This window comes from Lolium rigidum, chromosome 7, assembly GCF_022539505.1.
Source record: "Lolium rigidum isolate FL_2022 chromosome 7, APGP_CSIRO_Lrig_0.1, whole genome shotgun sequence".
Classification (NCBI taxonomy): Eukaryota; Viridiplantae; Streptophyta; class Magnoliopsida; order Poales; family Poaceae; genus Lolium; species Lolium rigidum.
Genome location: NC_061514.1, coordinates 292,017,571 through 292,089,659, shown reverse-complemented (window position 1 = coordinate 292,089,659; position 72,089 = coordinate 292,017,571). Strand labels below are relative to the sequence as shown.

At 45.1% G+C, this 72,089-nt stretch overlaps 1 protein-coding gene across 1 annotated transcript; it reads left to right on the top strand.

Moving 5' to 3' along the window:
• The first annotated feature begins 13,224 nt into the window (after nucleotides 1-13,224).
• LOC124679043 (transcription factor RF2b-like) lies at nucleotides 13,225-20,462 on the top strand. The gene is made up of 4 exons (XM_047214869.1): nucleotides 13,225-13,721; nucleotides 15,179-15,311; nucleotides 16,072-16,156; nucleotides 19,812-20,462. The coding sequence occupies exons 1-4, from the start codon at nucleotides 13,225-13,227 to the stop codon at nucleotides 20,177-20,179; spliced, it is 1,083 nt and encodes a 360-aa protein (XP_047070825.1). The 3' UTR covers nucleotides 20,180-20,462.
• Nucleotides 20,463-72,089: the final 51,627 nt, after the last annotated feature.

Genomic DNA, 72,089 nt, shown 5'->3' with positions numbered 1-72,089 from the left:
ATAGAAAGCTGAATGTGCAAAGATTGGCGCCTTTGCTAGCAAAACAATGTAGTTTTTCCCCTCTTAAACTGAAAATGCATCTACCTAAGAAAAACCTAGCTAAGCACAAGTCCAACAAATCTAGCAAACCAAGCCAAGAACGGGAGCTCACCTTGCAGATAGAGTGGCACAAGGCAGCTCGGCATCTCGTGCGATCTCCAACCCCGAATGCGGCCGTCATCCCCGCAGCTGTCAAAAAACAATGAATCACGTTGCAAACTCCCCTTCTTGAGAGCACTCTTCACAGCCAATCCCACGGCATCAACAGAAGAAAAAGAAAACTGGTCAGAAAGAAGAAGCATTTACCTGAAGAGCAACGGCTGATGCGGATCGTTGTAGAACTTGACGTCGTACGTGGGGCCACTGTGGGCTTGGACTCCAGCTCCGGGTCGACCATGGGGGAGAGGAAGCCGATGAGGAGGTTGAGGAGGTAGATGCCGAGCCCGTAGGAGACGACGTAGAAGCCCTGCGCGTAGTAGACCCGCAGCGCAGAGACGGCCGCCGCCAGCAGCATGCCCGCCCACCGCCCCGCCGTGTGCGGCGCCGCCCGGTCCAGGTAGTGCTGGAACGCCCAGGATGCCTCCGCGCGCCACCGCTCCGCCGCCGAGGACGGGGACGGGGAACCGTCTGCATCCTCCGCCGGATCGAGGAACTCCAGATCTCCGCCAAGCAGCGCCGCCTCGGAGCGGTCTCCGATGGGGATTTTTCGTGGAGTGGGTGCTGGGGATTTTTCGTGGAGTGGGGATGGGGACTGTGTGGACCAGAGAGGGACTGGGTTAGGGTAATGTACAGACACGAAAACGGAACCTTTATCCCCGGCGAAAACGAAACCTCGACGGCTGCGGTAAGGCCGTTTACCACCTGCGCCAATGGGCTGCATTCGCCAGCGGTAATGCGAGGCTCAATGGTGGCCTCGCGGCCTAGCACATCGCCGGCATTTATCTGCTCAATTCGCCAGCGATAATATAGGTATCCCGACACCTTCGCTGCAAGCTCGCCGGCGGTAAGGTGAGGCTACCCTGGAAGGCCTTACCGCCGGCATCTTTAAATCGTAGTTGCCGGCGGTAAGAAGTGCGGCTATAAGCTAATTCCTAGTAGTGGCAGGAGCCTAATGGTTGTCTTTAATTTTTGTTAAAGACCTGCGTGTCTATTCATCATGTAATAGCTTTATTTCAAGTAGTTGTCATAGTAGCTATAAGTGATGGACAACCATGAAGCGGTGCCATGGACCTTGGTGCAATGCTGGCGATGATGGAGATCATGCTCATGTGCTTTGGAGATGGAGATCAAAAGCACAAGAAGAAATGCCATATCATATCACATATTATGAATTGCATGTGATGTTAATCCTTTATGCATCTTATCTTGCTTCGATCACGACGGTAGCATTATAAGATGATCCCTCACATTAATATCAAGATAATAAAGTGTTCTCCCCTCGTATGCACCGTTGCACAGTTCGTCGTCTCGAAGCATCTCGTGATGATCGGATGTGATAGATTCTACGTTCACATACAACGGGTGTAAGCCATGTTGCACACGCGGAAATACTTGGGTTTGCTTGACGAGCCTAGCATGCACAGACATGGCCTCGGGACAACGGAAACCGAAAGGTTGAACACGAGTCATATGGATGATATGATCAACATGTTGATGTTCACCATTGAAACTCCATCATCTCACGTGATGATCGGTTTTGGTGTAGTGGATGTGGATCGTGTGCCACTTAACAACTATGAGGGATGTTGTATTAAGTGGGATTTCATTAGTAATTAGATTAAAACATGAACTAATTATCATGAACATAGTCTGAATAGTATTTTGAATTAAATTTGTAGAATTGGCATCCGTTATCTACCATGCGCTAGTCTTGTAACTGAGATAGAAATACTGTTAAGTCTGATAAGTAACTTTACGGACAGGTACCGTATTGTTACAGAATCAAGATATGATTAAGTCCCAATGCAAACTTTTAGTAAACCTCACATTGATGATTCAAAGAGCAATGGTTTCAATTAGTACCTTAAATCATCTTGTCTCCGTGAAACTTGAAGTTCAAATCCGTTTGAAAAGTAAGGAGCTGAAAATTTTGTTTTCAGGAATAAGCAAGGTATGAGATATATGTGACTAAGACCCTATTGCAAGGTGATAGAATATAATTTGGTGAGACTACATAAACTCATAAGTTTTATGGGAATGTACGAAGGTTGAAAACGCCAGGCGTCTCAATCCTCCAACTAGTTGGGCACTAACGATATTCGCATATCCATGAAGTGATCGTCCTTAGTATGCACCGTTGCTAAGACTTGTCGCTTCGAAGCATCTCATGATGATCGGGTGTTATAGATTCTACGTGTGCATACAACGGGTGCAAGCCAGATTTGCACATGCGAATACTAAGGTTAAACTTTACGAGCCTAGCATGTACAGACATGGTCTCGGAAAGTCGTCATGATTTGATGGATAAAATTATGAGTGAAATTGTTCATTACATTAAAAGGTTACTAATAGTGAAATCTAGAACACTTGTCATGTGATGGTCAAACTTCAAGGTAAGAACCTCAAGGTTATTGGTATTTGACCAATGGACCTAGAAGTTATTGAAGGTGAAGTGTTTTCTAAAAATGAGGAAAGCTAAAAGAGAAACTACAAAAGATTTGTGGCAGAAAGAAAAGAAAAGACTAGAAAGTCTAGCTCAGGTGTATATAAATGATATACATGTTATGAATGTATTCCTTGTTTGGTCACACAATGAAATTCTTGGGTATTTGTACCATATTGGTTGGTACTAGGTGTCATACAAAACAACGCAATACAAGAATACAATGGCCTAAGTGACTGACAAGGAATATGGTAGGAATGCACGTCTGGAACAAAATAAAGTGTTATTGTGTTCGTCGTTGGCATTCTACCTAGCCCTTCAGATTTAAAATAAAGAACTTTATAATTGTTGTTTTGTTCTGGTTAAATGAAAACAATGAGTTTTTCAAATTATAACAACATTCCATGTACGATGGATAAGTTATTATAAATCTTTATGGTGAAACACACATACATAACACTGACGCTAAAATGCCATAAGGCAAACGATGTGAATTCCACTCATTAGTGGAACCGCCATTTAGGTCATGTTAGAAAAGAACACATGAAGAAACTCCATTTGAATGGATTTTTGGAGTCATATGATTTTTGAATCATTTGGCGCTTGCAAATCTCTTCTAAAGAGAATGACTTAAATACCATTCATAGGCCAAGAGTTGAACGGGCAACTAACTTAGTGGAAACATACATGAAGATGTTTGTGGTTCACTAGGCATAGTTGTGTGCGGAAGATTCTTCTACTTCATGAAAACTTCCAACAATGAATTGAGTATATATGTGGATATATTCGATAAGGAAGAAGTTTGAAACATTTGAATGGACTCAAATAAATTTCAGCATGAAGTGGAAATCATCGTAATAGAAAAGTCAAATATCTATGATTGGATCATGGTGGAAATATTTGAATTACGAGTTTTAGCGAACATCTAAGAGATTTATGAAATTGTTCTATAACTCACGTTTCTTGGAGTATCATGATGATGATGGAGTATCCAAGAGACGTATCCAAAACTGTTGGATTGATGATGAGATAAAATAAAATGACGCCATTATAATTTTGTGGATTATGCTTTAGAGACTACCACTTTTACACTGAATAGAGCATCATCATGATCCATTGAAATGACACCATACGAGTTATGGCATGGGTATAAACCCTAAATAGTCCTTTCTTAAATTTTGGTATGCATAGCATAAGTAAATGAGTTTACAACCAAAATCGGATAAATGTCTTTGTTGATTATCCCATGAAATTGATTGGGAATTCTTTCCACTATGAAGTCAAAGACAAAAGTGTTTGTCGATGTTTCTTACTTATTTCAAAAAAATTGTTTCTAGCGAACTATTTGAGTGGGAGGACAATGGAACTTGATAAGGTTTATGAACCTGAGCATGATGATCAGAGTAGCACAACATCGAAAATGGTTCCGGAAGCAGCTACGAAGATCATGGCTCCCATGTCTACAAAGTGTTATAGTCATGGAGATCAAAGTACTTATTGAACCTTGTAGATGTGGTTTATTTTGTAATCAAATAAATGATTTGTGGACAAAGGATTGTTTTTGAACAATGATAAAACCAACTACATACAAAGAAGTTATGATGGGCCCTGACTCCGTTAAAATGGCTATGCGCCATGAAATCTAAGATAGGTGAATACTTTTTGAAAGTAAATGGATCTATAAAGTAGATGAACTTGGATGGAATATCCTTAAAGAAGCCTGACTTATCGAAAAGCAGTTTACGAAAAAGTTCAAAGAGTTGACTACGATAAGATTAGATCTTCCGTGGCAATGTTTATAGTCTATGTGGATTATTCTAGTAATCGCTACATATTTCTTTTATGAGATATGATAGTAGGATGGCAGAAATACATTCCTTACCAGAAGTGTGTATGAAGGATGTATACTAGATACAACCAAGAGTTTTGTTGGTCCGTAGAATACTAGATAGGTATACAAACTTCAATTGGATGAAGTGAGTATCGCGGAGTTGGAATCTTCACCGGATGAAATAATCAAAGAGTTTTGATTTCATCAGAAACGATGAAGATGCTTGCATTTGCAAAAAATTAAGTGAGAGCGCTGAGACATATTTATAATACTTTATGTAGATGACATATCGTTGATTATAAATAGTGTAATTATATAATTGATTTAAAAGGTTTCATTGAGAATTAACATCAATGAGAGGATATGAATTGAAACATATTTAGTGTCAAGATCTATGAAGATAGATAGAAACACATAATAAGTTTAAGTTTAAGTACATAGAATAGATATTGAAGTAGTTCAATATAGAAGTATTAAGAAGGTGTTCTTTTCATGTGAAGGTTTAACAAGATTTGAGTGTATTTGACACTCGATGAATAAATACACATGAGTGATTTTACATCACGAATAATATGTACAAAGTCAGGTGTCCTGTGCTCTAAAGTGTTACGAGCATATACCAGAATGATTCATGTAATGATCATTGGACAACAGTAAGAATATCCCTGAGTGCTTTAGAAGAACCAAGGATATATATATATAGAGTGTGGATTTGCTACACACATGGGTAGCTGCGCACGCGGTGGCTGCCGTCCGATCTGTTGCGATTGAGAATGGCCAGCCCAACTGTTTGACCGCGCCCCGCGCGCGGAATAGTAAGAGCTCCAGCTGTTGGCCGTTTTAGTGCGTGGAGGGAAAGCTCAATATGTGGCGGCAGCTGTTAAACTATGCGCGCGCAGATGTGGAATCGGTAAGCGGAGCCCACGCGCGCGGGAATGAGCAGTGGCATTCACGTGATACAGTGATCCCGATCTCGCGCGAAAGAAATTTACGCGGGTTCTTCACTGGCAGTGCTACGCGCGAGTGAACAGTCATTTTCCCTGGTGAATGAAAAAAGCATTTTCCCCGTTCGAGCATTTCGCGCCGGAGCTGAGCCTATATAAATGGTACCGACAGAACTGGCAAGCATACAAACAACATCCCTCTACGCATTCATCCTTACCAACGTCCATAACCATGGCGCTTAGTAGGGACGCAGCACCTGGAGCTGGGAGGAGAGATTTCGTTGGTGCCGTAGCTCCACGCACTAACCTGGTTGCGGAGTCCGAGTGTCGTCTTGCCGTGCATGGCGTGGTCGCCGTGTATGGGGAGCTGAAACCAGCTCTGCCCACGGCCGAGGCAGCTAAAAGCCGGGCATTTCCGCACTGATCCCTGTGCTGTTCGAGTAACAAGCCATGGCCCTTAATTGTGAGTTTCTATTGTTCTTCACTGATGCAGCGAAGGCCAAGGAGGCACGGGACTACCGTGGGATGCTGGTGCTCGGCGGAACAAGCTTCCTAGAATAAACATCTGCCATGCTTACTTGGTATCCGTATATGTCATATCTGGGTAGTTGTCCCATTTGTGATGCTCTGGTGCATTTTCCTACAATCAAGATATAGTATGAAAACAGTTCGATGTAGTCAGCTACATGTAAACTCAAATCACCCTAGTTTCGGGATACATGATACAACTGCTGTGTGGTTTCGCGGTACAGGCTACAGCTGTTGTGTACAACCAATATCAGCATGGAAACACCTACAATTTCTTGCACAGCGAGAAGGCCCCGCCACATCCATTTTTATTTCTTGCACAGCGTGCTACCTGAGATTCAGGGCTTTGGTTCCTGCAAGCGCTAAATGAAATTGAGGCGTCTGTGCGTGGGAGGGCTTAATTCACATGATAGCTGTGTGGATGATAGAGCTTAATGGATTAACTATTGTACACATCGAGTTCTATGCTGTTTGCTAGTTCTGTCATACTGGCTGCTACCGAGAAAATGATCAAGCTAGTGTTCAGGTTTCATCAGGAAAATGGCGGGCTGCTTAGTGCTCCAGCAGCATTCAATGCATACAGAAGCCTAGCTAGCATATTTAGAGCAATTCCAATAGTGTAGCCAGCTGCTGGCTATAAGCCAAGTGCCATGTCATCTATAGCTAACTTAGAGCTAACATATATAATAGTGAGCTATAAAAGTGTAGTACTTTTACAATACATGGTCCACCTTTTAGTCTCACATAGTGTCTCAGGAAGCACGTGCTAGAACTGTGCTATAAGATAAGAGCCACTCCTCTTCTCTCTCCTAATCTCTCTCCTCCAACTAAGCAAGTTTATAATATTTTATCTCTTATAGCTAGCTGACTGTACCTTATTGTACTTGCTCTTATGCCTTGTGTGCCACAGGTGATTCACCTGCTGCTGCTTTAGCATCTGATCGAAAATAAAAATGCTATGCACTTTTGCTGGGTGCTTTCGGATACAGAAAATAACGTAGGTTCATGGGCCCTGCAGCTTCCTCGTTCCACAGTATCTACATCCTGTAGCACTTGTGCGGGTGGATGAATGTAGAAATTATCTTGACCTAGCGTGGTCAATGGATACAAATGAGCTCCTAGCTAGGGGCCACCAATTTTTATCGCTACAGCATCCACCCCCTGTAGACACAGTGCTACGTAGGAGAGTCCTGGCGACGAGCAATTATTGGACGTCTCCATATCCTCGTCTACGCACTGTGTATCTTCTTCAAGCTCGTGACTTCTGCACTCGTCTTCAACCTGCGTCAACTCCACACTCAAACATAAGGTAAGTGTGGTGTGCCTTCGGATCACCGCATTGCTGCTCCACGGCGGGCGTTAAGAGCATCTCCAGTCGCGTCCCCCAAAGCGTCCCCCAAAGCGATTTGGGGCGCGCCGGACAAAAAAAGCGTTCCAGCCGCGTCCCCCAAAGCCCATTTTTGTCCGGCGCGGCCCGATACGGTGTCCGGCGCCCCGAGCCCGTCCCCGTCCCACAGGGGACGCTCGGGGGACGCCGGACACAACGAAAAGCGAGGCCAACCGACGCGGGCCCGACGCGTCGGCCGGCACGGAAGGCTAAAACCCCGTCACCTACCTTTGGTCAAGCGACGTTAATGGCGTCCCTGTTTTCCCAGGCGACGCAGGGACGCGTCTCGTCGTGCATGGCCGCGTGGCCGTCCGCGCCGGAGTTATTGCGTGCAACCACCCGCTGCCGCCGCTGTTTTAAGACGCCCTCCAGTTATCGCCGCTCGTCATAATCCTTCTCGTCGCCGCCGCCTCCCCCTTCCCAGATCCTCTCCCCGCCGCTCAAAAAATGTCGTCCTCCCGCAAGATCGCCGCGGCGAATGGCTTCGGACGCGGCAGCCTCACCGTGGCGGAGGCGTGGGCGCTGTACCACGCCCGGTATCCAGTCCCGCCGGACATGCGGCTGCCGCAGCGGCGGCGGGCGGAAGATGGCCGTGAACGGCATTGGCGTTCCGCCGCCGCCGAGCCGAAGACGGACCAATGGAGGGACGCCATCAAGGCCCGTCGGGCTCAACTGACCGCCGAGGAGCGGCGGGATCCGACGTGGGCGGTCAACGACAACGACGCCTGGTGGACGACGTACTTCCAGGCGAAGTACGACGTCGAGATGCACAGCACCGACAACCTCGTCGGCGGCCCCAACAGTTGGAACAGGGAAGGCCGCGCCCTGTTCTGGGGCGTTCTGGGGCGCACCCTCGAGAACGTCATCCACGGCCTCCGCAACGGCGCTCCAAGGCTGGAGATGCCGTCGTCGCCGCCGGCGTCTCCTCAATGGCAGCCGAGGAGGATGAGGTACTCGTCCTCCTCGCACTCTTCTTCCTCGGGACCGGCGCGATCGACGCCGTCCGCGTCGTACCGGTCGGCGCCCTACACCGTCCCCAAACGGGAGGTCAAGGAGGAGCCGGCGACGCCCGTCAACACGAGGCGTGGCGGTAGCGGCAGCGGGCGGCAGCAAGGGAGGCGCGGCGGCGCCCTCCTCATCCCGAAGCCGGAGGTGAAGGAGGAGCCGGAGGAAGCGTCGCGAGCGGCGCTGCCGGCGGAGTACGAGCGGCAGCAGCGGCTCATCGCCGGCAGGCGACGACCCCGAGGACCGCCTGTGGCTGCGGGCGGCGTTCTTGGCGTCCATGGACGACAAGGACGCCTGGAGGGGCGACCTGGACGCGGCGATCGCCATGTCCATCCGCGACTCCGGCAAGCCGCTGGTGGACCTCACCGACGACGGCGAGGCTGGACCAAGCGGCTTGGTGAAGGACGAGCCCGTGGACGAGCCCGTCGACGAGCGCGTCAAGCAGGAGGTCGTCACCGACGAGATGTACAACTTCCAGCAGTACTACGACGCCTCCGGCCGCCGCAAGTGGTTCTAGATTAGGTTTAGTTTTAAAGTTAGTCAAATTTTGTTCGAATCTATGTAAAGTTTGGACGAATCTAATCGAATCTAGTTAAGTTTAAAATTTGCGAAATTTTGTTTGGGGGACGCGACTGGGGAGCGACGTCCCCAAACGCGGCACGAACGAAACACGTCCCCCAAACGCTCAATCCGGCGCGGTTTGGGGGACGGTTTGGGGGACGCGGCTGGAGATGCTCTAAGACTTGTACATTCGATTCTTCCAGGTTTTCTGGTGGAAAAGTATGATTTCCTGGTGTACAATGAAGATAAATTTGGATGAACATTGCTTCTGCAAGTATGATCTCCTTGAGAAAACAGGATAACAACAGGAGATAGGTACTTAAAAAGAGAAAGAGAGTGTGTCATTACATGGAAGGGTGGAAAAACGATAGAGCAAAGCAAATGGTGTGTATTGCTGCACTCGACGACGAACATCTAAGGAAGAGACCTCCCATGGAGGATGGACTACGTGGCGCTTGGGGCAACCATCGCCTAGGCCGCAGGATTCGAAATTTTGAATGGGGAGTATATATAGAAGAATCCTGACAACCTGGGTGGGCCCTATATTTGAATATTTGAATTTGAATGGTCATCATGGCAGCGAGTGGGACCCATATTTTGAATTCACTAGACGATTAGATTAATCATCGTCCTATTAGGCGTACAGTAACAGGCGGGGCTGGTGTAATCTGCTTTGACCCGGGGGGCACGTGTCGACCATGGCATGCGTGCGCAGCTACCCCCCTTGGTAGCAGGTTTCATCCCTATATATATGTATAGTTTTTATATGGGATAGTGACAAACAAATCTCTGTAAGGTGTTGCACCGATATTAGTTTGGTTACATATAATAATAAAATTTCAATCTCAATTAGGCTAAGTGTTGTTTATAAGGTAGCACAATGAGCTAGAAGAAGTCTATGCTAGATTTAGATCAGTACTAAATATTGTGACGGATTCTACAAACGAAGGCAGAGTATGTCATTATTTTGACAATGACTGAGGATGTTAAGTCAATGAGTTCTTTGAGAACTTGGTGTAGTTCCGATAGTGTCAGAACTTTGAAGCTATATTGTGTGTGACAATATTAGTGACTTATTTCAGACTGCGGAATTAAGGTTTCACCAGAGGACTAAGCATATACAGTTAATGCCGACTCATTTGGAAAATGGGTGATGCGTTGAGACACAAATGAATTGCAAAATACATATGTTTCTGAGCGTGTCAGATCCGTTGACTAAAACCTCTCCCGTGAGCAAAACATGATAAGCACTAGAAGGCCAAGGTGTTATATCTTTACAAATGTTAACTAGATTATTGACTCTAGTGCAAGTGGGAGACTGTTGGAGATATGCCCAAGAGGCAATAATAAATTAGTTATTGTTATATCTTATTGTTCATGATAAATGTTTACATCTCATGCTATAATTGTATTAACAGAAACATTAATACATGTGTGTTATGTAAACAACAAGGAGTCCCTAGTAAGCCTCTTGTATAACTAGCTTGTTGATTAATGGATGATCATGGTTTCGTGATCATGAACATAGGATGTTATTAATAACAAGATTATGTCATTAGGTGAATGATATAATGGACACACACCCAAATGAGCGTAGCATAAGATCAAGTCATTAAGTTCAATTTGCTATAAGCTTTCGATACATAGTTGCCCAAGTCCTTCGACCATGAGATCGTGTAAATCACTTACACCGGAAGGGTACTTTGATTACATCAAACTCCATTGCGTAAATGGGTGGTTATAAAGATGGGATTAAGTATTTGGAAAGTGTGAGTTGAGGCATATGGATCAATAGTGGGATTTGTCCATCCTGATGACGGATAGATATACTCCGGGCCCTCTCGGTGGAATGTCATCCGATTAGCTTGCAAGCATATGAATAGTTCATAAGAGATCACATACCACGGTACGAGTAAAGAGTACTTGTCGGTAACGAGGTTGAACAAGGTATGGAGATACCGATGATCGAACCTCGGACAAGTAAAATATCGCGTGACAAAGGGAATCGGCATCGTATGTAAATGGTTCAATCGATCACTAAGTCATCGTTGAATATGTGGGAGCCATTATGGATCTCCAGATCCCGCTATTGGTTATTGCTCGGAGAGGAGTCTCGACCATGTCTGCATAGTTCGCGAACCGTAGGGTGACACGCTTAAGGTTCGATGTCGCATAAGTAGATTCGGAATATGAGTTGGAGTCCGAAGTTTTTGTTCGGAGTCTCGGATGGGATCCGGGACATCACGAGGAGGTTCGGAATGGTCCGGAGAATAAGATTCATATATGGGAAGTCATTTTCCGGGGTTCGGGAAAAAGTCCGGTGTTTTGACCGGAGCTTCTAGAAGGTTCTAGAGGGCCACCAGTGGGCCCACCACCCCGGGAGAGGCCACATAGGCGCCACATGGCATAGTGGGTCCTGCCCACCATGACATGTGGGCCCAGCACTGCCCCCTTAGAGATAAGATCTATCTCTAGTTTAAATGGTTTAAATCTAGAGATAAGATCTATCTCCTAAAATAAATGGTTTAAATTAGGAGATAAGGGGGAATACTTGGGGAGGAGTTTCCCCCCATGTGGCCGGCCAAAGGGGGTAGGTGGGCCCTAGGGGAAACCCTAGGCCGACCCCCACCTATATAAAGAGGGGAGGGGTGGCCGGCCAAGGCACCCCATCCGGAAACCCCGGCCACCCCTCTCTTCCTCCTCCATATGCTGCGCGAGCTTAGGCGAAGCCCTGCAACAATTCTTCTCCACCACCACCACCACGCCGTCGTGCTCGCTGGGATTCCGTGGAGATCTACCACACCTCCGCTGCCCGCCGGAACGGGGAGAGGAAGGGTTTCATCGACACCGTACGCGCGACCGAGTACGGAAGTGCTGCCGGATTGCAGAGACTGGGGATGATCGTCTACACCAACAACGAGATCTGATCTCGTAGGCTTTGGAAATCTTCAAGGGTTAGTATCTTATCAATCTCGTTGCTTCGATCTTGTAGATTAGATCTTGGGTGTTTCATAGATTAGATCTTGGTTTTATTCGTTTTGCGGTAGGAAATTTTTTGTTTTCTATGCAACGAACCCCAACACAAGTTGGGACAAAATACTTTGGTTGTGTTGTGTGCAGGTTCCACGTTGTTGCTGACGTTGGTAGTGCGCCATACCACTAGTCAGCTAGCAACACCTTCAGAAGTCACGCTTTCTCCTACTGGTCGATTAAACCTTGGTTTCGTACTGAGGGAAAACTTGCTGCTGCGCTCATCACACCTTCCTCTTGGGGTTTTCCAACCGTTTCTACAACAAATGCCAACAAGATTGTCTGGCGCCATCACCGGAGCACCATCACCGCCCCAAAAAGAGCCGAAACTTTTTCGAGCCCAATAGAAGCGCCGGCAACCCCGTGCCGGCCCCTTCGCGAAGGACGCGAATCGGGCGCGCCGGCGCATCGCGACACGACGATTTTCGCCGGTGGGGGCGCCTTGTCAGCGAGAGGACGCGACGGTTCCCATCGGAAAACGACGCGGGAAGGTTGATCGTCAGCGTTAATGGCCTCCCATGCGGAAACCGAAGCGGCGACTGGCCACGCGGCGTCCGCCCCGCCTTCCCCACACGCCTTTAATGCGCGTCCGCCGCCTCCCTTAAAACATCACCGGCGCGCATTTCTCTTCTTTCCCGTCTTCCAACCCTAGCCGCCATTGTCATAGACGCCGCACAAACAACCACCTCTCCCACGCACCCCACCGACGCCATGGCGCACAACGACGAGGCCGGCGGCGGCGTGCTCCGCTCACTGCAGCTTACCTACGACGAAGCGGATGTACTGTATTGGCAGCGCATCCCCGTGCCAGTACAGTACAAGCTGCCGCACGGCTGGCACGTCTCCAACGGCGGCTTCGCCGTGCCGCCGCCGCCACCGGCAGGACCAGAGATGTGAGCTCTCATGAAGGAACGGCGGAACCGGCGTCGAGGCCGGAGGAGAGAAACCTGTTGGCGAACGCGTTCAACAACCCGACGTGGCCACAGCGATTCGAAGATAAAATTAGCGAGTTATTTATCTATCCGTATACGTATACCAAAACAAAAATATATTAACATAAAAATCATACGAAATGGTGAGGCGAACCTACTCCTCGAAAGAAATTTCAGTACAAAGAGCCGTTTTGTTTCTCCGCCCATAAAAAAAAGGCCCGCTAATGTAAACTGGTACAGTACACCACTAGTCTTTGCTCCAGTAGCGGGAGGCTTTCCTTTGCCCAAATCCCGACCCAAACACCAGAACACACCACGCGGTTAGAGTCTCGGAGACAAACGCACGCACCTGCGCTGCCAGCATAATGGCGATGCCGCCGAAGTCCGGTGAGCCGCCGAAGCCCCCGCCGGGGCGCAGCCCCAACCTCAACCTACCCTGCCCGCTGCCGCCCATCCCCGGCGGGGCTCAGCAAGGCCATTCCTCCGCGACGGCACCGGCGCGGTCCCAACACCGCCGCGCCAGATCTGAGGTGGCCTTCCGCTTCCCGGACGTCGACGGCGGGGGCTTCGACGAGATCGGATCCGAGGACGACCTCTTCTCCACTTTCATGGACATGGAGAAGATCGCTGGCGGCGGCGCCGACCGTGACCGCGCCGCGGAGACGTCCTCCTCGCCGCCCCGGCCCACAAAGCACCGCCACAGCGCCTCCTTCGACGGGTTCGCCATGGGGTGCGGCGGCGCCCCTGGGAAGCATCAGGATGGCGGCGGAGGGCTGTTCGCCGATGTTCTGGAGGCTAAGAAGGCCATGTCCTCCGAGCAGCTCTCTGAGCTCGCCTCCGTCGACCCCAAGCGTGTCAAAAGGTGAACCCCTCTCTTCGGTCTCCTTCGCATTTGAAGCTACCTTGGATTTGAGCTGGTGGTCGGTTGGTAGGATACTAGGATTCTAGGATTACAGGCAGTTCTTACTTTTGATAATCAATTGATGGAGTGCGGCTAAGGGACCAATAAGAATTGTGGTTTACGTAGGTGTGGCTCGCTTTGGTTCTGCAAGCAAAGAAACGTGGTGGCCAAAATGCAGGTCGTAGACTATTACTTAGTCAGGTCACGGCACATTGTTGCTGTTAGTTATCTTTAATCTGGATGGATAGTGACAGGCAGATCGTTGGACAGGACTGAGCAAGCTGGCCAACTTGTCTCATTCTGGCATCGCTTACGTAGGCTTCCTTTTGAAATTCAAGCAGCCATAGAAGTGGTTCAAATGCTAATTTTGTTGTTCTCTAAATTACTGCCATTATTCATAAACCTGCTTCATGCTATTTAGTTCTTAAATAAGCGAAGCGCGTGGATGAAAGGGACGGCAGATGGCAATGATTGTTGCATGTTGCCTTCTTATGGTATTTTCTCTCCATTGGCTATGGCTTCTTTGTATCGTTTTCTATGGGCCTCCAACTTAATTCATTGAAGCTTGTGCAGCATATCTTTGAATTTATACTTTTGCTCTTTCAAATTAACCATATCCCATATTTATGTACTCAGTTAGTTATTCGATGTAATAGTGACAGTGTTATGTACTTATTCAATTTGTTTTATTCCCTATGTTGTTGGTTAGTCCGAAAAGCTTCTTAGTGCCATTTAGTTCTTACATAAGCTCTTAGTATAAATGCACAAATCAAGTGGGGTGGAAGAGGTGGGAGATGACGATTTATTACATGTTGATTAGGCCTGCACTACTTTTGGCGCATTCGCCCCACTTTCAAGGCTTTGTTTATTTCATGCCCGGGGCCTGCAAGATGTTTAATTAGGTTGCCGTGATCGGCATTTTAATTAGTTATTTTATTTTGAAATAACTAGCTAGCTGAAATATAATTATTTCCCGTTGGCATACATTAAGCAACATTATAATTTCGTTCTCTTCTAGCATTTGCTTGTACTATGATCAAGTTATATAAATATCTATATTTGTAATGTAGGTTTCATTTGTGCCAGCAGCAAAATTTCTCGCATTTTAATCAACACATTCACATTGATATACTTCATAAACTATGATGTTTCCTAGTATAAGGTGATCTTCGTCCTAATAGTAAACTTTACTGATTAGGAACCAATTTTGCTTAGCAAATCAAATTTGTCCCAGCTGTGGACAGCGGATGTAGCAGAACTTCACTTGAGATATGTTTCTTTCCATCTCCAAAAGAGAGAACACATTTTCTTTTAAAGTTACACTGTACTTAAAATCATTCGGCTCGCGCGATAGCAAGTGCATTATGTTAGCTGGCATAATAAAGGCCAATTAAATTCCTGAGGTTTCTTTGTTTCAGAATTCTTGCGAACAGACAGTCTGCAGCTCGGTCAAAGGAAAGAAAGGCTCGATATATGACAGAATTAGAGCGGAAGGTTCAAACTCTTCAAACTGAGGCTACTACTCTTTCGGCACAACTGACACTATTTCAGGTAACATTTCATCCATCTGTTTGGTTCGGATTGCAGTATTCACTATTATGTTTGTCAGTGCATAAAAGAAAAGCACAATTTTCCTTGAAGAAAGAAACCGTGCATAGTGAATTAGTAATTCTGCCTTTGAACTGTATTGAACAGTTAGCTGCCCCATAAGTGATAAGCTGTGTCAACCAAGCTGCAACTGCTCTACACTCGGTGAACCACCAATCAGCATGCTGTTTTCTTTGAACTGCTGCACATGCCATCAGAGCTATAGTACATGTTAGCATAAGCTATCTAGATTTTGTTGAATTAGTAATTCTGCCTTTAAACTGTATTGAACAGCTAGCTTCCCATAAGTGATAAGCTGTGTCAACCAAGCTGCAACTGCTCTACACTCGGTGAACCACCAATCAGCATGCTATTTTCTTTGAACTGCGGCACATGCCATCAGAGCTATATTACATGTTAGGATAAGCTATCTAGATTTTGTTGACTAAAGCATATGTAATGGTAGTGCCAAACCATCCCAAGTTATGATTCTATGTGGCTATATTAACAATTTGGAGAGCTGAATGGTGATATCCTGCAGCATGAGACACGAAAAATCTGTAACTCTGTTTACGAGAACAACACAACTTGTAGGTTTCTGTTGTTCCAGATGGTTGTAATGTTGTAGTCGGACTGCGATTTTTTTACATTTTCTTTTGTATAAACAGTGTTCTTTGCGTAGAATTGCTTGATATCCTTTAAGCAATTATGTTTTGCTTGGCAGAGGGACACAACAGGACTTTCTGCAGAAAACACAGAGCTCAAAATAAGGTTGCAGGCCATGGAGCAACAAGCTCAATTGCGTGATGGTAAGTGTTTTTATTACCTTAACTAGTACTCCCTTTTATGGTCTTCAACGCACAACTTTGACTGTGATTTTAAGTTATAGTATGTTTTCAAAATTAGTATAAAGACATATAACATAAAAAACATTTCACAAGAAGAATACAACAATACCATTTATACCATTCCCAATCGTGCAATGCCAAAGTCCTGCATTTTTTTCTTTCGAAACATAGTACACTCACCCCTCTGAACGCACGCACACCGTACCCCTATGAGCACCTCTCAGAGACTGAGTCCAAGAAACTGATCTGACGGTTCTTGAGAATTGACGAAGTCACCACATACGCTTCGCTATCGATGGGAACGTCGCCTACCACTGAAGAAAATTCCCCTCTTTATGAGACACCAAAGTGTCAAACCCAGGGTTTGATCCTAACCATCCAACCACAAGTTGTGCAATGTCAAATGTGCCTTACATTTTGGGACGGAGGGACACAAAACTTCTTTCCAAATGCTGTCTATGCCCTACCTGGGATATGCATCGCTGGAGCGCACCATTGCCCGTCAACGAGCTCGTATCGCCACCCTCAAGGATGGAGATGCAAACACATCGTTCTTCCACAGACAATGCTCCTACCGCCGCCAAAAAAATAGGATCCACAGCCTCCAGGTCGACGGCCACCTGGTCACCGAGGCGGACGGCATGGCTGCTGCAGCATACTCGCACTTCGACAACCTGCTGGGCACAGCCGTCGATCGCGACTGCACGCTTAACTTGGCGCAGCTGATTGACCCTTCCGACAGCCTACTCGAGATGGATGCGCCCTTCACCGATGAGGAAATCTGGGCCGCGGTCAAGAGACTCCCGGCACGCAAGGCACCTGGGCCTGACGGCTTCACAGCTGAATTCTTGCGCGCATGCTGGGACACAGTGAAGCCTGACTTCATGGCCATCTTCCACGAGCTGTACAATTGCAGAGGCAGAGGTTTCCAGAAGCTGAATCAGGCCCTCCTGACGTTGCTGCCCAAGCGTCCCGACGCACACGAGCTCGGTGACTATCGCCCCATCAGCTTGATCCACCTAGTTGCCAAAGTCTTCGCCAAGGTGCTATCCCTCCGCCTCGCATCGAGGCTGGATGACCTTGTGAGCAAGAGCCAGAACGCTTTCATCAGCGGACGAAGCCTCCATGACAACTTCATACTTGTGCGCCAGTCCATGCGCCTACTGCACCAATTGCGCGAGCCAAGGGTATTGCTGAAGCTTGACCTGGCAAAAGCCTTTGACACCATCTCCTGGCCGTTCCTGTTCGAGGTACTGCGACAATATGGCTTCGGCACGAGATTCCTGGACTGGCTTGCCATCCTCTTGAGCTCCGCGAACACGCGGGTCATGATCAATGGCGACCCCGGCCCTCCAATTTGGCACCGACGCGGGCTGCGCCAAGGGGACCCCTTGTCGCCGCAATTGTTTGTCCTTGCGGTTGACGCCCTTGGCCGCCTCATCAAGCGCGCAATGGAGCTGGGCGTCTTACAACAATTGCACCAACGGAGACCTGTCCCAGAGGTCTCCCTATACGCTGACGATGTGGTCCTTTTTTGCCACCCATCACAGAGCGACCTGAGCGCTGTCAAGAGCATTTTGCACCTATTCGGTAGAGCTTCTGGGCTACAAGTAAACTACAACAAGAGCTCAGCCGCATTGCTACACTGTGAGCCTGAAGATGCATCGCGAATCAACGAAACACTCGGTTGCCAAATCGCAGAGCTGCCATTGACGTACCTGGGAATACCGCTCACCATCAGGCGCCCCACCACCGCGCAGCTGCAACCGCTTGTCGAGAAGGCCGCCGGCATGCTGCCCACCTGGAAGTCCAGATTGATGAACAAGGCCGGCCGACTCGCCCTGGTCAAATCCGTCTTGAGCGCCATCCCTGTTCATCAGCTCATGGTGTTGGCCCCGCCAAAAAAAGTCCTCAAGCTGCTGGAAAAAATTGAGCGTGGCTTTCTCTGGGAAGGGCGCGCCGCCGCAAACGGGGGCAACTGCCATGTAAACTGGCGCACCGTCTGCCGTCCAATCTCTCATGGCGGGCTGGGCATCCAAGACTTGGAGAGAATGGGGCTAGCGCTACGCCTGCGATGGTTATGGTTCAGCAAGACAGACGAGAGCCGCGCCTGGAACGGACTCGACCTCCAGCCTACTGCCCACGAGCAAGCCCTGTTCTTCGCATCCACACGCATGGTCCTAGGCGATGGGCGTACGGCTAAATTCTGGGATGACAGATGGCTCAATGGCCGCTCCATCAGCGAGCTTGCCCCGCAGTTGCATGCTTGCATCCCCAAGAGGCGGAGGAAGACCAGAACGGTTGCTGATGCCATGCTAGACAACAAATGGGCACGCGACATTCACGGGGTCCTCGGCGTGCACGAGATTGGGCAATACCTCCAAATCTGGCGCCAACTGCAACTAATTACCCTAACAGACACGCCCGATCAGCTGCTCTGGAAGTGGAGCCCTAGCGGCGCATATTCGGCGCGCTCCTGCTACCTCGCCTCCTTTCAGGGATCGACCACTTGCAACGCTTGGAAGCTAATTTGGAAAAGCTGGGCGCCCCCACGGGTCAAATTCTTTCTATGGCTGGCCAACAAGAATAGATGTTGGACGGCCGACCGTTTGCAACGCCGAGGCCTCCAACACAACCCCCGGTGCACCCTGTGTGATCAAGAGCCGGAGACAATGCATCACCTACTCATCACATGCCCTTTCTCAAGGCAAGTGTGGCATGAGACACTGTCCTGGCTACAGCTGATATGCCGGCCACCTGATGGAGAGCCAACACTCAACGATTGGTGGCTCACAGCCAAGCTTGCCACGCCAAAACCCATGCGCAAAGGTCTGGCCTCCGCCACGCTTCTAACAGCATGGATGATCTGGAAACAGAGGAACGCCTGCACCTTCGACAACGAGCAGCCCTCGGTCTCTGTAACTCTAGATAGGATTAGGAGTGAGGCGGCACTTTGGGCGAAAGCCGGAGCAGCCGGTCTTAGAGACATCATCCCAACCACCTGGGACGTACACTAATCCCTGTATCTTTAATTCTGCACTAACCCTCTTAGGAGGCTTGTACTCTTCTTCTATGCAATGAAAAGAAACGCAATGTCATTGCGTTTTCTCGAAAAAAAAAAAAAAATGCTGTCTATGCTTATTAGTAAATGTAACTTTTGTATCTAAAGGAGAATGCTATTACAGTATCATCTTATGATATGCCACTTGGAATGCCATTATAGGACACTTTTTAAAAAAAATCTTGGCTTTGCTTAATATATTCGTTTGCTATGTTCCAATATGCAGTGACCCCTGAAATCAATGGATACTTGATGCATCTTTTCACTAACTATAGGCACATTTCATGGAAATGTTATTGTTCTCTTTGCTCTTGATTTCATACTTTATGCTTCTGTGTCTGATTGAAGAGTATTGGAGCAGCTAATTTATACTGCCGTAAAGTACATAGACATACACTCAAAGCTGGCACGTAGTTTCTGAAATTATGTCATGGGAGTTCAGTCACATTTGTCATGCTATAGTGTAGACATTTTTTGGCAATCTGTAAATGTCGGAAACCTTTTTATAGATTAGGACATGACTTGTTGTCTAACAGACATACCTTATGTTTTCAGCTCTGAACGATGCACTGAAGCAGGAAGTGGAGAGGCTTAAGATTGCTACAGGTGAGACGGCAAAGTGTGATGAACCATATAATATGGGAATGCGCCATGTGTACAATCCGTCTTTCTTTCAACTCTCCGAGCAACACACAGCTCAGCACGATGCAAGTGTTCATCAGCTGCCACCACAATTCCAATCACCTCATGCCAATGTCCCAAACCACCAGATGCTATCCCACCCCAATACCTTCTCAGATATGATGCAGCAAGACTCACTTGGGCGGCTTCAGGGGCTGGACATTGGCAAAGGATCAACATCTGTGAAGTTGGAGGCAGAGGTTGCAGGAAAGTCGGAGGGCAGCTCCATATCTGCAGGTTAAAGCGATAGCACCTTCTAATTATAGACCTACCGGCAAACACGTACTTCTTTTATTTAGATTTATCTGTTCATAGTCTGACATCCTTGAACTGCTTCCCTCGCCCCTATAGGCATCATTTTTATCTAAGTTTCTGTTTACTTGCATTGATTGGTTGTAAGACCTTGATATGTTTTTTGGGGTTCATTTTCTGTTTGTTGTGTGTTGTTTCTAAGTTAGGGGGACTGGACAAACAGCCTGTATTTTTTTTTCCTTACCTCAGCTTATCAATCACGGGTTTTCAGTTTGGAGATTTGTACATTTTTCTGTTGATATGCTAATTCTTAATGATCACATCCTATGAACCTAGAAGTATCAAATTGCTGGAAACTGTGTTGAACATCTGAACTTCTTAGGACATGTACATCGGAGGTGCTAATGATGAGCGCCAGGCTGTTAAATCTGATTAACGGCTCCCTATGGTTGCTTCTCGGCAAGAGGAAATAGCACATCACACCACTTGTTGGGGCTTTTTTTTCTTCACAAAACCACAACTACAGCTTGTTGAACTAAACACATCCATTTGGTGTAATGTTTTGCATAGAACACACAACCAATCGTTAGCCACTCTGATACATAATTAGTTAAGGAAAGTGTTAGTTAATCCAGGCCCACATTCAAGAGTAACTTGGCATCCACCATGCGAAGCAACTAGCAGGTCCCTTTTTTCCCGTCCTCTGAATATGCTATCGCCGTCGCCGTCTGCATGGGCATGGAGGTCCTCAGGTCCAGCACCACTGGCTAGAGCCGGCGGCGGAGGATAGTCCATGATGTAGCCGGCCTCAACCGTTGCCTCGACTACGTCGCGTTGTTGGTGACATGCAGCTTCGGCTTGACGGGCCATCCTGGTTCAGTGTCCAATCTCCGACACCTGACGTCGAGGGTATGCAGCTTCGGCTCGATTCGCCGCTCTTGTCCAATTCCCTGCACCCGAAATCATTGGGAAAAAATAATTGGGAAAAAATAATCTAAAAATAAACGTTTATTGTATAGAGAGGCATCAGCCAGGAGCCTAAGTGATTTGATCAGGAACATCAACCAGGTCGAAACAGAGGGCACAACCAGAAAATAATTTGACAAAGACGCTGCCATCATGGCCCCATAGTTGTGGGGTGCTGATTTGGGTTGGCTCCGTAACGCGCACCTTAAAAATCGGCATCCACCATGCACTAGGCGACTATGCGCGATGTTTTCCCAAATCCGTGGCGCTAGATGGTAAAACGAGAAAAAAAAGTTTTGAGATCTACCATAAAAAGAGCAAAAATCGTCGGGATGGGTCATCATCGACCATGGTTGGTGTCCAACTTCGTCGCCCATGGCATAGTGATGCTCATCTTGTCTCTTAGCCCCAGTATAGCCACGCGGTATGGAACTTGTCATGCAATGGCGCTAGACACCGCTTGGTGTAGTCGAAGACAACCTTCTTCGCAGTCAGGCCTCGATCCTGGAGGAACCTGATCCTTTCCAGAAAGTGCCCGAATTCTCCATCCCGTGAGTCCAGATTTGTCCAAGCCTCGTTGTGGCTGACGACGGTCGTAGGTTCTAGAAAGAAGTCAAGGAGCGTGGGAACACAGACGTACCACCACTTGTGGCGCCATTCCTCCCACTCGGACATGCTATCTCACTCAATGTGATCCTCGGAAAGGCCCCCGTGAAGGCGGAAGCTGACTTCCCTTGCATGGACCCCCATCGTCTTGATGAAGGGGTAGTAGAAATGCCAAAAGAGCGCCACCAAGGCTTAGTAAGATGCTTGAAGACCGCCAGGATCACGATGGCCTGGGGATGCAGCTATGCAAGATGGATCGAGCGTGTACATGGCCACTATTGCGTGGCAGAACTTCGAAAGAGCCGGGACCATCCCCACCGACAAGAAGCAGGAGAGGACATGCACGTCGAGCGTCAAATCCGAGGTTGAGGCGAAAACGAGCTAAATCATGGTTGCCCCACCTTCGTGCTCCTTGTCGTCCACTAACTGGCGTATCAGCCCAAGTCAGTCCACGCTAGCTAGGCCAAGGGAACCGCACTTCAGTCAACTCCTACTCTTCCTCGATCTCCTCCTCCGACATCTCTAGACCCCCTTACCCTTTCACTTCCGGCCATCCATGACCACGTCGTTGGGCACCATCGCCAACAACATGCTAGAAGGAAGGAAGAAGAAAGGAAGCAAGGAGCGGTGTGGGGAACGAGGGCGATGCTCCCTCACGCGTGGGTACTACATGTCGTCACGCACAAAAGAATCTTCAACCCACACACACCAACGACTTACCTGCAGCACACACACACCACGTTTTTTCTGCATAGCCCGAAAACCGAGCTGCCGGTACCATGCCTGGGGTACTGCCATCTCCGGGAAAACCAAGGTTCCCCAGATCCACCAAGTGTGGGTGGAAATGCTCCACTTCCCCGTGAAGAATTGTAGCAAGCACCCCTCTTGGGATTGCTAAGGACCAGAAGGATTCTAGCAAGATCAATCAACTCAACACGAGGATGCCTCAGATGATCCAAGCAAGTGTCGCCACACCCCTTTTCTTTGGCAGAAATTGTCAACTGCGATGTCCTTCTCCTGGCCCCGGGGAGGGATGTGTAAACAGTGACTCATCCATGACTGCTTTATAGATGTCCCGACAGACATAGGACAGGACAGTGCATCACTATATCCGTGCCATCAGGGGCATAGTTATCAGCAACCGGGCGCTCGCGTAATCATGTTATTTCAAGTGATTAAAACAAGACTACGACGAAGAGGAGACAATGTTGTAGCCTAGCTACAAATGGAAGGGTCTTACGCCTGGGCCAGTGCAGAGGTCCCCCTGCCCCACTTACAGCAGAGCAAGACCATCCCAAGGACAAAGGGTGTCCAAGCCGCGGTTCCAAGGTCAAAATATGGGACATGATGATGGCGCATCCTCGGCATCTATCGACTGTCACTTCTTGATCATGTACCGCCTGCCACCTTCATTGTTGCGTATCAACAGTCTTAGCCTCGTCAGAACTGCCAACTATAAGCTGTGTGGCAAGAGCTGGTCAGCCACTGTGGCATCCCCTTGCGGCTATAAAAGGAGGACCATGACCAAGAAGTGGGGGACGTTCCATTCCATTTGAGTTCACCCAAGTCTTGTAACAGGATAGAGCTCCAGCCTTCTCCTTGCCTAGGCACCGCGACGATGCTAGTTCTTCGAGTTCATCATGAACACCTTGTCCATCCATTGAGCAATATAAAAAACAAAACGTAGGCTGTTAGCCTCCAAGTGGCCTGAACTTGGGTAAAATCTTTGTGTGCTTGTGTCGGCTGAGAGATGTGGAACATAGTTGCCGCTCCATACTGAACAAATAAAAGAGGTACCTATAACCTTGGTGTCTATGTTCCCACACACGACAAAACTCGTCCCAGGCATAGAACTAGACGAATGTTGGTGTTCCTTCTTGTACCAAAATATATATCTTGGCCAGTTTGTACGTTGATCAAGCTATCCTAAATATTAGTCTACGTACCCGTGAGTCTGAGTATGCAGTCCGCTCATCAGTGTCAAGGTTGTTTTGATTATCAGGAATACTCTATGTGAAATGTATGATGGTGTCTATGTTCTAAGACATAAGTTTAATGACCATCTAAACCAAAAATATGTGTTATCACATGAGTGATACTCCCTCTCTCACAGTTTATAAGGCACGCGCGTACCCCTAGGTCGCAAATTTGATCAAGTTAGCATTAGTTATATGTTATAAAAATTATATCATTAGAAAGTTTAGATGTTCTATTTTCTAATGATATAATTTTTATATTATATAATTTAAATTATATAGGTTAATTTGGTGACCTAGGGGTACGCGCACGCCTAATAAACTGTGAAGGAGGGAGTATCGTTAGATTTAAATTCCATACCATTTATTTGCCGCATGTAGGCCACATTATATTTCCTAATCATTGGTCAAAGTCAAGCTTTTATTTCCTTCTGTTAGACAAATGTTTTTCTATCTTCTTACAACAAAACATGTATTTATGCATCTTGATCAAGCGTGGACTTAAATGTACCCGTACTGAAATGCCCTTACTGAATTTGACGATATAAGTCTCGGTCATGTTTAAGGATGATCTGATATAGTACGCTACCTTGTCTTAAGTTTTTACGTTGTTATAATTAAGCTGTTATTTTAAGTGTTTTAAATAACGAATGATCCTTGCTTCATTGGTGTGAGTTGCCATGTTCTAGCTATGAGATGGAAAATAAGACCTCATATGTGAATTTGAGTTCGTGCACTTCTAAGGGATGAATTTCATCATCTATTGCTAGAGAACAATTGGATGTCACTGTAGGTATTGCATCGATCATTTTCAGGGTTCAAAGTCACAAGAGTAACTACATTGAAGCATATATCTTACTCTTATAATTGAATATATGGTGGCCGCCTAATAATAAATTAGATTGTGTTGGAGGGAATAAACCTACTAGGTCTAGTTTTTAAATACTAAAAGAAGAAATTATCTTATAGATATATGTTGAAGGTAGTACGAGTTATAAAAAATTATGCTAACACCTATTTGTGTTTCATGTGAATTATATATTAGATAGTACTATCTACAAAACTATCGATTGTAAGAAAAAACGGCTGGGAGTTTTTTTTAGAACCATAGTTTTTTTTCTTCTCAAAACCGAGTACAACATTGGCAGATAGAGCACATAGCACCACCACATGCACTTTAGAGGTTGTCAAGGTGTTATATGAAGTTTAATGCATAATAGCAGGGCTAGTTTGCAAAAACAATGACAACCGAGGTGTAACTTTAGTATATTAACGAAATAGGTAATCATCAATTCTTTTCTTAAACACTTTATCTATTATTGGAAGTCTTTAACCACAACGACTAGGTTGATAGGGTCAGCGACTAGGATGATAGGACTGTTGTTATCTAAACATTAATAACGACAAACCATCCAAATATTCACTTGACTATAAAGGAGACCATGAGGGAGAGTTACAATTACGACAAACCTATCTAGCTTGTAACTAGGAGATACAGAACTATTCACGTGGACAATGGCTACCCGAAGGTCGTGGACAATGGCTACCCGAAGGTCGCAGAGAATCGCCAACCGTGTGGCTAAGCGCAAGGCCGAGCAAGAATGGTACGTATTCTTGGTTTCATTTACGCACATTGAACACTCATGCATCCCATGATACGCAATACTATATACAGTACTACTTCTATTTCTTTGAAATAGAATGCACTATTTATGAAGAACTAGCACAGTGGCCCTCTCAAATGAGAGTGTATTGTCTTGATTGTCCAAAAAGTGTCCGAGATCTAATATTTCATATTTTTGCAATCTAAAATAATATCTATCCATAATCATCATAAAATGCATCGCTAATGAACCCCACATGTGAGCGGAACATTTAATCATCTTGACGTATCATTTGCAAATACATGATATATATTGATGATGTATATGGCTTGTAATATTCGTCTGTCAAAAATCAGTTGTCGTAGCTTCTTGTAGATACCTAGGATGTATCTGGATGTTTAATAAGAACATCGGAACCTAGACAAATTCGTGTCACCTAATTTGGAAAGAAGGTAGTACTCCCTCTGTTTACAATTACTCCACGTTGTGGGTTTGGTTAAAGTTAAACTCTGTAAACTTTGAATAAATATTTATAGAAAAATATCAACATCTACAATATGAATTCTGTTGTATTAGAATCTTCATAAAATATATTTTTATATTATATGTATTTGATATTATGAAAGTAGATACTTTTTCTTATATTGTTGTTAAAAATTCAAATATTAGAAAGTTGAACTTTAACTAAACTCAGAACGTGAAGTAAATAAAAAATGAGAAAGTGCATCACCAAACCGAATTAAAATTTTGAATGTGAGTTCGCCATAGACCTTACTAGTTAATGCCGTGCCTGCCAAAGTGCCAATAATTAACCTGTGTCCGGACCTCGCTACAATAGCCTTGCTTGCACACGCACTCAGGGGCGGAGCTTGGAATGAAATGTCCCTGATGCACCTATCAAGCTTGCAACTTGCTAGTTGAATTTTTTTCCCTTCATGATGCACTTTTCTTGCTCTAACCTCATGCACTTACCTTGCTAAACACACAAGTAGTACTAAAATTTTCCTTTCACCCTGATGCATGTGCATCAGGGTCAGCCTATACAGATCCGCCCCTGCACGCACTCAACAAACGACGGACGCTTGAGTAACAGACTAGATGCTAGTTCGGCGTTTCGCTTCATGTCGGATCACGATAGGTAGTTTTTAGGAAGAATAATTGTGTTAACTGTGAGTGCAAAGAATAATTATGTTCTAAAAAATAACGACGACTTATCTATTATTAGAACATTGGTAATCATCAATTCTATTCTTAAATGCCTTATCTATTATTAGAAGTATTTAATAACAGCGACTAGGTTGGTATGGTCGGCGACTAGGATGATAGGATTGTCGTTATCCGAACATTAATAACGACTAATCATACACCCAAAAATTCACTTGACTATAAAGAGAAAAGTGCGGGAGAGTTACAATTACGAGAAACCTATCTAGCTTGCAACAAGGAGACACAGAACTATTCCCGTGCAACAATGGCTGCCCAGAAGTCACGGAGAATCACCAGCCTTGTGGCTAACACCGAGGCCGAGTAACAGCGGTACCTATTCTTGGTTTCATTTGCCCACTGCAATATGTTTTTTTAGCAAACATTCATGCAATCTGATCTCATGTTATACAGTACTATTTAATTTAATTTTTTCAATATGGGAATGCATTATTGATCAAGAATACATAGTACGTAGCTTATGTGTTTTTTTGGATTTCATATGGACCCTCGCCAAAGATTGTGCTACTACTAACAAGATCTCATACAATTGTGTGTTGTGTTGGACCTTATTTATTTGCTTCTGGATCTCAAGGTCTGACTTGGCCGCTCTACCATCCGAGCTAGTGGAGGAGGTGGCAAAGCGCTTACTGGACAACGATGTAGCTGATCTGGTTTGCTTCCGCCTTACGTGCAAGCTCTTGAAGAATACCTTCATCCTAGAGCCCAGCGCACTTGGCGCATGCATCCACCACCGCTTCCATCCCCACCAGTGGATCATGCTCCCGGAGCAAAATGATGGCTATGCACGACGCATGTTCCTCAACACTGTCACGGCGAAGACCATCAAGATCAATTTGCCGGTGCTCCACAACCACGCAGTGGTGGCCGGATCCGCGGCATCCCCAGAGGGGATGCTCGTTTTGCGTGACGAGGCCAGTCTCGTTATCCGTGTTCTGAACCCGCTGACTGGCCACGTCATCAACCTTCCGTCCTTGAAGATACTGCAGCGTGCCTGTCACCGGAGGTTCCGGGAGGAGCACAAGGTGACGGCCGCGGGATTCGCTGGTGACAACAACGTTGTGATCTACTTCGGAGAGATCAACCGAATGGCCGTTGCCAAGCCCGGAGACGCACGTTGGACGCCTGTCCGTGGCCTCCGGTCTCCTATTCTGGCAACCATCACGTTCCAGCGCCGGTTCTACTGCATCGACGGCGAGAACCTTCTGGTGCTGGACATGGCAGGACGGTTCCCACGATTGGTGCCCGCCGTCGCCCTAGACAACATTCTTTACAGCGTCAACATGCTCGATAACTGTGGGAAGCTCATGGTGCAGTGCCGTCGCATGCAGTGGGATAGCAGGGTATCTTGTCACCGAATGGTGATTCCTATGTACGAGGTGAATCTGGAAGAAGGGACGCTGATGCCGGTCAATGACCTGGCCGGCCAAGCCGTGTTTGCAGGTGACCTCGGCGCGGTGCTGCTGCCTAACGTCACACACTGGCCCTGCGTCGAGCCCAACGCAATCTACTTCAAGTTCGGCCTCTCACAAATGTTCGGTGTGCACCGCATGGGGATACCGTATCCAGACTACCGTGACGTGGTGGGCACTCTCGCTGAGTACCTGGCTATGTATGTCACTCGCTAAACATCTTTTGAGAGCTAGCTTGGTTAGCTAGAGCATTTTGTATCGTTCAAGTTATGTTGTTCCCGTACTTTCATTTTGAGCTGTGCTTGTCGAAGCAGTACCATGATGATGTCCATGGGATTAAGTTGAGTGCTATGCTTGAGTTAAGAAAAAAATGCAGTTTATTTGTCAGATTCTTTTAGTTCTTATCAATATAATTTTGTTTCATCAACTTGTTTGACTCATCAATTTCCACTGTTTTGTCATTTTAATCACTCTATGTGATTACCAAAACCCCCCATACTCTTGAACTTGTAGATATGTAATCAATCTATCAATCTTTACTATTTGTTCCCTCTTCGCGACAGGTAAAGTTTTGTTTCAATACGACTTTCGACTACACCATTATATTCATGGGCTGCTTATAGTCTTTTTGTAATTGTTCTATTCTTTTAAGTTTATCTTAGGGTCATTTTATTCGACCATTTGATTTGCTGTTTTTGGTTGTTTTTTCTTGTACACTTTGATCTTTTGAACAAAAAATACACTACCGTAACATATTAAAAGAATGATAAATCACAAGATATTCTCTTGAACTTATAGATAGATAATCAATGAATTATATATACTAAAATAATTGTATTGCTGAAAAAAGTTAAAACTCCAAATATTCTCACAAAATGTTATGAGAGTTCACACCCACTAGTAGTCCTCATATCTCCCTCTAGGGATAAGAAACAGTAAACGAAATATCATAGGACCACAATTAATTTTGAGCCATTAATCACTCAAATCTTTTTTCAAGGTTTCCTCTGAAACTATGAATTGGAGTCCTATCTTAATAATATCACAAGTAAGAATCTTTTGTTGCTAGCATGTCCATACAACTTAGTTCCAAAAAAATCCTAACACCAATAAGTTTTAAGTTATTAGGGCTTTACCCCTTCTCTTGCTTGGCTCAATCCTGAATTCCTAATAACTGGGTAGTATAATTTAACTATGTTCCCAGTCTACTTTAGCTCACTTCTGCTAGAATGAACATCATAGAGACTAATATCTGATTGATCACTATCATACATAATATATTCAATCTCTATGGCTGGAGATGCACTGAAACTAATTATGCCATATTCACTTGGAGTTTTCATATTTCTATACATTTTCCTAAATCAACTGAGTCCTAAATCCAATGAAGTATAATTTTTTACTAAATCCACTAAATCCAAAGTTATCAAAATACTAAATCTTCTTGCAATGGATAGAATCTTTTAGATCAAACCGGAGGTCACCAGCGGCGACAAGGAGGAGGCTACGACGCGTCTGCGGAGGATAATCAGGTCTAAGGCGTGGGAGCATGACTGTAGCGCATGGGGTTGAATGTGAGTGAGGAGCGCAGAGGTGGACACAAGAGTGAGGTGTGCGGGGTGGACGCAAGTACAGAGAGGGCCGAGGCGCGGGCTGGCCTGGGATTTCAGGTTATAGTGGGTCCCCACACACCGGTGGTGTGTGTCTGATGAGCCACACAACTAGTGACTCAAACCGGTGTGAGAAATTGGCGTGTTCCATTAAGTTTCATGCCAGTGGTTTTGTAATAGTTGTTGCATGCGACTTTCTAGCACACACCTAGTAATATCTGTGTCGTGTTCACTATGGTGGTGTGCCATCATTACTTGGTTGCTAATGAGCAGTTTTCTACTACTGAAGTTATCAATATAATGGGGGCATCCAAATACTGGATTCCATTAGAAGTGGATCTAGTGTAATTTAATGGAAGTTTATGTCTTAATATAGAATTTAATATATTAATTATACAGACATTATGATCTGAATGGAATGGAGAGACTGATTTTTGTTAATTATTAACTGTGATTAAGTTTCATGCCGCTGCAAGGTGTACTTAACACGGCAAAGCATTGCGCTACACATTATTTGTGCCTCACACTAAGTTTTGCATGAGCTTTTACTACATTGAGTTTTATCGTCTAGATGCCACTAAATAGGTCATGCGACTGATCGTATTTGACGAGCAAAAATAGTGCCGTGTGTTTGCTTTCTTTGACAAAGTTATTTCTAGCGTCTTATAGGCGTCGTGCTAAGCACATCCACAGAATTGAGGGGTGTCACTCAGAGTTCAAAACCACCAAGTATTATCAACATTGTTTTAGTGACTGTCATGATTGCAAAGAGGGTAGTAGCTAGATTTTACTGATAGAGTAATAGACATTCTGAACAAGTGAGGTTTCAAGTGTGAAGCTCCTGGTTATGACCAATATCCGTGGGGATGGGAGTGGGGAGCGGAACTTTCATTTTACGTTGTTGGAAAAAATATATTATACAAACAGGTGGAAAAGATCTCATATAGCCTATATTGTTATGGCCATGTTGGATGGCAATCTTGCCTTCCATATTCCATATATCCTATAGAAACGAAGGAAACTTCTTCTACTATGGTAAATACTACTAAATAGAGAATGTGGTAGTGAAAATCAAGTATAAGATGTGCCTGTGTTCATCATGAACATTACGATTAACCTCTTGGAGGACCTATCTTAGACATATATTAATGTAGGATCAGCACATTATCTGATAAATCATTACACATGTCAATAGTGTGTAAACAAAGACCGGTACATGGTCACGAGACTTGCGACCAGTAAGCGGTGGCACCCATTTAGGGTTTTCGTCCCCCCTCGGCAGAGACGCCGCATGTACACTCTGCTTTCGGTGGCCTTGGGGCCTTGGAGGTGTGGTGGACCACAACCCCTTGCCAGCATGATGGTTTTTGTTCTTTGTTTGGGTTGTTTTTAGTGTCTTTTTCGGGATTGTGATACAACGGCTATTGACGTGGGGTAGCACGGCAACGCCCATGGATTATGGACTTGAGTTTTAAGGAAGAAGGTGCGCTAATGGTTTTGTCGGCGTACAAAAAACATAGGGGATACGATTTACCCAGCTTCAGGCCCCCGGAGGAAAAATCCTACATGATGCTTGTCTATTCTTGATTAATGCTGATCAGGGTTACAAGGTCATCGTAATGGCTATGGCGTTCTCTCTAGATTGTGTATCGTCTTCCCCGTCGATCCTCCTCACCCTTATAAAGGAGGCTAGGTCTTAGGACTCCGGGTGGGATTACATGTTAGGGTTCCCTTGTATGGGCTAATTCTTGTGTCGCGTCCTAGGTTCATGGGCTTTAGCTCCTTTAGTAACTATCATCCCTTCTTGGGCTTCGTGGGCCTCTTGTTGGACCGCACCAGGTATGGTAATGGTGGGCACCTGGTAGAGTATGTCCACATCAGCTACATCTCGAAGTCAGAATAAGGCCCTCCATGCCCTATTCTCACTCTGGTTGTGTGTCTAGTGCTGTGGGAGGGCGCGTGGAGTCATGTGTTCGGAGAATCCCCTAGGATCCGATCGGTTTTTGTATTCGTTTGTGTGGTTTAGGTTAGTCTCTTCCGATCTTCGGTTTCCATCCTTGGCGATGATTGCTGCTCTAGTGCGCTGGTCCATTGGGGCCTTAGCACAACGACTTCTCGTGTGTCTACTATAACAAGCTCTACTACGACAAGGTTTTCCCGACTGCATTAATGGAAGGGAGAGGACGGTGGCGCGCCTTCGGCTCGCTCTAGTGCCTGTAGTCGTCGCTAGGTGGTCCAAGTAACTATTTGTAATTTCTATTACTCTTCGATATGTTTGTACTACTGCTGATGATTACGAATAGAACATCAAAATTTTGGTAAAAGTAGTTTGCTCATGTGCTACCTTTAAATTTCAAAGTATTATATTTTTATTGCTCATGGGAAAGTAGTCAAAAATGACTATTGTGCCTAGCGTGTGTTCCTTGTGTAACTGTAGCTCTTTTAAGTTGCTTGTTGTGTGATAACCATTGAATACTGGGGACACCTCAGCGTGCTTTTTGCCTCTGAATATCATGTGGGTTGCTATGCATGTTCATCTTATCTGAAATGAAGGAGATTATCCATGCAAAATAGTTTGAGTATACATTTTTGTTATATAAGAACATTGGGCCGCTAACCGAAGCCATGTATCATGGTGGAAGTTTCAGCTGGACAAATCCTCAATCTCTTATGAGAAAGCTTCTAGGAATAAAAAAATAAGAGGAGTCCATTTATCTGTTGCTCGTGAAATCCCGGTATTGATGTCCCAAGTTGAAGATGCTTTAAAAATGAGAAATCAAAAGCAATGCATCTCCTAGGACCTTTGTACAGGAGGCACGGGGGTACCCCTTTATGATACTCGGTTAAAACAACTTGTATGTGATGAGAGCTAATGGTGATCCGAGGTGAGTAGGATGAGGAGTGAGCACTAGTAGCAATTATAAATGAGGCTTGCGATTTAGAAGTAGCACTTTTGCACAACCCATATGCTTTGTGCTTACCGTGCACAACCCATATGCTTTGTGCTTACCATTGACATCATCCACCTCTCAAAAGTGCATTTTATACTCTTGTTGTTTCAATAAAAAGCTCTAGCACATGAGTGATCTTACTTGCCTCTCAAAGAGAGACCTTCTTTTACTTTTATGTTGAGTCTCCACTTCCTAGTTTATGCACCACTTATGAGAGCATAGTTGTCATTCTTAGTTTTATGTGCATGGTCCCAAGATTTTATTGATTGATTCATAATTATGGTATTGCTTGTTCAAACTTTTTGTTTCTAGTCATCCTTATAATCTTTTAAAGGTGTCCAAGCATTTATGTTTTGCTTCCACTTATAGAACAAACTGAGTACCACCTTATTATGTATCTATGCTATGCTCTTGACAATCACTTTGCTTTCCATGCACGTTATACATTTTCTTTTGTTTGATTAGTATTCATGTTTTAGCATGGTTATTAAGTTTCATTGTTTGATTATATCTATCATGCTTATGTTAGGATTCTATGATTCCAGCTATGTTTGCTTTTACACTTAGATTGATCAAAGTAGTGTGACAGCATGTCACCTCAAAAATTATTTGTTTGTTATCACTTACCTACTCAAGGACGAGCAGGAGTTAAGCATGGGGATGTTGATACGTCCCAAACGTATCTATAATTTTTGATGCTCCATGCTTTTTTTTGTTACAATTCTTGTATGTTTTATGTGCACTTTTCCACACTTTCTAGCATTTTCTAGGATTAACCTATTAACGCAGTGCCGCAGTGCCAGTTCCTGTTTTCTGCTGTTTTTGTGTTTCAGAAAAGTTGTACATGAAAGTTTCACAGAATTGGACGAAACAAAAGTCCAGAGTCTTATTTTTCCGGGACAAAGACGGAGCCAGAAGGACACACGCAGGAGAGCTGCCACGTGGCAGTACATAGGGCAGGCGCGGCCCCACCCTTGGTTGCGCCTGGCCCATGTGCTGGGCCTCGTCGCCTCGTTTGCTCCGCCCTTCCGCCTATTTATTCCTCGTATCGGGAAAAGCCCAGAGACGAGAGCCCCCCATCCACGAAAAGTTTTGATGCCACCGTCAACCGAAACCCTAGTTCGGGAGGGTTCTGCAGTCCATCCCGGCAACCTGCCGGAGAGGGAAATCATCGCCGGAGGCCTCTACATCGCCATGTCTTCATCCGAGGTGATGCGTGAGTAGTCCTCCATGGGACCATGGGTCCATAGCAGTAGCTAGATGGCTGTCCTCTCCTTGTCATGCTTCATGTATAGATCTTGTGAGCTGCCTAACATGATCAAGATCATCTATTTGCAATTTCTAGATGTTAGTTTGATGTGGATCCGATTTATAGAGAGATTGCTTTGGTTGAGATTATGTATTATGTTATTATGATCTTGCATGCTCTCCATTTCTAGTAGATGCTCAGGCCAAGTAGATGCTAGCGACTCCAAGAGGGAGTATTTATACTCGATAGTGGGTTCATGCCTCTATTTAACCATGGGAAGTGACCTTGTTCTCTACGGTTGTAGATGTGCTGTTGCTACTAGGCAGAAAACAGCGGTGTTCTATTCAAGGGTAGTTTCATCGTTTACTTTAAACACATTGCTTAAAGCGATAGTCCGTTGCTTGTAACTTAATACTGGAGGGTATCACGGATGCAATCCTGAAGGTGGATTATTAGTCATAGATGCAGTTGGATTACGGTCTATGTATATTGTTGTAATGCCCGCATACTTTCATAGCATGAGCACGAACCATTAGCGTACAATCTCTGTTTGTCAATTGCCCATCTGTAATTTGTTTACCCAGCATATTTATTTTATTGGGGCGACGCCTCTAGTGAACTGTGGACCCCGGTCCTTCTTCTTTTAATTGCAATCTTCTATAGCATTTTCCTGTTCTGTTCTCTGCAAACAATTATTGTTCCACACGGTTCGTTTAATACTTTGTTTTAAGCAAAACCAGTGAGCTTGACAACCTCGCTAAAAGTTGGGAACAAAGTACTTGGTTGTTTGTGTGCAGGTCTCCACGTTGCTGCTGACGCCGGCAGTGCGCCCTGTCATGAGTTGGTTCGCAACACCTCGGGAGAGAACGGTTTTTCTCCTACTGGTCGATAAACCTTGGTTTCTTACTGAGGGAAAACTTCCTTTTGTGCTCATCATATCTTCCTCTTGGGGTTCCACTCAACGTTGCGCATAAATTCTCCTTCATCAACTTCGCACCAGCAAGACTTTTTATGGCGTCGTTGCCGGGGAATAATCAATACACTACATCAAGCCCCGTCAAGCACCATCAAGAATACCCAAAAGTTTTACAATTTTTAATAAGAACATATAGTAAAGATATAATTTCCATGGAAGAAAGTTTACTACTAATTATCACTGATCATTTCTTTTATTCATCAAGAAATTCATACCTTAAATCTTTAGGAAGGGGTTTTAATTCCAGCGGTGGCGGTTCCTCATTTCCCTTCCTTACCAATTCTTCATTTTTAGAATCCTGAAGGTCTTTTGCTTCTGACGTGTTATTTAACATATCATCTAATTCCTTCTTACCTTCATCATTTGTAATTGACACATCATTCGTCAAGCTTCTTTGCAGTTCATTCTGAGGAATGCTAAAATAGATAGCAGCTAATTCTTCAATAGTTTTATCCTCCTTAACTTCAGTCTTCTCTTCATAAGGAAATTTTTAAGTTCTTTAAATTTGATCTTCACTTTCTCTTATGCAAGATGCAAAGACGTCATAATCTCCTTTTTCTATCAATATTTAGTTTAGTTAAAACACAAAAGGGTGCTCCTAAGATAATTGAGCGAAAAGGGTCTAATGGTATATCAATAACAGGAAAATCTATAGGGTAAACAAAGGCTTCGACTGTAATATAATCATTACGAAGGATCCCATGGCATCTTTGATAGGTTATGTCCGAAAGTACTAGAGCCGTGTTTGAAGGTTCAAGTTCATGATCATGTAGATAATAACGACATGCATGATATATAAGAATGATAAGGGAGATTATTTATATTTGAGCTTAGGTCTCTTATACCTTCAAAATCAGTTTCTCCCAATCTAAATTTGATACTTTTATACCTTTAATTTTTTACCTTGTGGTCTTCCTCCTATTACTTGAGAGGATTTACGATTGATCCTCACCTCCTCATCTTCAATACCTACGGGTTTAAGAAGTTCCTTAACTATATCTATGTTTATCTTGATATCCCCTAGGTTCCTTGATAACTTCTTAGGCTTTCTTGTCCACATTTCATCAACTTGATTTTGCTTAGGAAAACATGATAACTCTTCTGTTTTATACACCTTCTCCTCGATGAATATGCTTGCCTGTTGGGATTTCCTTTAAAGACCTATTATTAGATGATGGTTCATAACGTTCCCAATCATTAGGGAGTTGCAGATGTTTAGCATGACCTTTTACAATATGAATGATATCCTTAGGCTGAAGTTTGTTATTACCAAGCAATTCAACAACCGTTTTAGACTGCATAAATTTGTTAATAGATTCTAGCTCTACTAGAGACTTTTCATCAGGTTCTTTACTATCTTTGGAAAGCTCATCTTTGTGTATGATTTCTAATAAGTTTCAAGACTTATCCACTCCATACTCAGTGAAAGATCCATCAATAAGCTAACAAATCTATATTTTAACATTAACTCCTGCATAGAAAGTGTGTGTAATTAACCAAGGTGGGAAATCATGATGGGGAAAATTGCTAAGAATCTCCCTGAATCTCGAGTATCTTTCATACAAGCTCTCTTGCGGTAGACTTTTAAAGTTTGTAATCATCTGCCTCGCTCCAAGGGACCTGGTTTCTGGAAAGAATATTTGAAGGAATTTAGTAGACAATGTCCTCCACTCAGAAGAATTTAAAGTGGGGTAATCATTATACCAAGATCGGGCTATATCAGTAACAGTTTTTCCAAAGAGTTTAAACTTAACCTCATCTTCGCTAAAGATATTTAAATTGAAAGTTGCACAAACATCTTTGAAATATTCGGCATGCCCATAAGAACCTTTAGTATCATCTCCTGCAAACATCTTAATTAGATTGCAGTAAATCTAATAGCATTGGGTTTATATCATACCCTTTTGGATTGATGAGTATGTTTTATTCAATAAAAGCGTCCATGGGAGGGCCAGAGCTCTTTACAGCTTGAAGATGTATCTCACGCTGGTAGTCCTCCATGGTATTTCACTTGAAACTCGAAAACAACTAAAATAGAACAATAAATAAATTAGAAACTAAAAACAAAGGCCGAAAGCTCTGAGCTCCCCGGCAATTGCGTCAGAAAATAGCTTGATGGCTCCAAGTACATATATCAGTTGTAGCTAGTTTCGAAATAAGAGTATCGACCACGATGAGCTACTAGTAAAGATATTAATGCCCCTTGTTGCTTTTTATCTAGAATTACTTAAAGTTGTCTTAAATCCAAAATGAAGTGTTGTTGAAAGAGTTTTGTAGGATGGTTTTATAGAGTAAATAACTGAAATAAAAGAGTGCAATTATGACTAAGGATTAACTTTGAACTTTAATAAGCTAAAATGTTCTCGGGGGTTGTTGGTTTCACCTCTAGTATCAACTAAGTACACAAACTAGATAATTCATATCTTTGGGAAAGGCTCTATGTTGGGATATGTATTTTATAACACATCCCTGAATAACCACCATGAGGCAATCCACCTATTGATCCATCGCGATTAAGGGATTACCCCATGGTTATTTGTGAATCATGGTGAGTCCTCTCTTATCCACTCCTTTCATACAATAGTGCACCGCACACGGTATGTCACTTCCCTCCGTATACACTATCATACTTCCGAAGGTAGTTCCCACCCGTGACCCTTAGGAAAATGTCACAAGGTCGACTTCATGCAATACCACAATAGAAAACTAACATACAATCATAATGCAACGCTATAAATCATCTTCATCCATATTATAATATTACTAGGGTTTCTCCATCTTCCCCAAGAATGAAGTGAGCTACTTACACACGGAAACAATCAAGAACACCATCATAATCTTGCGAATGGAATAGGGGTAACGGTGTGAATTCAAGTACAAACCAACAATGCCAAAGGGGATTGCAATCTAGTGTGATGAACGGGATGGAGATTCTGATGGTGTTGGGTTGATGATGAAGGTGATGATGCCTTGTCCTCCATTGATCCGGGTAGAAACTTGGATGATGCCCCTTCTTGTTCTTCCTTTAGATATCTTCTGGGACGGTGTTCTGGTGTTTGCAGTTGCGTGTGTTGTTGGATCTCAAATCCGTCTGCAAGAGGCGATAGTATTTGACGAGGTGGTTCTCCTAACATGGCGTACGGGCGGATGGTACGGGCGGTCTCCCCCGTACCAATGCCGCTAAACCTTCTGGAAGTCATCCTCGCATCCTCCTTTCACCCCAGGTGCATAATTAAGTGCTTAAATGATTTTTATCATGTCAAAATATCATAAAGCGATAGTTTTTATTGATATTTCATCATTGCCTTATTATTTCGAGATCCTGTGAAAATAAGCATAAAAGGGTGAGGTAGCGCGGTGAAATACAAAAATCCTATTTCTACTCAGTGATATCTCAGTAATATAATGGTGTAAAAACATGCTAAAACTACACTCATCGCGCCTTCTCGGCCTCAGCCCTCGTCAACTTGGCGGTTCTATGAAGATAGAAGCCCCTCACGAGATCCACTTCGCGAGGAGTTCGCGCCAGGAAACCGGGAGGACCCGCGTTGGACCTCGATGCAAGGCGTACCAAATGGATAAGAAGACAAAGGTGATGACGGAAGCCATGCCGTATGTCATATCTGGAGATGATCATGCCCTCCGCTCCAGAAGATAAGTGATACGTCTCCAACGTATCGATAATTTCTTATGTTCCATGCTACTTTATTGATGATACCTACATGTTTTATGCACATTATATGTCATATTTATGCATTTTCTGGAACTAACCTATTAACAAGATGCCGAAGAGCCGCTTCGTTTTCTCGCTGTTTTTGGTTTCGTAAATCCTAGTAAGGAAATATTCTCGGAATTGGACGAAACTTTCGCCCAGGGTCCTATTTTTGCACGAAGCTTCCGTAAGACCGAAGAGTCAACGAAGTGGGGCCACGAGGCAGCCGAGGGACAGGCGGCGCGGCCCAAGCCCCGGCCGCGCGGCCCTACCCCTCGGGCACCTCGTGTGGCCCCCCGACCTACCCTTCCACCTACTTAAAGCCTCCGTCGCGAAACCCCCAGCACCGAGAGCCACGATACGGAAAACCTTCCGGAGACGCCGCCGCCGCGAATCCCATCTCGGGGATTCAGAGATCGCCTCCGGCACCCTGCCGGAGAGGGGATTCATCTCCCGGAGGACTCTTCATCGCCATGATCGCCTCCGGAGTGATGAGTGAGTAGTTCACCCCTGGACCATGGGTCCATAGCAGTAGCTAGATGGTCGTCTTCTCCTTGTTGTGCTTCATTGTTGGATCTTGTGAGCTGCCTAACATGATCAAGATCATCTATCCGTAATACTATATGTTGTGTTTGTCGGGATCCGATGGATAGAGAGTACTATGATTATGGTGATTATCAATCTATTGTTTATGTGTTGTTTATGATCTTGCATGCTCTCCGTTATTAGTAGAGGCTCGGCCAAGTTTGTACTCTTAACTCCAAGAGGGAGTATTTATGCTCGATAGTGGGTTCATGCCGCCATTGAATCCGGGACGGATGACGTAAAGTTCTAAGGTTGTGGATGTGCTGTTGCCACTAGGGATAAAACATTGATTCTATGTCTAAGGATGTAGTTGTCGATTACATTACGCACCATACTTAATGCAATTGTCTGTTGCTTAGCAACTTAATACCGAATGGGGTTCGGACGATAACCTCGAAGGTGGACTTTTTAGGCATAGATGCAGCTTGGATGGCGGTCTATGTACTTTGTCGTAATGCCCAATTAAATCTCACTATATTTATCATATCATGTATATGCATTGTTATGCCTTTCTCTATTTGTCAATTGCCCGACCGTAATTTGTTCACCCAACATGCTTTTATCTTATGGGAGAGACACCTCTAGTGAACTCGTGGACCCCGGTCCTATTCTTTACATAGCATAAATTCTACCGCAATTGTGTTTTACTATTTTCTTTGCAAACATCTTCCACTCGATACGTTTAATCCTTTGTTACAGCAAGCCGGTGAGATTGACAACCTCACCGTTTCGTTGGGGCAAAGTACTTTGGTTTTGTTGTGCAGCATTCCACGTTGGCGCCGGAATCCCCGTTGTTGCGCCGCATCACATTTCGCCACCATCAACCTTCAACGTGCTTCTTGACTCCTACTGGTCCGATTAAACCTTAGTTTCTTACTGAGGGAAACTTGCCACTGTGCGCATCATACCTTCCTCTTGTGGTTCCCAACGGACGTGTACATCTACGCGCATCAAAGCAAATTTCTGGCGCCGTTGCCGGGGACCTGAAGAAAAGTTACACCACAAAGATTTCTATCTCCCACGCCAACTTCACGCCAGCAATAAATTTCTGGCGCCGTTGCCGGGGAGATCAAGACACGCTGCAAGGGGAGTCTCCACTTCTCAATCTCTTTACTTTGTTTTTGTCTTGCTTTATTTTATTTACTACTTTGTTGCTGCACTAAATCAAAATACAAAAAAATTAGTTGCTAGTTTTACTTTATTTACTGTCTTGCTCTCTATATCAAAAACACAAAAAAATTAGTTACTTGTCTTTACTTTATTTGCCTAGTTTACTTTATTGCTACTAAAATGAGTAATCCCGAAGTTGAAGTTCGTTCTTTTAAGCAACAAGGTGGAGAAAGTTTTAAAGATGCTTGGTATAGAATTAGTAATGCTCATCAAAGGTGCATTAAGAAACACTCCACCACTATCCTTCTTAGGAACTTTTATGTTGGTTTATCTAGTTGGAATAGGTATGTTCTTGATACTCTTTCGGGAGGCAATTTCCTAGGTACTCCCGCGTTAGAAGCTAGTTGCATAATTGAGAGTCTAGTTGGGATACCACCTGTTAATGAAGTTAAAATTGAAATCTCTCTTGAAGATGTTATGAAAAAATTGGAAACCATAGAGAAAAAAATTTCAAGTGTTGAAACTAAAATGGGAATGTTATTTGACAAAACTTATGAACTTGATAAATCCTTAGGAGGAATTGATGAAAGAATTAGTGCCCTAGGGACTTGTGTTGTCCATGATAATCAAACCAATAGGATTGATGAACTTGAAAAGGCTATGGAAACCTTGGGTTCAACCTTTTCTTCTCTCAAGTATAATGAGAAAGCTTATGTGGGTAAAGAGCAAAAATTCATGTACGCCTCTAAAGTGCCTAAACAAAAGAATTATTATAGGCCTAAAATTTCCAAAACCCCTAGCACCACCATAGAGAATTTAGATAATGAAGCACCTAAAGCACCCTCTGCAACAAGTTGTGTTTGCATGAAAAATAATGTTGATGCTTCTACTCTCGATGTTACTTGATTTGCACTTTCTGCGCCTAGCTGAAAGGCGTTAAAGAAAATCGCTTATGGGAGACAACCCATGTTTTTACTACAGCAATTTTTTGTTTTGTTGAGTCTTGGAAGTTGTTTACTACTGTATCAACCTCTCCTTATCATGTTTATGTGCCAAGTAAAGTTTCTATGTTATAGTTGATGTTATATTTGGGATCGCTGCGCAGAAACAGCATTGCTGTCTGTCACGAATCTGGGCACAGTTCTCTGTAGAAAATTCGAAAAAATCTGCCAATTTACGAGCGTGATCCTCAGATATGTACGCAACTTTCATTAGTTTTGAGTTTTTCCATTTGAGCAAGTCTGGTGCCAGCTTTAAATTCTTCTTTACGGACTGTTCTGTTTTTGACAGATTCTGCCTTTTATTTCGCATTGCCTCTTTTGCTATATTGGATTTATTTCTTTGATCCATTAATGTCCAGTAGCATTATGCAATGTCCAGAAGTGAAAATAATGATTGTGTCACCTCTGAATGTGTGAATTTGTGCACTAACCCTCTAATGAGTTTGCTTGAAGTTTGGTGTGAAGGAAGTTTTCAAGGGTCAAGAGAGGAGAATGATATACTATGATCAAGAGGAGTGAAAGCTCTAAGCTTGGGGATGCCCCCGTGGTTCACCCCTGCATATTTTAAGAAGACTCAAGCATCAAAGCTTGGGGATGCCCAAGGCATCCCCTTCTTCATCGACAACATCATCAGGTTCCTCCCCTGAAACTATATTTTTATTCAGTCACATCTTGTGTTCTTTACTTGGAGCGTCGGTTTGTTTTTGTTTTTGTTTTTGTTTGAATAAGATGGATCCTAGCATTCACTTTGTGGGAGAGAGACACGCTCCGCTGTTGCATATGGACACATGTGTCCTTAGGCTTTACTCATAATGTTCAAGGCGAAGTTTCTTCTTCGTTAAATTGTTATATGGTTGGAATTGGAAAATGCTACATGTAGTAATTCTAAAATGTCTTGGATAATGTGATACTTGGCAATTGTTGTGCTCATGATTAAGCTCTTGCATCATATGCTTTGCACCCATTAATGAATAAATACATAGAGCTTGCTAAAATTTGATTTGCATATTTGGTCTCTCTAAGGTCTAGATAATATCTAGTATTGAGTTTTGAACAACAAGGAAGACGGTGTAGAGTCTTATAATGTTTACAATATGTCTTTTATGTGAGTCTTGCTGCACTTGTTCATCCTTGAGTTTGCTTCAAATAACCTTGCTAGCCTAAACCTTGTATCGAGAGGGAATACTTCTCATGCATCCAAAATCCTTGAGCCAACTACTATGCCATTTGTGTCCACCATACCTACCTACTACATGGTATTTCTCCGCCATTCCAAAGTAAATTGCTTGAGTGCTACCTTTAAAAATTCCATCATTCACCTTTGCAATATATAGCTCATGGGACAAAATAGCCTTAAAAACTATCGTAGTATTGAATATGTACTTATGCACTTTATCTTTTATTAAGTTGCTTGTTGTGCGATAACCATGCTTCTGGGGAACGCCATCAACTATTGTTGAATATCATGTGAGTTGCTATGCATGTCCGTCTTGTCTCGAAGGTCTATCATTTTAGTGGTTGGAGCATGCAAAATTGTTAGAGAAGAACATTGGGCCGCTAACTAAAGCCATGAACCATGGTTGAAGTTTCAGTGTTGGACATATATCCTCAATCTCATATGAGAATAATAATCATTGCTTCATGCTTATGCATTTAAGAGGAGTCCATTATCTGTTGTCCATGTTGTCCCGGTATGGATGTCTAAGTTGAGAATAATCAAAAGCGAGAAATCCGAAATGCGAGCATTCTCCTTAGACCTTTGTACAGAGCGGCATGGAGGTACCCCTTTGTGACACTTGGTTGAAACATGGCATGCAAAGATCCGGTAGTCCAAGCTAAGTAGGACGAGGTGCGGACACTATTAGTATACTATGCATGAGGCTTGCAACTTGTAAGATATAATTTACATAACTCATATGCTTTATTACTACCGTTGACAAAATTGTTTCATGTTTTCAAAATAAAAGCTCTAGCACAAATACAGCAATCGATGCTTTCCTCTTTGAAGGACCATTCTTTTATTGTTGAGTCAGTTTACCTATCTCCCTCCACCTTAAGAAGCAAACACTTGTGTGAAATGTGCATTGATTCCTACATACTTGCAAATTGCACTTGTTATATTACTTTATGTTGACAATATCCATGAGATATACATGTTATAAGTTGAAAGCAACCGCTGAAACTTAATCTTCCTATGTGTTGCTTCAACACCTTTACTTTGATTTATTGCTTTATGAGTTAACTCTTATGCAAGACTTATTGATGCTTGTCTTGAAGTACTATTCATGAAAAGTCTTTGCTATATGATTCACTTGTTTACTCATGTCATTATCTTTGTTTTGATCGCTGCATTCATTACATATGTTTACAAATAGTATGATCAAGATTATGATGGCATGTCACTTCAGAAATTATCTTTGTTATCGTTTTACCTCGCTCGGGACGAGCAGTAACTAAGCTTGGGGATGCTGATACGTCTCCAACGTATCGATAATTTCTTATGTTCCATGCTACTTTATTGATGATACCTACATGTTTTATGCACATTATATGTCATATTTATGCATTTTCTCGGAACTAACCTATTAACAAGATGCCGAAGAGCCAGCTGTCGTTTTCTCGCTGTTTTTGGTTTCGAAATCCTAGTAAGGAAATATTCTCGGAATTGGACGAAACTTTCGCCCGTGGTCCTATTTTTGCACGAAGCTTCCGGAAGACCGAAGAGTCAATGAAGTGGGGCCACGAGGCAGCCGGGGACAGGGCGGCGCGGCCCAAGCCCCGGCCGCGCGGCCCTACCCCCGGGCACCTCGTGTGGCCCCCGACCTACCCTTCCGCCTACTTAAAGCCTCCGTCGCGAAACCCCCGGCACCGAGAGCCACGATACGGAAAACCTTCCGGAGACGCGCCGCCGCGAATCCCATCTCGGGGGATTCGGGAGATCGCCTCCGGCACCCCGCCGGAGAGGGGATTCATCTCCCGGAGGACTCTTCATCGCCATGATCGCCTCCGGAGTGATGAGTGAGTAGTTCACCCCTGGACCATGGGTCCATAGCAAGTAGCTAGATGGTCGTCTTCTCCTTGTTGTGCTTCATTGTTGGATCTTGTGAGCTGCCTAACATGATCAAGATCATCTATCCGTAATACTATATGTTGTGTTTGTCGGAATCCGATGGATAGAGAGTACTATGATTATGGTGATTATCAATCTATTGTTTATGTGTTGTTTATGATCTTGCATGCTCTCCGTTATTAGTAGAGGCTCTGGCCAAGTTTGTACTCTTAACTCCAAGAGGGAGTATTTATGCTCGATAGTGGGTTCATGCCTCCATTGAATCTGGGACAGTGACAGAAAGTTCTAAGGTTGTGGATGTGCTATTGCCACTAGGGATAAAACATTGATTCTATGTCTAAGGATGTAGTTGTCGATTACATTACGCACCATACTTAATGCAATTGTCCGTTGCTTAGCAACTTAATACCGAATGGGGTTCGGACGATAACCTGAAGGTGGACTTTTTAGGCATAGATGCAGTTGGATGGCGGTCTATGTACTTTGTCGTAATGCCCAATTAAATCTCACTAAATTTATCATATCATGTATATGCATTGTTATGCCTTTCTCTATTTGTCAATTGCCCGACCGTAATTTGTTCACCCAACATGCTTTTATCTTATGGGAGAGACACCTCTAGTGAACTCGTGGACCCCGGTCCTATTCTTTACATAGCATAAATTCTACCGCAATTGTGTTTTACTATTTTCTTTGCAAACATCTTCCACTCGATACGTTTAATCCTTTGTTACAGCAAGCCGGTGAGATTGACAACCTCACTCGTTTCGTTGGGGCAAAGTACTTTGGTTTTGTTGTGCGATTCCACGTTGGCGCCGGAATCCCTGTTGTTGCGCCGCATCACATTTCGCCACCATCAACCTTCAACGTGCTTCTTGACTCCTACTGGTCCGATTAAACCTTGGTTTCTTACTGAGGGAAACTTGCCACTGTGCGCATCATACCTTCCTCTTGTGGTTCCCAACGGACGTGTACATCTACGCGCATCAATAAGGGAAGCCCTGACACCACCTTCATAAAGCGGTATGTCAATTGCTCCTTTCTGAAGAGATGGCCATGCACGGTGCAGCGCTGCAAGGGTGGCATCAGTGGTTCGCAACTACTCTCGTAGACCAGCACCCCTTTTTAGGGTATGGACCAAGTCCATTTGTACATTAGGGAACAACTGTCACCCTCCTTCCGCACGCCTGTGCCCACCCCTCCCCCAAGTTTCCATAGAAGGGGATCTAGGTTTTCCTCTCTAGGAAGAGCCACTGAGATCTAGCTACAACTACTTCAAGCTACACCCAAGTAAACCGTCTTTGTGCTTGATGTCTACACACGCTTCTATTCCCGTAGACAGTGTTGGGCCTCCAAGAGCAGAGGTTTGTAGAACAGCAGCAAGTTTCCCTTAAGTGAATCACCCAAGGTTTATCGAACTCAGGGAGGTAGAGGTCAAAGATATCCCTCTCAAGCAACCCTGCAATTAAGATACAAGAAGTCTCTTGTGTCCCCAACACACCTAATACACTTGTCAGATGTATATGTGCACTAGTTCGGCGAAGAGATAGTGAAATACAAGTAATATGGATGATTATAAGTAGCAATTGCAATGTGAAATAAAAATGGAAGCAAGCGAACATGTAACATAACTTGTTGGAAACGGTGTTTCAATGCTTAGAAACAAGGCCTAGGGATCATACTTTCACTAGTGGACACTCTCAACAATGATCACATAATTGAATAAATAAATGGTACTCTCAAACACTCTCTTGTTGGATAAAAAACACCATTCATTGTCTAGGGCTACAAGAGCACCCCCAAGCCGGAGTAAACAAGCTCCACAACTTCATAAAGGAATCACACACGATGCGCACACTGTCACCATCACACCGTGGAGAGTGACTCCGGAGTTCATATTAAAGTAACCTCTAGAGTGCATAATAGACAAGAGTAACATCTACATATTCAACTAGATTACAAAGCTCATGATCACATAAAGATCACACCATGGGAGAGAGAGATGAACCACATAGCTACCGGTAGAGCCCTCAGCCTCGGGGGAGAACTACTCCCTCCTCATCATGGGAGTCAGCAGCGGCGATGAAGATGGCGGTGGTGTCGATGGAGATGGATTCCGGGGGCACTTCCCCGTCCCGGCGGCGTGCCGGAACAGAGACTTCTGTCCCCCGAACTTGGCTTCGCGATGGCGGCGGCTACGTAACTTTTTGTGGAGGAAGACCAATTCTTTTAGGGTTTTCGCATCTGGGAGAATATATAGGCGAAGGGGCAGCGTCGGGGGAGCTAGGCGGCTCCCTCCCCATAGGTCGGCGTGGCCAGGGGGCCACCCGCGCCGCCATATGGTGTGGGCCCCCTGCTGCCCTTCCTTGACCCCTCTTCGATGTTCTGGAAGACTCCGTGGAAAATAGGGCCGTGGACTTTTGTTTCGTCCAATTCCGAGAATATTTGTAAACTAACTTTTCTGAAATCAAAAACAGCAGAAAACAGGAACTGGCACTTCGACATCTTGTTAATAGGTTAGTTCCAAAAAATGCATAAAAACATTATAAAGTATGACTAAAACATGTTGGTATTGTCATAAAACTAGCATGGAACATAAGAAATTATAGATACGTTGGAGACGTATCAGTGCTTCGTGAGGCATCGCATAGTAATACAAGAGAAGTCAGGAGTAGAGGTGTTACCTCCTAATGAGGGACCCAAACCTAGGTAACTCCAATGTCCATCTCTGCCGTGTTTGCTCGTCTCTCTATTAGCTCCGCTGTGGTTTTGTGGATCTCGAAGCATTGCACTTAGCCCCCTCTAATTTGTTAACCTTAAGGGTGTTGCCGAGGTACCTGTGTCCTCCCAGAACCACTTGGCATCCTCCTCCGCCTTCTTCTCCGCAAGGGCACGGGCGATGGCGTGTGCTCATCGTACTCCTCCGGCAGGAGCGCCTCCAGCTTCAACGCTCAAGGAGCCTCATCGTTTTCGTGGTACTCGTCGTCTGTGGTCGCGGTGAGGTCGTCGTAGTCCTCGCCTGACTGGAATTCTTTGAATTTCATTGTCGTGCGGTGCGCCTCATGCTGCCACGAACAACGCGCGCCATAAATCAGGCTAGTTATAGGCGTGATCGTAGCATAGTGCCGACCATAGGCAGTCGATGCGGCGGTGCATCTCCGCATCCAACGATGGGTTGTCAACCAGTGGCGGGGGCACCGACGTCGTCGTCCGGTTGAGACGCCATCATCCCGGAGGGGACATGTCGTTGTCGAGGATGGGGTTGGTGTTCCCACTTGTGCTGGCACGCCCTCACTAGGAAGTACATCCTATTGTGCTCACGCAGGGGCGATGTTGGAGACCCGCCACCTCCACAACACCAAGCGGGCCGACGAAATCCTCCATGAGGCGACATCAGGTTGCAGCGAGGCAAGGACGAGGAAGAGGTGGTGACTGGCGGCGGCGATGGCCCGAAGAAGAGCCGGCCTTGTTGTCGTTGATCTCCTTTTTGAACCATCCCGACAGTTTCGGCATGTCGGAGAAGACGATGGCGGTAATTTGGAGGTGGTTTTTGGCGCTGACGCTGGGACGGGGATGCAGGGAGAGGCCGGCGCAGGGCTGGTATAAGTACCCCCCACCCACGCTACCAATGTTTGCGCTGGTTGCAGTGCCTTCCATATCAATGGCGGTGCAGAAGCCCAAGTGGCGGGCATTGATGGACTGTGCACGCCACCAGTTAGCATTCTGCCGCATGCGCTCAAAAGTGTATGGGACCATGCCAGGCTGGTCCGTGCCCGAGCAGAAGGCCAGGTGGAGACTAGTGTCGACATTGATGGCCCTAGCTATTGCGCCGCCGGTCAGCCTTCTGCCAGCATGGGAAGAAGTGCATCGGTCCATGCTGACTCGGCGGATCCGAACTTATTTGGACGCGTGGTTCGCCCGTGCACGTGGATTGCCCGTGGCGCACCACAGTTTAGTGTGCCACTATTATATTGGTGCGACCCGGCCAATGTGGCCACACTTAGAAGTGGCACACTAAATTATGGGGTTGCGCCAAGGGTAAGGTCATACGTCCACCTATTTTTTGTGCGCCACGGGTAATAGCGGCACACCAAATAATCGGCGCGCCACAGCTAAGCTGTCCATCTGTAGCCCTTTTCCAAGTAGTGTAAGGTGCAATAAAAGATAAGCATTGCATGCATAAATAATATTATGGTATAGCTTTTTTTCTTATGCCTTTGATCTGCAACTCCAACGCATCGGAGTGATCTTTATACTAGACGGTAAGCGCGCATCGCCGCGCCGCCTACAACACATTGTGCATTGTGATATGTGTATGATCTTGCTGGCGTTTTTTCTATCCGCCTCTTGTTTTAGTTTTTCCCACAAACTAAATAGAGAAACACTTACATTTCCAGCCAATGGGCAGCTAGCCTCGGATTTCTGTTTATAGAAATCGAGGATTTTTGTGGTACGCAAGTGATGACCTATAAAGAGTAAGCTAGATCTAATGGCAAATAAACCATGAATGGAGATTTAACAAATTTTATACTTTGTTCTATTTCTATGGTCCTTCACCTGCTCCCCTCCTCCCCGTGTCCTTGACCTCCCAATTGTGTTAGTTCTTGTCCATCTACGCTTTCATGGCACAGTCTGTACAAACAAAATGATTAACACATATCTTCATATTTCATTGACTCACCCAAATGATGGTCACTGGTATGTATTATGAAATTTACCAAATAACATGTTTAATTAACAATGGCACAATGCTGACAACGATTCTTTTTTACTCATACATTTAAAGAAAACACGGTTACATGAAAAAGGATTATTATATGCCATTAGTATATATGTTCCCATTTGATATTGCAACACTAAGATCTAACAGTGGATAACTTCAAAACTGTTATATTGTGATCCAAATTTCAAGAAGAGGCTAACTTCTGACGAGCGGAGCCGTGGGTGTACGGATCGTTGCCACCGTCTATATATTTTCCCTGTAAGCCGCCGCTAGGGTTTCGTCGCATCATTGTACACCCATGGCGTTTGTAAACACCACCGAAATAGTGAAGTTTTGCTGGCTGGCGTCCGTGGTTTTTCCCTTGTGTGTTGCAAGGGTTTTCCACGTTAAAATCTCGTGTCCCCTGCAGTGTTTTACTTTTCGTTCTTCGTTTATTGTGCATCTCAATTATAACAAAAACTTTGCACTAAAAAACTCTAGCAGATTTTCAGCTTCTTCATGCCGAGGCACAGATTGGAATACTTCTCAGGTGAATAGTGCCCTAATAAGGAACAAAGGTAGTGTTATGATTTAAAATACAGAGTAATTGCATATTTCTCAAATGCAAATAGATGGTATATCCTCACTAACTTGCAAACGCCAGTACCAGCTAAGATGGAGTGTCACCTGGCAATGTCAACTAAAAAAAGGATGATATTGATGATTGTATCGTAGCAACAGAATGTACAGTAAGAACATCTAAGCACAATATAGTACAGATACTTAAGTTACAAATTACGTAGTGACTTTTGCTAATCTCAGAAATAATATTATATTTTGGATTGCAATAGACATCATGCAATATATGTTAATGCAATTGTATGGAGTACTTAATATCCTGTAAGAGTATATCTACAAAATTTTAGAACCCCACAGATATATTATATGAAACCATAATAGAAATCGGTAAGACCTTCGGGAACATAACTTCTCGAGAATTATCAAAGAAAATACACAATAGTAGATTGTGTATATATATATGTTTGCAGGAAAATGGCAGCAAAAACACTATTTCAGTACACACTGTTACATATGCATATAGTAGCTTGATAAATTATTATAGAGTTCTATATGCACAGCTGGATCCAAGTTGCCATCACTCCATATGCAAATAGCAAGCAATACATTTTAAGATCGTAGAAACTAAAACTGAAACCGTAGATAATTTTAGTTACTTGCTGAATTAGCAATAGCTAATAAAATAATATAAATAACTCGAAGGAAGGAAGATATACAAAATCATGTATGGACTACTGCAACCTACCTACTCAGCAGCTTCTTCACATAGACGTCAGCACCCATAATGCCATACACAATCAAAATAAAGGAAATGTATGAAGCATAAAAAATTGATAGCAGTTCCCGTCAGTGTCATCTGTTTGTCTGTCTAAGTTTCCCACCATGTAGACAGTTAAAAAGGGAACATCTCACTTATTAAAAAGCAGACAACCTCAATTTACATGAAAACAATGATTTAATATTAGTTGCACATGTAAATCACAATTTCTCCCACACCACTCTCTTCAAACCCTAGAATTCACTACCTAAACCTGCTCACTTTCTGGATGTACCCTGTTACCATTCCACACCACCGAAACAGAAAAAGAAAGCGTAGAGATGGAAAATTGGTAGCACCTAGGCGTGAATATAAGGATAGGATGGTGCCGAATACAGAGGGCTACGGTGTAGGACGCGGATTTAGCAGGAGGCATGCGCTGTGGTGTCCGACAAACAATGTGGCAAGATGGAGTAGGGGTCCGGTTGCTCCCTCCGGTTGTCCTAGCTGCTGGCTGGAAGAGGGACATCGTCTGCAATCTAGAAGTCCTTCCAGGGGTTCTCGGCAGCGAGGGACGGGGCCAGAGTAGCCATGGAGATGGCGCAGGCTAGAGCGGCACGCGAAAAAAGGGCCCACCATGCACTTGCAGGGCAAACTGCGAAACAACAGCGATACACCACCGCTTACCGTCTGACCCATGGCCATCCCGGTGAAATACCCTAGGACAGTTGCGACACTTGCACACATAATGAGCACCAAAAGACAGAACGATTGTAAGGCTACCGGTATGATGGTTTCAGACTTCGCCGAGTCAGATATCAATAATGTACTAAAAAGGACCATCAGTATCTTTACGTGTATAGTCATATTTACCACAAATTTATTAGCAAACATTTTTCAAAATCCGAAAGAAACCTAAGGTGTATATATTTTAACAACCTCGTTAAAGAATACTAACAGAGAAAAATAAGTTAATCACAAACTGACGATGAGATATAGACTCGCACAAAGTCAACTCACCCTCCATCTTCACAAGGACGGTAGAGAGGATCAGAGGAGTGCATTCACATGGATGAACACCCTGTAAATGCTACTGAAAGTCCTATTTGAGCTACAGGATAATGCGCCTCAACCGATCAACTACGTCTATAAAACATTGAAGATTCTCATTAGGACCTTTTTTTGTATTTCCCACTTTGTCTGTACTTATTTTTTTGAAACGAGGCAAGACTTGCCATTTTCATTAATAGAGAAGAATAGGTGGTCAGTTTATTAACGGAAAACCGACCAAAAACCAGTACAAACACCCATGCCGACCGTCATGGAACACGACCGTCGCATAGGCAAACACAACCACCCTGGCAACCCACCGAAGCTGCACAAACACCACCTAGGCGAAGATCGTCGTCGAGGTTGCTCACCGGCGTCATCGTCATCACTCCGCACCCGCAGCGACTCCGACTTCCCCGAAGAAGCGACCAACAAAGAAGACCTTGCCGAAGCAGCACCGCGAGGTTCAAACTGGCCCACGCCAAACAGGTGGCTCCTCGTGTAGGGGAATGCAGCTCCGACTCGGATGACGAGCTCCGGCGAGGGGATGCGCAAGACCCGCGCCGAAGGTGAACTTCACCTGGACCGCCCCTTGCAGGTCATCGTACGCCGCCCAAGAGAAGACCTCGAAGAACATGGCAGCTCCGACTCCACAGCAACGGAAGACCAGCATGGAGGAAACTCGGACACGCCGGGCCAAGCCGACTAACAAGGTCTTGCCGCGACCAAACCATCACTCTTCAAAGCCATCGTTGCCACAAAAGCCGCCACACGGAACACCGACATCGCCGGTTGGACACCTGCCAACCGCGAAGATGTGTGCGTCCAGCCCAAAGGAAGAGCAGATGTGATCGAGGTCTTCTAGACGACGCCCCAAAGGAGGTAAGCGACGTGAGACGACGCCCGTCGCCCGACCCAACAGGGCCAAAGCTTTCACCCGAAGAGCCCGATCCGAGCTTGGAGGCCGAGGAGCTCCACGGCGGTGCCTCCAACGAGGGAACAACGCCCGCAGGCGCAGCCCACCGCCGGCCGGACATAGCCGGGCAGACTTTCGCCCGGAACTTCAAGGCCACCATCCCCACGCAACCGGCCGAAGCCAGCCCGCGGATCCACCGGCCCGCACACACCCGCAACCGCGACCGCGCCATCGCGAGCGGGGCCACCACGGACCTCGCCGCCGACGAAGTCGACGGGCCAGATCCTGCACGATCTGGCGACCACCTCCAGGGCGCCGTCGACGACCAGCAGCAGCCAGCAGGCCGCCACCCCGCACAAAGGAACCACCAAGCAGGAGGGGGGGCCGCCACCCCACCCCAACGCGACGAGCCGCAGCCACAGGGCTGCCGGCGTCGACGCCGCCGGGCCGGTGCAGGGGAGCCGGAGCTCAGCCACCGGAGGCGCAGCCGGGGAGTCCACGTCGCGCGAGGGGGGCTTCAGGCCGCCAGGAGCCGCCGGACCGTCCGCCGCCGCAGGGGGCCGAGCCTCCCCCACCGGAGCAGAGCCGCCGCCCCGATCCGCGATTGCAGCGCGGCCGCGCGGGAGAGGCCCCGCCGCCGCCGTCTTCCACACGGGCTTTGCCCGGCGAAGTCATCCGGCGACGGCGAGGGGGGTTGGAGCCTGGGGGCTGGGGTGGCGGCGGCGGCGGGCTAGGTTTCCCCCGAGCCGCCCCTGGAGACGACGCGGGGGTCCTTGATCTCCAGAGCGCCCCTTTTGTCTGTACTTACATATGTTAACAATTGAAGTTGTACCTAACTCCCAAGAAAAGTATTGCACTGCTAAAATAGAAGCTAGGTTTTCTTGGAACTTGGTTAATTAAGGGTCTCCAGTTTCAATCAAAAGGAAAATCCAGGTCCAGTAACAATTTTAGTTACCCAAGAGGTACATTATAATTCACCATCTATATTTACCAGCAAATCCACATTATACTTCACCGTACTTACCAGCAAACTTCAGATTTAGAGTAGAGGACACTGACTAAGCACACAGAAAATTGAATGTTCCCTACACCTGTCAGCTACAGACTACAAATAAGGCTAAATTCCAACCGCAAGTCGTTCCAAGCAGTGTTAGAACATCTAAGGAGATTCGGGGTGGGAGCTCTCACACACGTACCTCTGGAGTCCGGAAGAACTGTGTGATGAACTGATGATGGTGTCGGGGCAGTGCAGGGTACTGCAGATGTCATGCTCCGCGGTCAGCACGACCTGTGTCTTCGGCTAGATAAGGAGCGTAGCTGGACCGACCTCGTACATGTGGTTGTCGAAGGAGTCGATAACGGAGGCGTGGCAGGAGAAGATGGCCGGCTGCCGCAGCCGCCGCTCCACGGAGGGTTGAACCGCTGCACATCTTGTGCCGATCCTTGCTGGCCGCGGGCCGCCGTTCCCCGGGCGCTCGGGGTCCATGGTGGTCTAAAGGTCCGAGAATATGCCGGACCCGCCGGGAGCCGACGGATTGCGGCGATTTTTTTTAAATAATACGAATTATTTATTTAATTTTAAGATTACTGCGCGATTTAAAAAAATTTGAAAAGTGTGACCCGGTCGGTCATTAGCTGACCGATCGGTCAGATGGAAGAAGTAGTTGGTCGATAGCTGACCAATTGGTCGATAGCTGACCAATTGGTCAGCTACCGACCGGCCTTTCTAACCGGCCATCTAACAGCCGATGATTTGCATGGATTTAGTTTGGGTTATTACGAGTGATATCTCCTGGCAATTCTCCCCCATTCTTTTTCCGCCACCGCTCTCCCGCTACATGTTTTTATGTTCAAAAAATGCAAAATCCAAAAAAAAAAATGTCATGCCGCTGGGGGCACCTCCGACAAAAACGGACGCGCGATCGATTTCGACCATTTGGACCGACGCAAACGGACGAGCGCGAATATTTTGGGCATTCGAAATGTGTGGCCCAATTGAAGATGCCCTTACGCCATCAAGTGCATGCAGATAAAAATCTCTAAGCTGCCAATAAGGACATCGTTGAGCTGCTTAATGAGAAATACAGATGTAGCACTACAACACTTGAGACATTAGAGCATCTCCATTGACAGCCCCGATAGCGGCCCCGATAGCGTTTTGGGGATCGGAAGAGAAAATGGGTTCACATCGACGCGTTTCGAATAGCGCCGGCGCTTTTTCGAGCCCAATAGAAGTGCCGGCAACCCCGTGCCGGCCCCTTGGCGAAGTGCGCGAATCGGGCGTGCCGGTGCCTCGCGGCACGATGGTTTTCGCGGGTGGGGGCGCCTTGTCAGCGAGAGGACGCGACGGTTCGCATCGGAAACAACGCGGGACGGTTGGTCGTCGGCGTTAATGGCCTCCCGCGCGGAAACCCAAGCGGCGACAAGGGCAGCGACTAGCCACGCGGCGTCCACCCACCTTCCCCAGGCGCCTTCATCGAGCGTCTACACGGCTGTCACGTCTCCAATGCCGGCTTCGCCGTGCCACCGTCACCATCGGCGGGGCCACAGACGCGGGCCCTCGCTAGGGAACGACGGAACCTGCTAACGCCGGCGGAGAGGAACATGCCGGCCGACGCGCTCGACAGCCCAGCTTGGGCGACGCGATTCGAAGATGAGCGCGCCGTCGAGCTCGCGCGAGCGGCGGCTTCAACAACATCGTCCGGGAGCTCGCGCGCCGGATTGTCAGCAGCCGGCGACTGCACGCGCTCGGCCGCGCCCGCGCTTCCTTCTGGAGGCGTCGTCATCCGCGACGGGGCGAGGCGCGCGTCCTCTGCTCCGACCAGGTCACACTTTTCACAATTTTCCAAATCACGCGCTATTCCTACACTTAAATAAAAAATTGTGTTATTTTAAAAAAATTCGTGATAATCAGCCGGCACATGGAGGCACTAGTACGTGAAGGCATGCAGTAGTACGTGCATGTGTGCTAATCAGGAACACCTACTTAGCATATGTAGAGGCGTGATCGGCTGCTAGCTACGTGCATGTGTGCTAATCAGCCCAGAGCCCGTCGGTCCGTAGTAGGCCGATCGGCTGGTAGCTAACCGATCGGTCAACTGATGGCCGATTACGTCTGCCATCTGACAGCACACGCAGCCGACACCCTATCAGCCAACTCCTGACCGATCGGTCAGCAGCTGACCGACCAAGTCACAAAAGTAAAAATATCTGAAAACGCGCGCTACGGCTGTAAATAAATAAAAAAATCGTATTATTAAAAAAAAATTCGCACGGATTGCACACTGGAGGCAAAAATATACCTTGAGAAACCAAGCCGGCTTACGGCTGCACGAACAGAAGCGGCACCCACCAGAGAGGCGGCCCGTCCAAACGGGAGGCGCAACAACACGAACCAGCAAACAACGGCCAGAAGAGAAGACCCGCCGGCAGAGAGAAGAGCCGCCGGTGGCGAGAAAAGAACCACCTCAAAAAATCGCCAGCACCGAGGAAGAATAGCCTCCAGAGATCTGATCCAGAGAAACCCCCAGCATTCGCGCTCGGTCAAACTCCACGGAGGAACTACCAGACACAAGCCACCGACCATGAGAAAAGGAAGACACACACACCTATAATCCAGCCCAAGGCAATGACAAATGGGACCCAGGCAGGAACGCGGGGCACAGGACGTTGCACGGCGCGGTGGAGGCCTGAGAAGGCACCGATTGTAACAGGATTACTTATTGTATATCTAAAGTCTGCCAGCATGGCGCCTAGGTGCAAGGTGAGGCACATAGTCCTCTCCAAGACCACAACTATTGCTAACTCATGGCGATAAAATATCACTACAAAAATGTGATATTATACAACACTCATTCTTTGATGATTTAGTAAAAAACGTCTATCACATATGTTGTAGTAAAGCAATTACATGTTCGCGCTTAAGATTGACACGCTAGACATATACACTAAAAAAATACAAACGTTGTGTTGTGTTGTGTGTGAATATCTGAACGTGAAAGAAGAGAGAAACGAACTCGGAAAGAAGAAATTGTTTCCAATTTACAAATATCAGAATGTGTACCTTACCACTTCTACTCTCATGTGGGTCCATGGCCATTCACGGCTAGTATGGTCAAATTACCAGATATATGCTCTGATAAGGAAGTGAGTAAGTGGCGACCCAACGGTCAATTATCTGGCTGATTCAGAGTTAACTCGAACAGCTAACTTTCCCGTCTAGGACTCTAGGCCAGCCGAGCAACAACGCACCACGTTTCTTTCTTCTTTCACTCTCCTCATGCTGCTTATATACTCCCTCGATCGATGGCTCCATCCGTACCCTAGCTAGATCCTAGACAGAGCAACCGAGCGCCGCCACTCCACCCTTTACGTCTCGTGCCGCTTGCCCTTCATGGCCACCATGTCTTCGAACCTTCGCCGGAGAACGTCAACCTCTGCCGCTCGGCCGCTCACCGACAACCGCAACCCCAACCGCAACCCCAACTGGTACGTCTCCGGTCTCTCTCTGTCTTGCTCATACTTAACTTGCCGGTCGAAGTGAAATAATTTTGTACATGCGCGTGTCAATACACATTAGGAGGGACTGGGAAGGCATCTCCCAGAGCATGGCGGCGCAGATCGCCGGGCACGCCCTCGCTAACGACGTCGCCGACTACCTCCAGTTCCGTGCTGCGTGCGCCCCATGGAGGGAACATACTGAGGACCCTAAGAAGCACAGCGTCCTAGACCAGCGCTTCCACCCGCGCCGCTGGATCCTGCTGCCGGAAGAGAGAAGCCCCGTCGATGGCCCCAGGTGGCGTCGGATGCTGAACCTGTCACACGGGACGAAGATCACCCTGGACCTGCCTCACCTTCTGGGAGGACACGCCGTCGCCGCTGGACCCGGTGGCTCCCCCGGCGGCATACTCGTCCTCATAGACGAGCATAGCCTCGTGGTCCGGCTGCTGAACCCGCTTACTGGGCAGGGCATCGACCTCCCATCCGTCGCTCCCGTGCTGAGCCGCCGTAGCGAGGGACGACTGGGCCTGGCCAAGGCGTTTTCAGGCCTTCGCAACTTGACAGGGGCGGGCTTCGTTGGCAACTCTACGGTGGTGCTCCATTTCGGGTATGACAACAAGCTCGTCTCCACCAAGCTCGGTGGCGACCACTGGGAGATAGTCAGCAATGACTCGCTGATGTGCTCGGCCTTCCCTTTCTACGGGAAGGTCTACGTCGCCAATGGGGACGGGCTCATGGTCGTGGACGCCGAGGTGGCACCACCGAAGCTGGTGCTCGCGGCCCAATGGCCGCCAATGGAGATCACGCTCGTGCACATGGCTGACAGCTCTGGCGAGCTCATGGTGCTGACAAACAAGGCTCATTTCAAGAAAGGGAGCGACGACTACTTGGTGGAGTTTCAGATATTCAGGCTGGACGCGCATGCCGGAACTCTGGTCGAGGTGAAGGACCTCGGGGAGCGTGCTCTGTTCGTCGGCGATTACTGCGGCGGCCTGCTCGTTTCCGCCAAAGCAGGTATCGTCCCCAACTCCATCTACTTCCAGCACGACCGGCACAACAAGTTCTACGTGCGGCGTGTGTCCGACGACCACACTAGGCTGCTCACTGAAGCACACAAGGGCAGTTTCATTGACGACCTGACGTCTTATGTCGCCTGGAATGGCCGCAACAAGACCAAGTCTCAGCTTCTGTTGCCTGATATGGGTGATGCCAAGGCTTGTTAATTTGATTATCTGAAATGTATGTGTGGTGCGTGCCTACGCATTGGAGGATTTAAGTTTGTGTGACCGACGGTTAGACCAATGATATGTCGCGGTTATATGAGACAGAAAGTGATATCATTTTATTTGTATGAGAAACTTTTTTCAGTTATATCTTTCGTGTTGCATTCTATTTTCACCAAAATCTTGTGTAATCATTGGTTAAACTTAGATCTTGAAACCCTTTTCATGGCCCCTGCATGCACTTACATGAATACTGGTATATCTTCTTATAGCAAATTTTATATATCGACGTATATGTGTTGATCAGCCTACCCTTAAGCAGTTAAGCTTGAATGTACCCGAGAATCCGACTATGCTGGTGGCTGATCGGTGATCATGGTTGTTTTGATTATCAGCAATATATGTACTCCCTGTGAAATGTATGTTGGCCTGTTCAAATACTAAAGCTTGATTAACATCCAGATCATTGATATGTGTGTTATCTATCGGAATAGTGATATCATTACAGTCAGATGCCAAACCATTATTCATTTATATTTCTGTTCCACCTACAGAACGACCCACATTCAAATTTCCTCCTCATTAATTGGTCAAATTTAAGCCTTCGGTACCTTCCTAACCTTTCAGCTAGACAAATGTTGTTCCATCTTCAAAGAAAAAATTATGTGTCCATGTATATGTGGCCTGATCAAGCCTAAACTTTATCATGCCTCAAGAGTCTAATACGCTCTAATTGAATTCGACAAGATAAGTCTCGTTCATTGTTAAAGGTTGGTGTAATATAATATGCTTGTTTTTTGTTTTTTTTTTCAAAAGTTTTCCCGTTGTTATAAGACTCAGTTCAAAAAATTCATATCAAACGATATTCCGTGCTGCTTTGGAGTTTGCCAACTCCTATCAAATAATCATTCATATACAAATCTCAGGATGAACACTTGTAACGGATGAATTTCAACATCTCTTGCCAGAGGAAATAATCTACGATACACATGTTGATATGGTACTAATCAGTACCAAGCTAATTCAGAGTCACAATTTCAACATATCTTCCCAGAGGGAATAATCTATGATGCACATATTGATATTGTATTAATCAGTATCAAGCTAGTTCAGAGTCACAGCGGTAACTATATAGAAGGGAGGTCAAAACAAATTATTTTGGCATAAACTAGCTGGAAGTACAAAATTTTGCTCTTATAACTGATTGTATGGTGGTCACCTAATAATAAGCTAGATTATGTTGTAAACAATAAACTAACAAGGTCGAAAATATATATAAAAAGGAGAAAGTATATAGACAATAGCTGTTATAAAGCTATCGATTGTAAGAAAAATGGACCAGAAAGAAAACTATTGAGTCTTTTTATAGAGAAACACCAACTACAACAATGACACACAATGCACACACCACCACAAGGAGTCACTCGCACAATGTTGTTTCCACTAAAATTGCAATGCATTTACTTTCCATGTAGTCGATCAGGCATGTGGTGTCCTCAACCTTGATTTGATACACTACTCTTATACTCTTATACATCACCTTGCCTTCTTACTTTGAATAATTTAGAGGACAAAGTAGCATCTAAGGATAATAGATGTCATGGTAGCCGTACGTGGTGTTTCACCCATTAGATTACCTAAGTTCAGGTTTAGTATAGCCAAAAGTTACAGAAACCTGGTATATCATTGTAGTATATGCCACCATGTAGTAAGTCCTTATCTTCATGTAAAACTGAGTGACTGAAGACTCGGTAAAGTTACATAGAAAATACTTGCAGCGAACCTAAACATCACTAGCGTCGCATATCTAGACTAGCAATAACATTGCAATGATTAGATCTTCATGACCTTACTCATGAGGCTTAGTTTAGCAAAATATTAGAGCAAACATGGCAAAACATTCAGTTTGGCAAATAAGTACCCCGTCAATTTTCATCCTAAGGCATAAAATATTCTTGCGGGAATCTTATTTATGGTTGATAATAAGGTTGATATGGTACGATTGGAATGATGGAGTAACTCACCATGATCCACGGATCACAAAGGCCATGCGCTTCAGAGTCATCTTAGTGTTGTATGCATGTATTTTGATGCATAGTACAAGATCTGGTTAGCAAAAACATTGGAAACAAGGTATAACCTTAATATGTGAACCAAATATGTATTTGTCTAGGGATGAAATCTCGAGGGTGTTACGACATCGCCATTGTACTCATGAGGGCACATGAATTTTTAGTGGGGGGGCATTTTGATCAACATTGTAGGATCATTGTATGTACACATATTCCATGTGCCTCAATGCATGTGGTGCACTTGTTTTGGATGTTTTAATTTTTACTACTAATTTTACATGTGTTACTTGATACAAATATTATATGATTATAAAATTTATTTAAATAAGATTTAAATGATATGAATTTCGTGACTGATATGATTCATGTTTTGTTGGTCATTGATGGTCAAACTTAGACCTCTATGAAGGGATTAGATTTACATAGGTACGGACCCATGTGATGTGGATAATAGTCCTACTAAAGCCTTTCTCTTGTATTATACAAAAAAAGAGGATTACAATGTATAGAAGGACTCAGCAAGATGAGAGAGAAGTGATCTAGATGAGGCTATGGTGAACGGCCTTGGATTTAAGAACCCTATTTTGAGTTTTCTACTTGGCGATGTTGTAAACGACGGTGGAGGCTTGTCGTGTTGTATTCTATGTGTGCAATACGAGGGAGACAGGCGGAGACCGGGGGATATAAGCACCCACTAATGCCTACTCGTTTTGTATTGTTGTGTTACCCTCTCTTGTGTCTAAAAGCTTTATGCAATTTTTTATGGTTTCCATATGTTAAGGTTTCTACTATTCTTTGTCTTATGATTGTTGTTAGTTGATCATGGTATTAGCTTCGACATCATTCATTATCTAGGTTGTTCTCTATTATTATTTTTCCTTTAAATAGAGCTATATCATGGTTATTTTAAATTTTGTGTCTTGGTTGTATAGTTTATTTGCTACTACTAATTATGATATACGATCGACATGCATACTTACCATCTAGGTTATTGTAATTGTTCTATTTGGACCATTAGATTACATCAACCTGGTATTTATCCATATTTGGCGCCGAGCATGCTGTTAGTTCGAATTTTAATATATTTATCAATATCTTGTTGTCAAGGCTTTAGTTAGCTTCTCTTGTTGCTCAACAAAAACAACTTTAGTTTTTAGGTACGTAATTATTTGAATATGTCTACATTCTGTTTGTTCAGAATTATGCATATCTTAATTTTTATTTGAATATATTGTCTAGAAAATTCATGGTATTATATGTTGTGAGGTATGCATTTTCGTCCGTGATAATTCTTCCTCTAAAAGGCTTTTTCTCTTAGCTTTAGACTCACATGCTCATAGGCTCATTAGGTATCTTTTACAATGATACCATGCCCGTGTCGCACCCCAGGGCAGCACCAGCAGGCTAATCATAGGGTTGCCAGAAGACCATCAAATGGATGCCGCCTTGGCTCTATCATTAGCCTTTGCCACAGCGGTGGAGTCCCACATCTGCCAAAGGTGGCTTGGGGAGGCATATATCGACGACCCGAGGCAGGGGCTGGGGTGTCTGTCTCCTGCCAGAACATGGAGGCCATGGTGTTACCCATGTGTCATGATGCAGGGTTGGGGCGGCACTACTATAAAAATGCCTAGTCGTAGAATGCTAACGGTGGTGCGCCACTGGCTAGCAAGTTAGCAATGGCGCACCGACCCAGTAGTGCGCCACCACTAAATGTTTGCCATGGTCCACCCCCTCCTCAAGGTTGCCAGTGGTGCACCCCACCACTAGTAACCTTGGGGAGGGGTGGGCCATGGCCTTTTACAGGTAGGAAGCTTACCAGTGGCGCACCATGCAGTAGTGCGCTGCCGGTAAGTTATGCACATGTTGTGGGGCCAGGCAAGGGGCTGGTGCCAGGTTAGCAGTGGCGCACCCGACCATTTTGCTGCCCCCCCACCACCACCACCACATGCTACACACACTTTCCCCACACTCTTCAACCTCCCACCAAATCTGAGTATAGTCATGTTGCTCCTCCTCCTCACCTCATTTCCACCCCTTCATTCACCCAATTAAGTTGTTAAACCTAATTTTTTGATAGGTAAGTAAGGGGAAGCTCTCTTAACCTAGATCTACTTAATCTCAACTTTCTTTATCATCCAACACTCTCTCTAAGCCTCGTATCGGTAACTTTATGTAATGGGTGAGCATGCAATTAGTTATATATGCTTTGTATGTGACCGGTCTCGATCGAGTTCCGGGCTTGCACACGTGTGGGTGCATGTATATGCTTTGTATGCGAAGGTTATATGTGTCGGCCACGCGCGCGGCGTCTCGGGCGGTGATGCACACATATATGTTATGCGAAGCCTCCACATGTGTTGTATGGGAAGCTTGCACATAGGTGTTTCCTTCATGTTTTTGTTTGCAGGGATATGAAATGCGAGTTGCCAATAATTTTTCCGAAATGTTGATTCATTTCCTTTTTGGTGAAAATTGGGCATACTACGCATATATATAGGTCCTATTTTAAGGGAAGGTCATGCCAAAATTTTCTTTTGGTTCTAAAATATCATTTTGCTCTATACCCCGCAGGCAACCATGGTCTGCATGATGACCGAAGGTATTGTGGCTAGGTTTTTGATATCTGCGACGGTCGAGATGATTCAAAATAACCAAACGGAGATAAGATGTCCGTGTCGAAGATGCAAGCTGAAGAGCCTTATGGACCCTAAATCCGATATGGTGCGGGACCACCTTCTCATGCGTGGTTTCATAGATGGCTATCGGTGGCAAGGTGATGCAGATGATTTTGAAGTTGTCCATGGGAGGGCAATAAATAAGGAAGGTGAGCACCATGTAGAAATAAGGAAAGTGAGCAAGAAATAAGCCAGATTCATTTGGGAGCGAGGGACACCACCCCACAGACAGCACTGCCGGTCGTGCCGGCACCAAGCGATGGTAAGACCACCCCAACGGTGCCGCCGTTAGCTAATTAATCCGGACATCCATATGGCACATGATCCGAATGAGTACAGTACATTTGCCAACATTGATAACTTCATCAACGAATATGGGCTGGATGGTGAATTATTTCCGCATCTTGGTGAAGAACCCTCTCCAGTTGATGCCGCGGTGAAACACAATTGCAACAAGCATTTGTTCAGTTCCCAGGAAACGCCTCCAGCTGCCGCCTTCACCAAGACTCAAACAACCGATGTGCAATGTGTTATCAGCCTTAACACGCTCAAGAAGGTGGTCGATGAGCACAATGCGGTCGAAGGAACTAAGAAGCCGATGGGATGGAAAAAAAGGACAAGTGTGTGAGCCAGCTGACACCGAATCCGATCCATGCTCAGGATGGGCCACCAGTGCCCAGGGATATCGCATGGAGGGTGCATGTGGCGGGTGAGCCGATGCTACCTAAAAGATTGTACGAAGCTGCACCCGGTCTTATGAGTAGTTTATTTGATAGTGCTCAGCATATGGAGGAGCGGCGGCTCAGGGAGAAAGATAATGGATACCCGGTGTTCGTGGCCAAGGTGCCCTCGTGATAAGAGGTGGCCCAATCTTCTCAGTAAGCAATGGTGGTGATGATGATCACGGGATGAACACAGCGGAGATACACGATGAAGAAGTTGATGATAAATTGTATGACGTTGTCGAGTCTCTCGATCGATCCCTGTCGTCAATGCAACAGCTCTCAACCCTGCAAGATATTCGCAACTCCACACACTTGCGCACGTAGCCGCCGACCACAAAGCGGTAAGTTGCAACCGTCTAATTCCCAATGGAACAAGCACAAAACAATGCCGTCTATGTAGCTCTTTTTGCTTCTATTCTATTTTTTTTATTTTCTGACTCAACTCCTTGATAACACGGCCAACAGAAATTGCAAAGCACCAAAACCCTAACGAGCAGCCTGTTGAGCGGTAAAACGAGTCTCTTCTGGGGAAGTTCCTAGTCACTTTATATCGAAAGGCTGTGGCTATGGTTGGGAACAAGCACACTGTACGCTATGTGGACTCGGAGAAACAAAAACTAAAACTAGATGATAGCGGAGACTCAAACCCTAACAATACTAGATGGAAGAAAAAGATACGCAAAAAGAACAACTACGAAAAGCAACTAAAACTTGAAATTAGTGCAATCTAAGGCTATGGCAAACCCTAACCCTAACTTTTTATGGCTTTTTCTGGATAGGAAACACTCACAACTCAACTATGGGGTGGATTGTGGATGGCTTACCGAGGAAACACTAAAATCTGATACAAAGATGATAAGAGGTGCCCCGATCTTCTCAGTAAGCAACGGTGGTGATGATGATCACGGGATGAACACAGCGGAGATACACGATGATGAAGTGGATGATAACTTGTATGACATTGTCGAGTCTCTCGATCGATCCCTGTCGCCAATGCAACAGCTCTCAACCCTGCAAGATATTCGCAACTCCACACACTTGCAAACGTAGCCGCCGACCACGAAGCGGTAAGTTGCCACCGTCTAATTCCCAATGGAACAACAGATCACACACGACTTTCAGGGGTTCAACACCAAATCGATGAAATATGGTGTAGAGATTCAATAGAGTTGCAAAGCAATCAACTATGAACTAGGGTTTATCTTAAAAGTGGTCTAAACCTAATTTGGGGGCGTCCTGGGCACTTATATAGGGGTTCAGGACGACCTCAGGTCGAAAAGATACAAAAATAACAGACCCAGAATAGATCTGGTCGAGACAGACTCGGACTCGGCCGGTCTGGCGATCGGTCGATCGGGCCTGGGACCGGGCATCTGGTCGAAACCGGGTGTGGCGCCGGGTGGTGACCGGGCGATGGTGCCGGGCTTACTGGATAGTCACCCGGTTGGCACAAGCGTGGAACCCGGTTGGACCGGGCTGGTCCGGCGTGGCAGCCGGTCGAACCGGGGCTGAGACCGGGCGTCCCGGTGTCACGGTCGGTCTGACCGGGCCTGGCGCCGACCTGAGCTGGATCTCCTCCTCTCACGCATTCCTCCCGCTCCTCCCTCGCGCGTTCATGGGATGTCTTCATGTCCAGCTCCATGTCCAGCTTCACGTCCATCTTCTTGTCCAGCTGCTCCTCTCCTCCTCGTGCGATGCTTGCTTTCTCTTCATACCTGAGCATACATAAGTAATACTACTTAGGCAGTATAAAGTTCTCATCGATCAAAGTATCACATAGGAACAAGTTCACCTGTTGCTTAAGTAGCTTCGCACGAGCTCGTGTCATTGGTCCAATCCTGACTTCATTGGACTTGAGCTTCACAGCAGCTTCGTCTTCATCTTGCAATGACATAGGTAGTGGTGTAGTAGCAGGGATGTCCTCATCATCTCCCCCCCCCTTAAAAAGGCGTCGACCTCGACGCTCCAAGGTTTTCTCCGCCATATGGTGTCAAATCAGCCACATTGAAAGAATTGCTGACACCGAACTCATCAATTGGAAGATCTATCGAGTATGCATTATCATTGATCTTGGCAACCACTTTGTAAGGACCAGCACCACGTGGAAGCAACTTGGACCTCCGCAGCTTTGGGAACCTATCCTTGCGAAAATGTACCCAGACCAGATCGCCAGGCTTGAACAACATCTCTTTGCGCTTCTTGTTCATCCTTGCAGCATTGCTCTTGCCTTTCTTCTCTATCAACTCTTTAGTCTTCACATGTATCTTCCGTACAAAATCTGCCCTCTTTGATGCCTCCATATTGACTCTCTCATGTATGGGCAAAGGCAACAAATCAAGTGGAGTAATGGGTTTGAAACCATACACCACCTCAAAAGGACACAACTCTGTGGTAGAATGTACTGCCCTGTTGTAAGCAAACTTCACATGCGGCAAACAATCTTCCCACTCATTCAGGTTCTTCTTGATCATGGATCTCAACAGTTGTGACAATGTTCTATTCACCACTTCAGTTTGACCATCAGTTTGGGGATGACAAGTAGTACTGAAAAGTAGCTTTGTCCCCAGCTTTCTCCACAACGTCTTCCAGAAGTAGCTCATAAACTCCACGTCACGATCAGAAACAATAGTCTTCGGGACTCCATGTAGACGTACAATCTCCCTGAAAAACAGGTTAGCAATATGCGACACAACATCGCTCTTGTGGCAGGCAATAAAGTGTGACATCTTAGAGAATCTATCCACTACCACAAATATAGAATCATGGCCCCTCTTAGTACGCGGCAAACCCAACACAAAATCTATACTAATGTCTTCCCATGGTGTACTAGGTGCTGGTAAAGGAGTATACAAACCGTGAGGCTTCCGCTTGGACTTGGACTTGTTGCAAGTAATGCATCTCTTCACATACCTGTCCACATCCCGCCTCATCTTTGGCCAATAAAAGTGGTCAGCTAGCATGAGTAGCGTCTTCTCACACCCAAAGTGACCCATCAAACCTCCAGCATGAGATTCCTGCAATAAGAGCAAACGCACAGACGATTCTGGAACACATAGTTTGTTAGCTCTAAACAAGAACCCATCATGTATGTGATATTTTTCCCATGCTTTACCAATAGCACATAAGCGACATGGTTCAGCAAAATCATGATCAGTAGCATACAAATCACATAGTATCTCCAATCCAGGAATTTTAACATCAAGTTGAGTTAATAGCATATTCTTCCTAGATAAAGCATCAGCAACAATATTATCTTTTCCCTTCTTATGCTTAATAATGTATGGAAAAGACTCAATGAACTCAACCCACTTAGCAAGAAGCCTATGCAAGTTAGATTGAGCTTTCAGATATTTCAAAGCTTCATGATCAGAATGTATGATAAATTCTTTTGGCCACAAGTAATGTTGCCAAACCTCAAGAACTCTAATTAAAGCATACAATTCTTTATCATATATTGGATAGTTCAACTTAGCACCAGAAAGTTTCTCAGAAAATTATGCAATTGGGCGACCCTCTTGCATCAACACACCACCAATTCCAATACCACTAGCATCACATTCAATCTCAAATTGCTTATTGAAATCAGGAAGTGCAAGCAACGGTGCAGAAGTTAACAATCTCTTCAATTCATCAAAAGCATGATCTTGGGCTGTGCCCCACTCAAAGACAACACCCTTTTTTAGTCAATTCATTCAAAGGTGCAACAATAGTACTAAAATTGGGCACAAATCTTCTATAAAACCCAGCTAGACCATGGAAACTTCTAACTTGACTCACATTCATGGTAGTAGGCCAATTTTGAATAGCTTCAATTTTAGACACTTCGACTTCTACTCCATGCTTAGAGACAACATAACCCAGAAATATGACCTCATCTTTGCAAAATGTGCACTTCTCAAGATTACCATACAGTTGATTATCACGCAACACTTGCAAAACATGTCTAATATGTATAGTATGATCAGATTCATTGCGGCTGTAAATTAATATGTCATCAAAGTACACAACCATAAAATTTTCAATAAAATCACGCAAAACATGGTTCATCAGTCTCATGAAAGTGCTAGGTGCATTAGTTAAACCAAAAGGCATTACTAACCACTCATATAAACAAAATTTTGTTTTAAAGGTTGTTTTTCTTTCATCCCCCTCTTTATCCTAATTTGATGATAACCACTACGCAAATCAATATTAGAGAAAACAGCAGCACCACTCAGTTCATCTAGCATATCCTCTACGGGGAATAGGATGACGATATCGAATAGTAATATTGTTTATCGCTCTACAATCTACACATACATGCGTCATGTACCATCTTTCTTAGGAACTAGAATAATAGGAACAACACAAGGACTAAGGCTTGTCCGGATATAACCTGTGTCGAGTAGCGCTTGTACTTGCTTCTGTATCTCCTTCGTCTCTTCGGGGTTCGTTCTATATGGCGTCCTATTGGGCATTAAAGCTCCGGGGATCAAGTCAATTTGATGCCCAATACCACGCAATGGTGGCAATCCTGTGGGTACCTCCTCCAGAAACACGTCGCTGAATTCCTGCAAAACACTAGAAACACCAAGAGGAATAGGGGTCATGTCGTTAGAAACCAAAACCTCACCCTTGTACATGAGCACAAGAGGCATGGCTGTAGGATCCTGATACGCGTAGATGCACACGTCCGTTGGGAACCCCAAGTGAAAGGTATGATGCGTATAGAAGCAAGTTTCCCTCAGTATGAAACCAAGGTTATCGAACCAGTAGGAGCCAAGAAGCACGTGAAGGTTGTTGGTGGAGGAGTGTAGTGCGGCACAACACCAGTGAAACCGGCGCCAACGTGGAACCTGCACAACACAATCAAAGTACTTTGCCCCAACGTAACAGTGAGTTTGTCAATCTCACCGGCTTGCTGAAAACAAAGGATTAAACGTATCGAGTGGAAGATGGTGTTTGTTTGCAAAGAACAGTAAAAACAATGATTGCAGTAGAATGTATTCAGATGTAAAAGAATGGACCGGGGTCCACAGTTCACTAGAGGTGTCTCTCCAATAAGATAACTAACATGCTGGGTGAACAAATTACAGGCGGGCAATTGACAAATAAAGATTCAATACATATCAATGATGATTACTATGTGATTTAATCAGGGCATTACGACAAAGTACATAGACCGCTATCCAGCATGCATCTATGCCTAAATAATCCACCTTCGAGGTTATCATCCGAACCCCTTCCAGTATTAAGTTGTAAACAACAGATAATTGCATTAAGTATGGCGCGTAATGTAGTCAACACAAATATCCTTAGACAAAGCATCGATGTTTTATCCCTAGTAGCAACAGCACATCCACAACCTTAGAACTTTCTGTCACTGTCCCAGCATTCAATGGAGGCATGAACCCACTATCGAGCATAATTACTCCCTCTTGGAGTTACAAGTATCAACTTGGCCAGAGCCTCTACTAGCAACGGAGAGCATGCAAGAACATAAACAACACATATATGATAGATTGATAATCAACTTAACATAATATTCTATATTCATCGGATCCCGCCAAACACAACATGTAGCATTACAAATAGATGATCTTGATCATGTTAGGCAGCTCACAAGATCTAAACAATGATAGCACAAGCGGAGAAGACAACCATCTAGCTACTGCTATGGACCCATAGTCCAAGGATGAACTACTCACGCATCAATCCGGAGGCGGGCATGATGATGTAGAGCCCCTCCGGTGATGATTCCCCTCTCCGGCGAGGTGCCGGAGGCGATCTCCTGAATCCCCGAGATGGGATTGCGGCGGCGGCGTCTCTGGAAGGTTTTCCGTATCGTGGCTCTCGGTACAGGGGGTTTCGTGACGAAGGCTATATGTAGGCGGAAGGGTAGGTCAGGGGGCCACACGAGGGCCCCACACACCAGGGCCGCGCGGCCAGGGCCCAGGCCGCGCCGCCCTGCTGTGTCGGCTCCTCGTGGCCGCACTTCCTTTCCCCCTCGGTCTTCTGGAAGCTTCGTGTAAAAATAGGACCCTGGGCGTTGATTTCGTCCAATTCCGAGAATATTTCCTTACTAGGATTTCTGAAACCAAAAACAGCAGAAAACAGCAACTGGCGCTTCGGCATCTTGTTAATAGGTTAGTGCCGGAAAATGTATAATAATGCCGTAAAGTATGTATAAAACATTCAAGTATTGTCATAAAAGTAGCATGGAACATAAGAAATTATAGATACGTTTGAGACGTATCAAGCATCCCCAAGCTTAGTTCCTACTCGCCCTCGAGTAAGTAAACGATAACAGAAATAATTTCTGAAGTGACATGCTACCAACATAATCTTGATCAACATTATTGTAAAGTATATGAGATGAATGGAGTGATCTGAACAAAATATTGCTAACAAAGATAATGACTAAACAAATGAATGATATAGCAAAACTTTTCATGAATAATACTTTCAAGCAAATATCAATAAGAGTTGCATAAGAGCTAACTCATAAGCAATAAATTCAAAGTAGAATGCATTGAAGCAACACAAAGGATGATTAAGTTTCAGCAATTGCTTTCAACTTGTAACATGTATATCTCACGGATATTTGTCAACATAGAGTAATATAACAAGTGCAATAAGTAAACATGTAAGAATCAATGCACACAGTTAACACAAGTGTTTGCTTCTAAGATAGAAAGAAGTGGGTAAACCGACTCAACAATAAAGTAAAAGATTGGCCCTTCGCAGAGGGAAGCATGGATTACTATTTTTGTGCTAGAGATTTTGTTTTGAAAACATAGAAACAATTTTGTCAACGGTAGTAACAATTCATATGTGCTATGCATAATACTTCCTACAAGTTGCATGTCTCATGCATAGAGTACTAATAGTGCTCGCACCTTGTCCTACTTAGCTCGGAAAACACGGATTATCATCGCATAACATATGTTTCAACCAAGTGTCACAAATGGGTACCTCTATGCCGCCTGTACAAGTGTCTAAGGAGAAAGCACACATTGGATTTCTCGCTTTTGATTATTCTCAACTTAGACATCCATACCGGGACAACATAGACAACAGATAATGGACTCCTCTTTTTAATGCTTAAGCATTCAACAAGAGTTAATATTCTCATAAGAGATTGAGGTTGTATGTCCAAACTGAAACTTCCACCATGATACATGGCTTTAGTTAGCGGCCCAATGTTCTTCTCTAACATATGCATACTCAAACCATTTGATCATGAAATCGCACTTACTTCGGACAAGACGAACATGCATAGCATCTCACATGATATCCAACAAAGGTAAAAAGTTGATGGCGTCCCCGTAAACATGGTTACCGCTCAACAAGCAACTTATAAGAATTAAGACACATAACTACATATTCATCAGCACAATAGTTTTTAAGCTATTTGTCCCATGAGCTATATATTGCAGAGGTAAAGGAATGAAATTTTAAAGGTAGCACTCAAGTAATTTACTTTGGAATGGCAGAAAAAAATACCACATAGTAGGTAGATATGGTGGACACAAATGGCATGGGTTTTGCCTCAAGGTGTTTGGATGCACGAGAAGCATTTCCTCTCAGTACAAGTTTTGGGCTAGCAAGGTGGTTTGAAGCAAACACAAGTATGAACAGGTACATCAAAACTTACACAAGAACATATTGCAAGCATTATAAGACTCTACACTGTCTTCCTTGTTGTTCAAACACTTCACCCGAAAATATCTAGACTTAGAGAGACCAATCATGCAAACCAAATTAAACAAGCTCTACGGTAGTTCTTCATTAATAGATTAAACTACATGATGCAAGAGCTTAAACATGATCTATGAGAGCTCAAACAATTTCCAAGTTGCCAAACCATATGCAGCATTTTCGGATTCCAACCAAATAGCAATTTAACGAAGCAATTTCAGCCTTCGCCATGAACATTAAAGCACAATTAAGAACACAAGTGTTCCATATGAAAAAGCGGAGCGTAATATCTCCAATATAAGAATGATGGGATCCAACTTTATTCAAATCAAAACAAAAATAAAATCAAACCGACGCTCCAAGTAAAGAACATAAGATGTGACGGAATAAAAATATAGTTTCACTAGAAGTGACCTGATAAGTTGTCGATGAAGAAGGGGAGATGCTTGAGTCTTCTTAAAATATGCAGGGATGAACCACCGGGGCATACCCAAGCTTAGACCTTTCACTCTTCTTGATCATAGTATATCATCCTCTTCTCTTGACCCTTGAAAACTTCCTCCACACAAACTTTAAGCAAACTCATTAGAGGGTTAGTGCATAATCAAAATTCACATATTAAGAGGTGAAACAATCATTCTTAACACTTCTGGACATTGCACAAAGCTTCTGAAAGTTAATGGAACAAAGAAACTCATTCAACATAGCAAAAGCGGCAATGCGAAATAAAAGGCAGAATCTGTGAAAAACAGAACAGTCCGTAAAGATGAATCTGTCAGGGGCACTTAACTTGCTCAAATGGAAAAACTCAAAACTAATTAAAGTTGCGTACATATATGAGGATCACGCTCGTAAATTATCAGATTATTTTGAATTTTTTACAGGGATATCTGTACGAATTCGTGACAGACAGCAATGCTGTTTCTGCGCAGCAATCCCAAATATAGTATCAACTTTAGCATAGAA

Coding starts and splice junctions, on each gene's coding strand:
- LOC124679043 (XM_047214869.1), top strand. CDS start 13,225: ATGGCGATGCCGCCGAAGTCCGGTGAGCCGCCGAAGCCCCCGCCGGGG. Junction 13,722..15,178: donor GACCCCAAGCGTGTCAAAAG/GTGAACCCCTCT, acceptor TCTTTGTTTCAG/AATTCTTGCGAACAGACAGT. Junction 15,312..16,071: donor CACAACTGACACTATTTCAG/GTAACATTTCAT, acceptor TTTGCTTGGCAG/AGGGACACAACAGGACTTTC.